General features: G+C 33.5%; 3 protein-coding genes and 3 long non-coding RNA genes across 11 annotated transcripts in view; 3 read left to right on the forward strand and 3 right to left on the reverse strand.

Annotated features, from left to right (window-relative positions):
- Positions 1 to 4,202: 4,202 nt before the first annotated feature.
- On the reverse strand, positions 4,203 to 24,296 carry LOC128175284 (neurofilament heavy polypeptide-like). Of its 5 annotated transcripts, none has more exons than XM_052840801.1 (9): positions 24,139 to 24,296; positions 16,365 to 16,472; positions 13,260 to 13,527; positions 11,193 to 12,224; positions 9,812 to 10,138; positions 7,225 to 7,305; positions 6,591 to 6,694; positions 6,293 to 6,389; positions 4,203 to 5,930 (listed from the first exon to the last, which is right to left on the reverse strand). In XM_052840801.1, the coding sequence occupies exons 3-9, from the start codon at positions 13,482 to 13,484 to the stop codon at positions 5,874 to 5,876; spliced, it is 1,923 nt and encodes a 640-aa protein (XP_052696761.1). In that variant the 5' UTR covers positions 13,485 to 13,527; positions 16,365 to 16,472; positions 24,139 to 24,296; the 3' UTR covers positions 4,203 to 5,873. The 5 variants fall into 5 exon arrangements, with proteins under 5 accessions (XP_052696761.1, XP_052696756.1, XP_052696758.1 ...); XM_052840796.1 differs by having other exon boundaries at positions 11,193 to 12,356; XM_052840798.1 differs by lacking the exon at positions 24,139 to 24,296 and adding an exon at positions 22,336 to 22,468 and having other exon boundaries at positions 11,193 to 12,356.
- LOC128175286 (uncharacterized) lies at positions 20,336 to 48,047 on the forward strand. The gene is made up of 3 exons (XR_008242660.1): positions 20,336 to 20,464; positions 47,250 to 47,377; positions 47,661 to 48,047. It is a non-coding gene; the product is annotated as an uncharacterized LOC128175286 (long non-coding RNA).
- Positions 27,836 to 29,843, reverse strand: LOC128175287 (uncharacterized). The gene is made up of 3 exons (XR_008242661.1): positions 28,812 to 29,843; positions 28,004 to 28,085; positions 27,836 to 27,919 (listed from the first exon to the last, which is right to left on the reverse strand). It is a non-coding gene; the product is annotated as an uncharacterized LOC128175287 (long non-coding RNA).
- Positions 31,703 to 46,137, reverse strand: LOC128175285 (kelch domain-containing protein 2-like). The gene is made up of 11 exons (XM_052840802.1): positions 46,010 to 46,137; positions 45,541 to 45,708; positions 44,569 to 44,758; positions 43,617 to 43,890; positions 43,223 to 43,348; positions 42,760 to 42,947; positions 42,043 to 42,239; positions 41,751 to 41,842; positions 40,709 to 40,763; positions 40,428 to 40,525; positions 31,703 to 32,794 (listed from the first exon to the last, which is right to left on the reverse strand). The coding sequence occupies exons 1-11, from the start codon at positions 46,069 to 46,071 to the stop codon at positions 32,535 to 32,537; spliced, it is 1,710 nt and encodes a 569-aa protein (XP_052696762.1). The 5' UTR covers positions 46,072 to 46,137; the 3' UTR covers positions 31,703 to 32,534.
- Positions 48,048 to 59,321: 11,274 nt separating the features above from the next.
- On the forward strand, positions 59,322 to 63,033 carry LOC128178426 (uncharacterized). Its single transcript, XR_008242952.1, has 5 exons — positions 59,322 to 59,491; positions 60,999 to 61,023; positions 61,435 to 61,488; positions 61,798 to 61,875; positions 62,972 to 63,033. It is a non-coding gene; the product is annotated as an uncharacterized LOC128178426 (long non-coding RNA).
- A 3,820-nt stretch (positions 63,034 to 66,853) lies between these two features.
- LOC128178181 (uncharacterized) overlaps positions 66,854 to 72,089 on the forward strand; it is an 11,891-nt gene continuing 6,655 nt past the window's right edge. The window contains exon 1 of one of the 2 annotated variants that reach the window (XM_052845225.1): positions 66,854 to 67,107. The gene's annotated coding sequence lies outside the window, so the exon portion shown is untranslated. Of the gene's footprint in view, positions 67,108 to 70,073; positions 70,200 to 72,089 lie in introns of those variants that run through there. The other variant, XM_052845226.1, reaches the window with a different exon arrangement.

Raw genomic sequence — 72,089 nt, forward strand, 5'->3', positions numbered from 1 at the left:
TTGATGCCCCTTGACACAAGGAACAAGAATATAATTATATGGTTTAAGGGTGGGGATCTCAACTGTTTTGAAGATATTAAGGGACTTGTTGTTTGAGGGGTGAGGACCACCCACAGGGCACATGACCTACATAACATTTGATGCCCCTTGACATCAGAAACATAAATATATATGGTTTAGGGGCCATGATTATAACAGTTTCTGAGATATATGGTAATTTCAAATTCCTGGAGGCTGGGGATGACCCCAGGTATCAGATCTAATAAACCCTATATATTGCCAGTAACAGTCAATATATGATTATGAAAACCTTATATCATTATCTTTGTCCGTTTTCAAGTAACCATTTACGATAGAGTCTACATTTCTTCATACAAGGTTCAATGTTAGACCCCCCCCCCCCGAAAAGTGGTTGTCTAACCCAAAATGAGAAAAATCAAACCAGGGTGCACAACTAGATATGCAGGCCTATCATATCCTAGAGTTTTGTACAATTCTGTTCAGCTATCTCTGAGAAACAAGTTCAGAGCGGGAAAGAAGAAAAAGAAGAAGACGAAGAATAATAATACATGTATTAAGAACCGTACAAAAACAATAAGTCTCCAAATTTCATTCGGGAGACTTAATAAAGATTAAATAGAGATAGGATCATCAAACATCAATAATTTAAAGATAATTGACAATTTCTGATTCTAAGGGGGTCAGGATGACCCCTTAGGGTCATGACTTACATGCCATAATGATCTGATGCGCCATGACCTAAGGAGGAATAATATCTTTGGATTAAGGTGGGGATCTCAATGGTTTTTATGATATTTGATAATTTCAGGAAGAGCACTTGGGATCATGACCTACATACCATCTGAAATGCCTTGAACAAAGAAGCAATAATATCTACTTTATCTTTTTTAAGTAATCTTTTCTATGAATTGTATGGAATTCAAAGATTGACAAAGTGAAGAGACAAATTATCACCCAAGATTATTTAAAAGGGGGATTTAAAATGCTAGAAATTAACAATTTTTTAAAGTCATTAAAATGCTCCTGGATTAGGAGACTTTTTAAAGATAAGAAACCATGGATGGACATCTTTTTTGAAATCCATGGCAATGAGGTTACAAAAAATATGCTAGATTTTGGTGACAAATATATGCATAATATTGTGAAACATAGTAATGTTTTCTGGAAAGATGTATTTCAGTCATACTTAACAATATTTCAAGCTTCGGATAACATAATATTTAAGCAAAAATTCTTTTCTATGCCAGTTTGGTATAATACAAATATATGTGTTGGTAATAAAACAATTTATGTCAAATTGTGGTATGAACATGGTGTAAAAATAGTTAGTGACTTTTTGAATAATGATGGAACTTTTTTATCACAACATGATTTTGAAAAGCAATTTAGCTTGACAAATATTTGTACCATGCAATTTAATAGTGTTATCAGTGCAATATCTAAGTTTTTCAAGACTATGTCAGTTAATAGATCTGATGTGAGTAAAGATTTTTCACCATTTATTCCTTTTTATTTTGAATATACACTGTTGAATGAAAAATGTTCCAAAGTTTTGTATCAACTCATTAATAGTAAAGATATTGTTCCAAAGGCAATTCAAACATGGAACATTGAACTATCACTTCACTTAGATATAATTGATTCTGTGAACGATGTGTGTATATATATATATATATATATATATATATATATATATATATATATATATATCCTTTATGTTTGCTCTTGAAGAGAATGTAGTATGTAAGAGAGAGAAAGAGTGTGAAAGTGAGAATGCCAAAAAAAATTCTTATATATATTACCTTCTTTATGAAATCATATATGATTGTGAAAATGAAAACAAAAAATAAATTATAAAAAAAAAAAAAAGAAGCAATAATATAATATGTGCATGCTATATGATTCAATTTAAGAGTATTGGGGTCCAAGGTGTATTTTTGGTAATTTTACTATTGATATAAATGAATTTTCATGGGGGGGGGGGGGGGGTCGGGTCTGGACCACTCACTCCCATCCCTTGTCTAAATCTGTGCACATGATAATGTACATGTAGGCACACAGAAGCAAATCTAAAACCGGCAACCGCCACGGGGAGGGGACATAATTCAATTTTTAATTTTGTTTGTAATAATTATATAGACCATTATACTTTCTATGACATGAAATTTTAAGATTATTGATTAACTGAAAATTCACTGCAAACAGTTCAACCCAAAATTGCACATAAAGTGCTGCTCACGTGTACATGTGTATTATCATATGGGAAGGGATCTCATCCTTCATTTATGAAAATTATAATTTTTAAATGTATTACCAGAACTTGCATGTGGCCTTCATTTTTAATTAAACTGGTACAAAACAGTGTTTTTTAGGGGCAAACACTTGGTGCGGGTATTACTGTCTAATGACAGCATCTATTTTTATTTGGAATCAAATCAACTACCACTACAGAATTTGAATATTTGGTTTTGGCTTTTAATTTTTAATCGTCGGTAAATACAGGGGGTAAACATTTAATTTGTCATTACGGATAAAATGCAAGCATATAGATATTTCAAAAAATTGTAATTTCATATTACACCACTGTTTTGGGCTTTATCTTTTGTGTCTTTCTGTGCACATATACGGTGCAAAATTGTTCCTATCCATTTCCGCAACAAGAGGGTTTTTGGTCCACATTTCTTTCCATTGACTCGCAAAGAGGAAAGACGAGTTTTATATATGATAAATCAATCCCCGTCTGCATTCAATTTTATGTGTACTTATTTTTTAAGTCTAAAATGCATTTAGTTCTATGAAAGAAGTGAAACACAAATTCATTGAGCTTGGTTCTGTTTTTTAAAACTGATTGCAAGATAAAAACTCATTCGATATTAAATTAATGTGCAGTGATTATATTTTAAGAGTTGTAGGCACTGTACAAAATACGTCAATTTACAGTACTTATGTTATTAGAGCCCCGATCTGCGGGCGCCCTATAGTGATCAGTCTGTCTGTCCGTCCGTCCGTCTGAGATGGCTTGTCCGGAGCATATCCTATCTCCCCTTGGCCCAATCTGGCTCATACTTCAATCAAGGAGTGCCTTTGGGTAAAGGGTGTGCAGTGATCTTGAACCATGTTTCTAGGTCTAAGGTTAAGTCAAAGCAGAATTAAAAGTAAAATCCTGGTCCGGAGCATATCGTTTCTCCCCTTGTTCAAATCTAGCTCATACTTCACTCACATAGTATCTATGGTCATAGGGTGGGCAGTGACCTTGAATCAAGTTTGTATAGGTCAAGGTCATCGGACCGTGAAAAAAATCCTTTTTTCAGGGCATATATACTTTCCACTTAGCTTTATTTGGCTCATACTTCAAATAAACAGCGCTTATGAATAACGGGTGTGTAGTGACCTTGGACCAATTTTTAAGGTCAAAACTGAAGATCATAGCAGAATTACATGAACAATTCTTGTCTGGAGCATATCTCCTCTCCCTTTTTTCCAATCTGGCTCATACTTCACTCACATACTGCCTTTGATTAAAGGGAATGCAGTGAATTCATATGATGTTTGTAGACTTAGTGTCAAGGTCATATCAGATCAAACAAAAATCCTTTTTTAGAGCTATATATATATATATATATATATATATATATATATATATATATATATATATATATATATATATATATATATATATATATATAAACACTCTCCACGTAGTCCTTTTAGGCTAATACTTTACTTAAACAGAGCTTTTGGTTAATGGCGTGCAGTGACCTTAAACCAAGTCAATGTGAAGGTCATAGCAATTTTTTTTATAATCAGTTTTAGATCATAGATTATTTCCCATTTGGTTAATCTGTTCAGATTGAAAAAATGCCTCTATGGACGTGATAATGAGACTGAACTGGACGTTCTATGCCAGGTGGAAAATTTTGAAGTAATAGGTCAAGGTCGAAGCAAAATTCTCTGAAATTCTTTTCATCATATTGTCCATTATGTAAGCAGGGCCCTTTGAGATTGGGGTTACAAATACATATTATTAAAAAATTATTTAGGCATCATATGCAGTTATGTTGATTCTTTTCTCTTAAACTATCGACCAACATTGCAAATAATTTGAGTTTCGTACGGCTCTCTGCAATGTACAACTGGCCTTTTTTAGTCCTAGTTTATTTCTGTTGAGTTAAAAACCCACATTTTAACTTAGTTAATTTTATTTCAATGACATACAAGACACTACATTACTACAAGCACTTTTACCACTTATGTGAAATTTTCCCCTAAAATTAATGTCTTTTGTTAGGTATACAAAAAAATGACTAGATATTTTAGTAATTAACAAACACTATAAATTGACATATAAACAATATAACACAATTGTTTCATTTTGATGATTACTTAGTGGTAAGTAAAGATATTAACTTGTATAACAAAAAAAATATCCATTAAAATATCTAAGTACAATAAGATGTCTACTCAAAAGAATTTCATGATCATAGATCAAAATCATCTTAACTGAAGGAGAAATTCACTTACAGTTTTTTTATCCTTTCAAATCTTAGATATTTAGAGAAAGGAAACATTCATTTCACAGTGTGACAGCATTCAATGTGACAATATATACCACAGTTATACAAAAATATGAATGATTACTATCCAACAAGTTGCATTGCAAATAAATGTAGAATTATCTCCCCCTTGATAAAGCTCACCACAAACTCCTATTCACCAGTGCATTCAAAAATTAGGCAACATTACCAAGAATATGAATGAATACAGTTGTATTAAAAGCCAGATATAAAAAAAGGTGGAAAGAATTGAGAACCTCATACAATAATAGCAACTATCTCTCTTCTACCAATCTTATGTAAATTATAACTATTTAAAGCATCTCGGTGATAATGATTAGGCTGAACAAATAAATCACAGAATTACAAAACAAACAGCTCTTGGGGCTTCCATTTGAACTTCGGACTCATTCTGAGGGTTGAACTATTCATATAAAAAAAACTACTTGTCACAACATTTCAGAACCCAATTACCACACTTAAGTCACTCCGTACATATTGTACTTAACAGCTGTTAATGAAACCCTTGCCTTGTTGACTGTTCAAGTAATAGGGTTGTCCCAGATAGAGTTACAATTAGAACCATCCTATCTGAAGCACAACAGCAAGAGTCAGTATGAGCAGGGTTTCGAATCAAAAATGTGAACAGAGGATGTTTGCAACTGAATTTTTTTTTTTTTTTGGGGGGGGGGGGGGGGGGGTTTAAAAAAAATAAGGTCAATTTAATACTAAATGCTTATCTATTTACCAAACCTTGTGAAAAAAAATATTTGGGACATGTATTTAGCTAAAAACACATAAAAGCTTGGTCAAAGAATTCCCTTTACTACATATTTTCCTTATTAATAGTGTTTTTGATGCTTAAAGTCCCAAGTTGAGAGGATTTAAAGAATAAATATTTCATGTACTTCTACAAAATACACATTCACACTTATACAAACACATTTACACTTTTGAAAAGCACAAAATACAAGCAAATACCGCAGAAGTGAAAGTAAAAAAGGCCTTCAAAGATCAAAGCATGATTTCAATGATAAATCTCCACAGAAAACGTGAGAGAAAAATAAAACTCTTGCTCAGCTCTTAAAATAGAACTCCAAGTGCATCATCAAACAAATATGCTTTGCAAAAAAGAAAAAAAAAATCATGTTGGTTTTCTTTTGGTGTAATGATGATCAAAATTTTTCACAAAAAGAAGAAAATATGTCAGCTGATCTAATCTGTATGCTTGGAATGTCACAGAGAATGCGTCTTGACTTTGTGTTGTTTGTGTAGAGTCGGGGAGAGGACTGGGCATGCTCAGCCGGAAACCACGACAACATTGTTTTCTACTCCATCATCGGCAACTTTGGTTGGCTGAAATGACAAATTTAATACATGTATTCCAATAAGTTTTTTTCTTATTTAGCATATATCATTTTTATCTAAAGCACGTAATGCTTCAAAGTTGAATTATTGTATTATAGTATATCAAGGAAGGGTTCTATTATAGCTTCTATATCAACAATCATGACTTTTTGACATGCATGTAATTGTTTTAATGATGTGTCCAAAAAAACAGAACATTCAATAGATAAGTGTAGAATTTTTCATATTTTCTCCAGCTAAAAGTCTGGTTTTTAAATACATTTAGAAACTGTAAAAACATCGATATACGGATGTAATTCACCATCTACATATTCATATGTGTACCATTGTTGTAAATACAAATGTATTACCAGTTTTTTGCTAATTATCCAATTATCATCCACAATGAATTTGAACACATATTCTCCTTTGGGGAGATCAATGACAGCTTGGAAAACGTTGTCTCCACTGTAAAAAAAAAAAACATGCATGTGTAATTAATTTAACTCTTAATCATTAAACATTTTTAAAAAATCGCCTTCAAGAATTTTTTTTTCACCCAGAATATATTTTATGACTGGTGAAAAAAAAATGCTTTAACATGAATTAAGAGGAGTTATCTTTCTTTGCATGATAAAAATACTGGTATGTTAAGCAGCATAAACATACTTTTTCTCTAAAGGCACTTGCTCTTTCCAATCATTAAAAGAGCCGGACACTTTGACGGTTTCTCCTTCATCTTCCCATCGGAACTCAGTGGCAAACTTCTCACTCTGAAATAATTTTTTAATGAACATTAGCTTTAAAAGTCTCCCTTATTAGTTAAGGTAGAAAGAGGTATACATATTGAGCATTGGTTTGCAAATATGTTCTAACTTGGGCAACAACCAATTAGATTTGCTTAAAAGAATTATGGTACAGTATATGTATTTTATTTGGCATGTACAATATTTGGTGGAAGATACCATTTCAATAAGTTTGAGTGGATTTGATTTAGCGCATTTCTGAATCATTGATCTATTGTAACATATTTATTTGACATTTGGTGTTGTACTTGATACAGCCACCAAAAAGGCTAAATAGAATATGCAGATAAATACCTTTACAGTATATGAAATATTGAAATTTACATGTTTTCTCCTTGATTGAATCTGCATATGCTCAATCAATCTTAAAATTTCAGCTCTTCAAAATATACCAGAACAGTCAAAGAATATGTGTGACAAAAAATCAATTAAACCACCTTTTCTAATACAATATGCTACAATACCAGCTATTTTATTTATAGTGATAGACTAGCAACCTCTGCACTTTCCTCCTGGGTGGCTACTGGTGGTTCTGACTCTGCTGGAGCCGCTGCCTCTGGTTCTATCCGTGGGGGCTCCTGTTTAAAATTTCAAAAAGGGAAAAGAAAATTAGATCATAAGTATTAGTAAAAGAGCAATGCCCAGTCACTGGGAAATTTTAAAATACAAAATGTTGGAGACTAAGTAAGCTTAAGAAAAAACAATGTATAACCATGCATGTACCAGTACAATTTACTACAAATACATGTAAGCTCTACCAAACTAATTCATAATGGAATACAATACCAGTAATTAGAAATCAAAAATTCAGGAATTTTTCAAAATCATCAGTCAAAGCATATTTCTGATGCAAAAAGGATCAATTTACATGTTGGACTTTAATTTACATGTGAACAATATAAATCAAGACACAAAAAATTCAGAACAACATCTATTTGAATGCATAAAAATATTTTTGGAAAATAAAAAAATCAACAGGTCAAATTAACAAGTTAAATCAAGTCTATATCCTATAATTGTCAGTTATCAAATTAGACAGATCTCATTTTGTCATTTTGGTCATGGAAGTTGATAGAACATTTCTGCCTTGTTTTCTTTTCTTAGATATTGGAGGAAAGTACGAAAGACGAATAGGGCCACTTAAAAAAATATTTTTATCTCGTAATTACGAGAAAAGATCTCGTTATTACGAGTTAAATATCTCGTTATTACAAGAAAAGATCTCGTTATTACGAGAAAAGATCTCGTTATTACGAGTTAATTATCCCGTTATTACGAGAAAAGATCTCGTAATTACGAGAAAAGATCTCGTTATTACGAGTTAATTATCTCGTTATTACGAGTAAATACGAGTTAATTATCTCGTAATTACGAGAAAAGATCTCGTAATTACGAGAAAAGATCTCATAATTACGAGAAAAGATCTCGTTATTATGAGTTAATTTTCTCGTAATTACGAGAAAAGATCTCGTAATTACGAGAAAAGATCTCGTTATTACGAGAAAAGATCTCGTTATTACGAGTTAATTATCTCGTAATTACGAGAAAAGATCTATTTTTGAAATGGCGCGTTTCATTATTCTATTCTTTTTATATAAAGTGTATGAACTACTGCAATGTCTATTAATATACACTTACTTAGCATGATCATCGTTTAAAACGCATAATTTGATATAAAATCAGACCAAGCAGTTTTAAAGAAATTTCAGAAGAATTAGCAAAGCAAATTGATTAAAAAATTCATTGAACTATATATCAATAATTAAGAAGGATACGTGTTATTTTTTTCAGACTCCAAAATGTTTATATAAAATCAATTATTTTCAATATACATGTAGGTTGTGTATGAACATATAAAACACAAATTCGGGTAAATCCTGTGTATCCATATCCATGACTGAAACTATATAGTCATTAAAGTTATCTGTAACTAATAAAACTGTGTTTTTACGACTATAGGACTACCTGGTATTTACTTCGGAGTGGGATTATAAGATATATAAGTTGAATAGAAAAATTACATTAAGTTCTTTCCTTTTATTAATACCATATAAAATGTCAAATCCAATCATTTTGATATGTAGAAATTAATGAATAATGATCGTTGTTATTTTTAAATATTGATCAAAATTGAATCAACGTTTCTGGAATGAAAAAGATAGACTTAAAGTGTGATCCAGTCGAATTCTTTTTCAGAAACGCACCATTTTATATAGATCTTTTCTCGTAATAACGAGATCTTTTCTCGTAATAACGAGATCTTTTCTCGTAATAACGAGAAAATTATCTCGTAATAACGAGATCTTTTCTCATAATTACAAGATCTTTTCTCGTAATAACGAGATAACTAACTCGTAATAACGAGATCTTTTCTCGTAATAACGAGATAATTAACTCGTAATAACGAGATCTTTTCTCGTAATTACGAGATAAAAATATTTTTTTATGTGGCCCTATTCGGCTTTCGTAGGAAATAAATACCAAGTGGGTGTAAATATATGATGGAAAAAGACACTCATGTTTAAAAATGTTAACAGCACTCTCAGGAGCTTCTTAAATTGTGCAATTATATATCATAAACCACCTCTACTCATTATTTCCTCCAAAAAAATTGCAATCAATTAGTTTCAAATTACTTTTTTCCTGAAAATTGCCATGCATAAACTACTTTTCATTATTCAATTTCATCCCCACTTAAAAACAGAATTCCTGGTTGTCAGCAAAAATCCTCGTAAGTTTTAAAAAGCATAATGATTATTTCTTATGAAATGAAATAAATTCCTATTGACCAAAAAGAATCAGTTTATGTTAGAAATAAAACCAATCATGGGAATTTTTGTTAGCATTAAATTTCAAATTCATTTTTGCAATAATGTTTGTACATTTACCAGCTTAATCACACCCATTGCAGGAGGCTGCAAGATTCTGGTTCCCATGAACCAGGATTATTTCTTGCCTTGCAAAAAAACTCCAAACTAAATCTTATCCACTCTCTTATTGAAATACCATTACAATAATCTTTACTAGTCATGTGTGGTGCATGCATTCATCAAAATTTAAACTTAATAAGAATTTATCACTTACACAAACTTCCATGGGAGGCTTTTCCTCTGATTCTGGGGCTGGTTCTTCCTTGGTTTCTTCCTTAGTCTCTTCCTTAGGTTCCTCCTTAGTTTCTTCCTTACTTTCTTCCTTAGGTTCCTCCTTAGTTTCTTCCTTGGATTCTTCCTTAGGTTCCTCCTTACTTTCTTCCTTACTTTCTTCCTTAGGTTCCTCCTTAGTTTCTTCCTTGGATTCTTCCTTAGATTCCTCCTGAGCTGCTGGTTCTGGCTCATCTGGTTTAGGTGTGTCAGCTGTCGTTTCATCAGGTTTAGGTGTTTCCGCACTCTTCTGTTCTTTGGGCTCTGGCTCCTAAGGTAAAATTTATAAAGAACAATTTTTTAATTCGACTTCAAATATTGTTTTGGAATACAATATTTAGTCATTTTCTTGTTTTTGTAAATGTGACCAGGTTTATTCAAAAACAGTGTTTAAAGATTAAAAAAGTAGTTATTATTGTAAGTTTCTGATCTCTCTCTCTCTCTCTCTCTCTCTCTCTCTCTCTCTCTCTCTCTCTCTCTCTCTCTCTCTCTCTCTCTCTCTCTCCATTATTCTATTCATTGTCCCAAAAATATTTGGAATCTTCAAATGTAAGGGTTCACTTGAAGCTGGTTTTTTTATTTTTTGAACTTATTCTCTCTGGAATTTAACCTAAACTGAACTTTTCTTATCATAGTTAGAAACAAAAAAGCTGCAAGAGATAATACACTTGCCCCAAAAAATTGTTGTATATTTAAGCAACAAGCAAATTGTCATGACAAGAAATTGAGGAAAGGAAGTTGGAAAGTTTCCAAACATGTTTGATAGCAATAGAATGCATATTAAAATGTTTCCAGAGTATACATGGTATAAGACGATTTGAAAAATTTTCAGAAATAGTAAATTAGAAGTGTTCAGTTTTATCAGAAATCTTTACCCCAAACCATGTTGTCATGCACTGAACTCCCTCATCTACAGATGATGTAATACACTGTATACAACATGAACAAGAATACACCAACAGAGAAGATAGGAAAATAAGATCAGTATTTACTTAAAACTTTGCATTGCAGAATTTATCAAAAGGTTGAAGGGTTTATCTAGATACTATTTCCACATTCCTTAAGATCATCTCCTCCATTTTAAAGCATCCCTGTTTCTTCACTCACAGTTGAATGAAATAGATATTTCCCAATAATGATGGCTTTATTACATAATTCTTTTTTTAATGGAGTCCACTTTCATTTTCGTCCATTTCCATACAACTGAGTGGTGTAGTAACTTAGAATTTGGTTTAAGATTTGCTTTTAATTCCGCCTATGAAGTGGTGGCACTTCCATTTCTCCATTTTTCATTCCTTCCTCCTGAACTACTGGCTTTTACTTACCTCTACATTATTGTCTACAACCTCCTCCTTTTGTTGTTCAGTTTCCATTGAAGGCAAAGTCTGCTCCCCAATTTCTGACTCCTCTGGTGTTTTTTCATTGTCTCCTTCATCCTTTTCTTCTTCAACTGTTTTCGATTGTTGCTCTTGAGCACCAGTTGCTTCCTCACTGGCAATATTTGCCTCATCTGCAGGTTCCTCTGATTGTTTTGATTCTTCCAGGATTTCATTTTTTCCTTCATCCTTTTCTTCCTCACCTGCTTCTGGTTGTTGCTCTTGAGGAGTTTTTGCTTCTTCAGAGACATCATTTGCCTTATTTACATGTTCCTCTGTTTGTTGCGTTTCTTCTGAGTTTTCTTCTGTGGCTGTTTCTACAGACTGCTCCTCTGCAATTTCTTTGGCAGGTTCTTCAATCAATTCTTCAGTCTTTTTGACAGTCTCTTCATCTTGGGCAACAGGTTTAGAGCTCTCCTCAGATTTCACGTCAGTCTCTTTTGGAGTATCTTGACTATTATCTGAAGCAGGTTCTTCCGGTTGCTTTTCCACTACTGCTGCAGCATCATCTACTGATTCCACTGTTGGCTCTTTAGCAACTTCATCACTCTCTTGAGCATTTTTCTCATTAATTTCAGGTGTGTCTAATCCTTCCTCATCTTGACATGCTAAAGGAGGATTACGATCTGTAATATTGTCACTAGTTTCACATTTTTCTGTTTCATTTTGAGATGGCTGTTCATTTGTTTCTTGCTCTACTTTTACTTCAGCTGATTTCTCCTCAGACTTTTCAACTTTGCCTGCCTCTTTTTCATTTAAGACAGAACTAGAAACTGGTTCAACATTGTCAGACTTTTGTTCACTAGAGGATTGTGCCACATTGGTGTCATTTGCCTTTTGTTCATCTTTTATCTCATTTTCAGGTTTTGCATTATTACTAGCATCAGTTTTGTGCTCTACATTTGTTTCTTTAGTTTTGACAGTAGCGGCATTTTCTGGTGACTTTTCACCTTCCTTTCCATCTGCTTTCTGAGCTGTTCCCTGATAGAAATATACAGACAGGGGGTTGACAAACATACACACCATGTACCACAAAACACCAAGGACATTCATTGCTACATATTTCCATGGTGACCGATAACCAGCACCCAATGGCACAAGTCCTCCAGTGTTCTATAAAGTAGGTAAAACAAGGGATCTTGTCAAAAAAAAAAAAAATTACCCATCCCCAATCAGTATCAAATAATGTGTTTCAATTTTTGATTTGAATATCTAAATGAAAAAAATTAAATTCAAAGAAATGCAGATTATACATCAGGAATAATAAGGTTTGATAGTTACGGCATTACGCTTTTCATACACACCAAGCAGTTTTTTTTTTTAATGATTTTTTCCATATAGATTTTTTGAAAACGAGAAGCAGTGTTGATGAAGTTTACATATACAAGTACTGTAGTATATCTATTTTAAATCAACTTTTATTAAATATCAGTTTTGACTATCAGTAAGTATTTTTTTTAAAGGAAAGAATAAAAGCTTTAAGTTTTGTATAAGCAGTACTTACATGTACTTTATGAATACAAATGTAAAAATACAATCAAATTTCAAGATTTATGCTTTTTTGTGAAAAACCATGATTAGTTTTCCCTGCAAGTGTAAACAAGTTCCTTACTTGCATCATCTGCCAAAAAGCTTAAACAATGTGAAGCACTTGAAATTTGAATATTGAATGCAATTTTTGACTTATGAAAAGAGACAGGCTGGAGTAGAAATGAAATCAGCACCATGGAAATATAGGACAAGCAAAAGAGGTCCTTGTGAACATAAATACTTCTACCACTCAACACAGTTATATATGACCAATAATATACAAGACAAGTATCTAGATCATTATAAGCCTCAAGCAACCATTTTCATGCAAAGAGATAAATTAAGTATGAAAGAAATAATCGAAATAATTACAATAAAGAAAAGTAATTTTTAAAGCGAAATGAAAGTAAAGAATTTTCCATTTTATAAGTCAACACAAGCACCATAGAGTACAAGGATAAATACTTTGCTAGATCTACTTGCTACCTTTGACTCTTCAGTTTTTCCTTCTTCCCCTCCTCCTCCTTCATCTCCTGCTTTGTCTTCTTTTGTTTCATTGGCTGCTTCCTCAGCAGGTTTGTTTTCCTTGTTCTCATTGGCTGCTTCCTCTCCTTGCTTTTGTTCTGTTTGTTCATTGGCTGCTTGGTCATTCTCTTCTCCTTCTTCCTTCCCCTTCTTATTTTTCTTGTTTTTTCCTGATGAATTTCCCATTTTTGCTCTTCAAACCTTCACTCTCTGGCCAAAAACTGATAATCTAAAAAAAATAAGAGGCTAAATAATTTTTCTATGTATTACATATAAGCATTTAATTTGTTAATCTGTTCTATAAATCATTTTGTGAGGTATTAAAATAGACAAATTGCTGTATTCCTCATAAAACCTCACTGACAGAAATATTTCCTTCACTAAAGCATCAGGTTTCCAATTCAAGCCTGCACAATTTTTACATAAAATGAATTAGCCAACAGATGTTGAACTATTCAAACAATGCCAAGGAAGTGGGTCACATGTTTAAACTCTGGATAAATATACCTAATAATATCTCATAAATCTGGGGGTCTGTTAAAAAAAAAAAAAAAGAGGGTGCTATTCAGCCATGCAGGGATTCCTTTCAATGGTGTATGTGTCTGGCTTACTCCAAGTTAAGCTCACTTTCACTGAATCGAGCTCAGTGTGAAGAATTTACTGATTACATAATGTTGATGTTAAAAAAACAACCCTCCATAGAAGCTATTTCTTATATCCTAAAAACATGAACACATACAACATTTTGGAGCTCTTTGATGATAAATAAGTTAGCTTTGCTGCATGTCTGAAAATTGGAAACAACATAAAGAGACTGGAGATATTTCTTGCAGAATACATAGCTAAATGATATGATGATTGTTGATACAGAGCATTCAAATTGCAGCATCTTTTCCTGGTTAAGGCACTTGACATTAGACAGCCAACATATGTTTGTTGAAGCACTTTACACATCTAGACTGATTTCCTAAGAGCTGTTTTCTATTGAATTGTGTAAAAATACAAATTTAAGTGTACATCTTGTAACAAAGTATATTCATGCAGAAGACGTTTTTTGACTTATTTACTCAGATGTTTAAGACCTTTTATCAAAACCTAATTGATAATGTCTTCTATACATACTATATGCCAAAATGTGCACATTCACATCTGTAATATAAAAAAATTGATAAAATTTTTATTCAAAATTAAATACATCCTGGAAAAGTGTTTTCAACTTAAATGTGCATTTAATGCATATGTGCAATCATGTTTATAGTCTGTTTTCATACTAAATTGAAGAACATGAAGCTGATGGGTTTTTAAAGTCCAATCTAACAAATATTAATTACAAGATGTTTATCTGTTTCTTTGTTTTTCCTACAGCAAATTGCCACTCTTTCCAAATGGCAGGCTTAGGTCACTTATGCATTAGGTAACCATGGCTACCACTGGGATTGCCCCAGTGAGGTCAGACAGCCAAAATGTCTGGTGCTTTCACAGAGCAGACAATCTCATGCTGAGTCTATCTGTTAAATCTCTGCAGAGTTCTGATTAATAATTAATCAGATTCCATTTAAACAATCATAAGAGAGGATCCCTTGCGGAGTTAATTAGTGAAATGCAGTGCAATTACTACTAGTCCCAGCTGACTATAGCTGTCACAATCTTTCACTTTTTATTACTACCATGGAATCTCTCTCTCTCTCTCTCTCTCTCTCTCTCACACACACACACACACACACACACACACACACACACACATTTCAGTGGAATAAATGTGGAGATATGGACTATCTATGACAGCCCGACCTAGAGTATACTAGCCTCCAGTCTGTGCATCACACATAAAAGTCTGCTTTGCACACTTTATCTTTGTGTCCTTGCTAGTGGCAAACAACTTATTACTGTTTGTGTGTTTATATCAGAAAGATATAATACTTGTGTGTGGCCTTGACAGAGGGCCCACATCTATTACTGGTACAATGCAACAGCTGTGGGGTGCTCAGATTTTCTGATTGGACTAAAAACACTTTATTTCATATCGCTTTTTTCTTGATGCACAGATGAATTGTTAGATGTTTCTTTGTTTATTTATAGAATGTGACTCTAAGCACTGCAATACATGTTGATATACATAAATCAAGGCTTGTTTTTAAACATACATGTTCACTTATAACTTGAGTGATATATGCTGTAACCCTGACAGCTATGCACATCAGATTATACCGGTTAATGTCTTTAGTCTGCCAAGCACTGGTGCACGGTACATGTACTTGGCATGTTGTTTATGATAGCAAGCCATGTGATCATTTCTTTTTTAGTTCATCAGTCGAAAACAGTGTGGACATGACATAAAATGAGCCAAGCTTATTCTTTTCTGGTCTCTTTTTTTTTGTTCAGCCCCCCCCCCCTTTCCTTTCTATGCACAGTTGACTACTACCCTACAACACCTTAATATCGAGAAATAGTTTACATCTTCAAAGTACTGGTATGTATATTGAATAAAATGTACATGTTTCTTACAGGATATTAAGCTTCCATGGTATAACATACATTGTACTTATGTTAAAGAAGCAAAACAAGCAAGTCTGCAAGTATTGAAGTCCATCATGGAAAAGAGCATTAATTTTTTTCCCAATTACTCTCTAAAACAGCAGGAGCTAGGAAAGAATATAATGTTTGAATGCAGTCCCCGAGAACATTGGTATCAAATTAGGTACCAATATAACCTAGCCATTTCATGACAAAATACTTTTAATGTCTCTGTCACAAGATGCATGCTTCTCCATTATTATATTAATGATCGATTTAAAGGAGTTTGGCCTGAAAACAACCCCTGAAAGTCAATATCATTACAAAGTTGCTCAATCTTGGTTTACTAATGCCAAAAAATTGATTTGAGAAACATGAAATGAGCCCATGGTAGAAAATTATCTTTGGGATAAACTCTTGTCCAACAGCATATTATCTGACATGGTTAGGGCAATTTCTTTTCTAAAATCATACGTCATATTCTGAGATCAAAAAGCACTTAAAAAAGTGAATCATATAGCAGAGATAACATAGATAAACATTGATACATACTTGTCTGCGAATAAGAGTTCCTAATTGGTGTACACACTTCAGCTATTTTCCTTCTCCCTCTGAATCTGAGACCAAATAGAGATGACACCAATAATATTCCTTCTTGCTCTGAAAACAAATCCAATGAAAAATTAATTTAAAAGTCCCAAAAGAGTGAAAAAAAATAATCATAGATGTCCTAGACTTGCAAAGATTGACACTAGCTCACTGGGGGCAGCTCACAGAGTGACCCGATCAAGTTACAGATTGATACAGAATTTATTTATCCAAAACTGGGATAAGTGACCCACAAGGCCAGACCCAGAGAGTGAAGAGTGCTGCGATGGTTTATCAGATGGCAAATCCTCACTCCCGATTCAGAGATTCCTCACTCACATCTGTTCATCATCAAAAATGTTTTCATTATAATAACTTTCTCTCTCATGTAACGGCATTCCTCTCTCTGAGAAACAGGGGCTACAAAAAATGCTTCCTTTTCAAAGTCTTTCAGGATGTCATGATAATAAGTTGTGCAGTCAAACTTACTCAGGCTAGAAGAACAGAGAGCCTTGAAGGTTTACTAATCTTCTCTCATGAAACTTTGCAACTCTTAAATGCAAACAAATAATTGACCTATATACACATGTACATGTATCTTATTTGACAAATATTTTAAATAAAAATAAAATTTACTTCCTTTAATCAATTTAAACTTATTTGACTATGATGATTGCATAACTTTTATTTTCAAAATTAAAGTGTAAGAGAGAATATGTACCATATGGAGAATGAGCATTAAAAATTAGGTCAATAATAGCAGACAAATCTGTTCTTGTTTCTGACCCCTAAAGTGTCCCCAAATTCAGAGAAAAATTGCAAAAAATCACAGTTTTACACGTGTTTTACGTATTGGAAGGGTATTGGAAGGCTCTTGAAATAATTAGTGTTGTACAGCCTATAGAGTCCTTTGTTACAAGTAAAATGAGCAGAGACTGACAGCATCCCATTCCTCAGGAGAGCCTGGGACTCAAACATCTGTCTGCCATACACATGTTGACTGCCAGCAAGGGGTTCACTTACACTGGGGGCATGTCAGGGGAACTAGCTGACACAATATGGGCCCTATCTCTCCCTCATCCAGTAGGAACTAGCTGATGACAAGACTGATAGCCAAAGAGATGGCATGAGGCAGACAGTGAAATATCGGCTGTTTGATTCCATACAATTTCTACTCCTTGTGTGATTCTCGGGTTAAAATAAAAGCGAAGATGCTGTGTTGAATTAATTGCAGTAACAATATAAACTTTGGAATTTAATAAATACAGTACTACTATCTCCCTGCATGATATACTTGGGTTCCTTGAGACACAAATGTCAGCAGCTAGCAGAAATAAAGTTTGGTCTCAAATTGAAAATAAAAAATTTAACTGGCACACTGAAACAATTAGGTTGGTAATATTTCTGAGTCATGAACTGTATTTAACATTTATGTTTGTTTAATCTGCAGAGGAAACTGTTATCAATCTACAACTATCATGCATGTGTCATTAATACGAATCACATTGCTAAGAACCTCTGTTCTCTGGCCAATTCTGACTCAAACCTAGCAAAACAATAAGATACAAGCTACATGTGCTAATGATAAATGCTAAAACTTCATCCAAAAAAACACTCTTACAAATTGTTCTATCTTTTTATATGGCAGTATCAATTTGTTGAAGAAATGCAACCCTTTTTGAACAGATGTCCCCAAATACATGGATGTTATATAATAAAGACAGGGAAAGGATGCACTAGCTTGTTAGGTTAAATACATGTACCGGTACAACTAAAAGCGTTGTTGAACACAGACAATTCTCAAAATGAGGAAAAAAAATTCTACAGATTTTTTTTTTCAAAGTAAACAAACATCATACATCGGAGGGAAAGTACATGTTGAATTAGGCTGAATCACTCAGTCAATTTTATTTACTATATACCTGTATACATGAGGACTATCCTCATGCAATCTACCCCAGTACTGCACCAACTGATATCAAACTTTAAAGTGCATAATAAAGTGCATGCCTCTTTTCCTCTTTATCTTCGAGGAGATTAAACCTTGAGCTCCTTATTACGGGGGAGGTAAATTTTTAGCAAAAAGATTTTTCATCAAATTCACATGCAAAATCAAAATGTGCATACTCTTTACATATTACAGACCTAGCCTTCAATGAGAACAATAAAAATTACCTGCTGGTATTCACAAGAGTAAGTTCCTGGTTTGTTTACACCTGGCCAGAATAAATATAGACTAGCACACAGAGATACTGTTCAAACTGACATCCATCAGCTAGTAAGGTGTAGGGACATGAGTTACTCCTTGCAGATAGCATTAAACAACTTGTCTGATACCCTGTTTATCAATTATCAGTCACAAATTACTCCCCGCTGGTCAAGGAGAAAAAACCAACTACTGCTTTCTGTTCTTATATATATATAATTGTAATGTACAAAACAGGAAATTTTTTACAGTAAAAAAGTTGAATTTTTACAGAAAATTCAACCAACTTATTGCAATAGCTTCAACTCACTCACGTTTAATCAATGCATTTGTTAAAAGTAGGAAATTTTTTACCTTAAAACAATTATTAAATAAACAATTTTTAAAACAGCTACTGATAATTGTTCCCTATTCTTTCCTTGTTAATTCATGTGGCAGTCAAAATACATTTCAGAAAACCTTTTCGACCTACTTTTTTTATGAAAATGTTTAAAACTTAACTTCAACCTTTATGAGTGCCACATTTGGAGTACTTTATTTTAACAGGAAGAAAATAGATAAAAATTTGTACATCCAAAAGTCACAAGAGAGAGAGAGAGAGAGAGAGAGAGAGAGAGAGAGAGAGAGAGAGAGAGAGAGAGAGATGTATATCCATAAACCATAACCATGGCCATTATCTATATGTATCATGAGATGGTGGGGGGGGGGGGGGGGAATAGTTATTTGCAGCATGTTTTTATTGTTTACTTTTTGCTGAATATCATAATTATGATCTTAACTAATCATTAGATTCTTGTACACAACTCTGGCTTGATCATTGATACTGCTGACTGATGAAGCATGAATCACACTCTTCATCAATCCTTTCTTAGCTCAAGCTGCTGAGCTGGTTTAATTTAGCCAGTGAGAAAGTCAACAATTAGGAAGAGAAGTAAATGAGTTTTTAGTTACACTGATAAACCACAGTCAATTGATAGAAGATAATTGTGCGAATGAGTCATGTGACACACTTGATGCTGTGATGATGTTTCCCCTATCCTAAAGGTCAAAGGTCAAGTTGTCCTCAAAATGCTGTTGCAGAGCACCATTGAGCATGCAGAATTAGTCATGACAGTGAGCTAATGGTCGGAATGATGTTCTAATTGAAATAAGTTGAGTAGACACAAGCTTATGACTCAAAGCTACTCAGACTCAGCCATTTAACATTTACATATGTAACACATTTTCCTGCCGTGTATTTATCCAGGAAGGCATTTAATCCTTTCCATTGTGACTACAAACATGACAATTTAACCAGAGCAGCTTACAAATTAGTACTGGAAAAATATTTGTCCAATAAAGTTGTAAAGACTATATTATTAAGGCATGCTCGACCGATCTCCTTAATGTAAACATTTCTGAATCACAGCAAATTAATAGTCTTAAAAAGTATAAAACAGTGCTACATGCTTTATAATTATTGATTGCACCTATAAAGTATATAATAATGGTTAAAATCTGTTTGTGTAAAACAATTACCTGCTAAGTATTTACATAAGTCCAAATTGAACCACAATACAAAAAATCCCTTAACAGCAGTTGTTATTGGCCCAACAAGCAGAAACAATTACACTAGTGCATCCTTCCACAACAAATGTCAGAATCCATACAATAATGATGTGGCCCGAGGGCTGAATCACACGCAGGCCACTCTACAAATTGCTCATCCACATTAATCTATACATTATGTTGGATTTGGAGTCAGAAGGCATAGATTTGACTGTCACAAGCAAATACCGACAAAATAGGGGAGGATCCTGTGAGATAACACAAGGGACTCAGAATAATTAATCTACACTGGAGAGACTCGGCTGAAGGTGTAAGAGGAAGATTTTTTTTACTATTATATCAGTTTTATTTCAATGAGAAAAAAAGGTGTTAAGGAAGTACTCCTTTCATCTTCCTTATCAGAGCAAGAGCAAGCTTAAAATTACAAGGGTTAAATTAAACATGTAGTTGTAAATGGTTTGTTATATGAAGTTGCCCCAATATTACTGCTGAGTCAAAGCTAGGACGATTATCATGAAAAATTTAACTTGGCAAGATCCTTTGCAGCCTTTTATTTTTCTACATCCCCCATTTCAATATCACAGAAATTCAGTTCAGCTTGAATATCACAAATTATCAAACTACTCAAATAAACATTTATCACCATATCTCTTTGTAGTTTCTTATATACCCAACAGGTGATAATAGGTGTAGATAAAGATAAATTCTCAAATATTTCTATGCATCAGAAAATGAAGAAAATATAAAAATACACATTAGCACAAAAAATGCCCAGTAATTCAGGCCAATGTTTCAAGCTGAGTGCTTGTGGATATTTTTATTATGCAGTTCTCTCTGAGGATTTGAGGACTGAATCAATACTTTTACTCCAGAAACTACATATGGCTCTATATCTCTCCAGAGATTAGGGCAAAAAACTCATATTCTCCCAATAAAAGGATACTGATGGCAATTTGATTAAATCAGTAGGAAAATATAGCTCTCACATTATTGTACTTCTAATAGGTGTACATTCAGCACTATTGGTTTGCAATGATACATAATTTTTCACATATTGTCACTAATATCTATTTGAAATTGAAGTTAAATTCACTTCATATTGTCAATATTTAATGAGAATAGGATCCCCTGGTCAATGCACTTATAATGACAATTTCAGAGAGTGTAGTTGACTATTTGATCATTATAATTTGAAACTGAAAACATTTCAACATGGCCAATTTAAGGTACACATTGCAAATATTGTTTGTAAAATATAATAGGAGATGGGTTAATTGGGGTCACAGAAGACAAGGCAATTAACAGGTGCATGAATGAGTATAAAATATCACGCTACATCATTTCAACAACAAAAACCCCTGTCACCTTTTTACTCAAGGTCTCGTAAATTTTCATGGTCATACCCATCACCACCCCCAGAGAAACATTAACTTGTAATGTCACAAATATATCATCTAGTACACATCCAACCATTATACACTGAAAGAATGTGGACAAAAATGTGTCAAATGGTATAAGAAATTTGCCATGTGGATGTAAGTGACAATTAATAATTTTCTGAATGAATGTCAGTGATCTGGGTTACAATGCAGCCTCAGAGAAATTCCCCAGATTCCACTGAGCTTCACCTATTACTGGCACCACAAGTACAAAAAACCCTTAAAAACCACACTCCCCTGAGCAGATGAAAAAAATTTCCACAGCTTGATAAACTAAATGAGGTGTGTAATACGATGTACTGACCTTATAAAGATCAAAAAGCAAGTAACTGCATTTGCTGATACATCAAATTATCATTCTTAACCTAAATTTACCAATTAAATGATATCAAAATACACAGTACAGGTTTTTACACCACAGGTACAGAATTTCTATCCTCTACTGATGATGTATGTCCAATTCCTTGATGCATTCATGTATTTTACACAAAAGAGATTTTAAAATGCAAATAGTAGTACAAAGATGATGATCCACTGTTTAATACGGGCCTCTCTGAATATCATTTTTATCAACCTGCCATCCTCATATATAACATTTTCTTCCTCCTCTAGACACACGGTATATTGGTATACAAGACCTCAAAATGTTCACAACAGTTAAATTAAGTACTTTTTCTCTGTGGCTATACACATGAATGCACTAGCTTGCACCAATAGATATTGCACTGAATTTGTGGCCTACCTTAGACTGAAGGAACCCCAGAGTATGACACTCCTAGTTCACTGTTACTCAACAACACTGGCTGATCTACATACCATAGGGGAGTGCTATATTGTATTACAAGTATACACATATTGGCTGTCAGGAATTAGTGGTCCTGCCACTTAACCTTTGATCTGATGGGATATCTTCACAAACATATTCACAGTCGTTAAATTAATGAAACAAAAATTAAGAGTATCAGCTACTTTGCAAAAAGTAAGTTTGTATATTTTTGAATGTTAGTCAGTTTACCAAACAATTAAATAGTGGTGTCCCATGGTGGATTACATGGATGTATGTACACATGAGGTTCGGGTTATATAAATATTCCTTTCTTCATACACAGAACCTTTACCTTTTTTTTCCAATATGAAAATAGAATCAATGGCATCAGAAGCTTTTCGAAAGAGGGTGAGGGGTTGGGAGACAACTAAAGTGTCTAACGAGTCAAAATGCTCTCTCGTCCTCATATACAGGACAAGAGTGCTGTAGATGCAATCATATTTAGTGAAGAGTCAGTCAGGAAATGAGAAAATTAAATCATATAAGGAAGCTTAGATTAAAAAATTCCTTTGAACTTCATAAAGCTATCTATTGTGGTAAAGCAAACAATCCAAAAATACACCAAACACATTCTCTTTGTAAAGTATGAAGCGTCATCCTGAATCCTGATATCAAAATGTAAATGAAGTAAATGATCCTATTTGTCTTCACAAATAAGATATCATAAAAACCATATTAATTTTGTCCATTGATTGGAATGCTAAGTCAGCTACAATTGTGCATATTAAAAAAAAACCTGCAATATGTGCACAAAACCCAACCAATTTCTTCAAAACAAATGACCTGATATTTTTTTTTCTATCAGTGATATCATTGTCCCTAGTCGGTACTCGGGAGAGAGCAGCAGCTTAAGTTGTCACAAGTCCTGGAATGTCAGTGTTTTCCCTAGACGTTATTGACCATCAGAGAACAGAACAAAAATCAATAGACCTCTCCCAAAATGTCTGGCTCAGTAGTTGACCTACATGACAACAGCTTAGGGTTATCAGACTTTGGTTGTGTGCAAATTAATGCTCATGTAACTGATGACAAGATTATTTCAGTGATGCACCAGCTTGCAAAAATCAGACAAGGATATGCAGACACTTGAATGAGGATGTTATTGATGATACATGAATATGTAACCACATTTTGACATAATTTGCATTCATAAAATTAAAGCTGTGCAGCCTATCAGTCAAAGAATAATAAATGAGTTCAAAGGTTGCTTTACACCCACAAAGAGGCTGTAGTAACTGCTCTGTAGCAGGGTGTGGCTGGGCGAAGGCCGTTAATTGAATATTGCTAACATAGTGCAGGGTTCACCTAAGGGCCGCTATAATAAGCCATAGAGCTCCACAATGATCAATGCACATATGTTACAGATGATGCATTGAAATCACTTTACATTATTGTATATACAATGCATACAATGTATACATCTATATATATACAATGTGCAGCAGTGAAATTGGTTTTACAAAAACTTGAACAAGTTCAAAAACACATTTTCACAACAAAACTATAACATATATTTCATTTTTCATAAAGTAGATAGAAAAACTGCGGAATTTTCTCACAGAAAGAAAATTGAAGTCAGTTCAGTTTTTAAGGCTGAAAACATTATACATGTACAATTAATGAAAGTTCAAGTGTTCAGAAATGGATACAAATCATTTGTTGAAAGGTATTTGATAAAATCAACAGAGTAACTTATAAATATACATACATGCAACTTACCCTAGGGACTATCAGAAATACTGTCAAAAGACATAAAATCCTGGCTGTTTACAACATTTAACAACAATCCTGTTGCTCTGGTCGTTAAACAGGAAGGAAGCGTGTACACAAGGAGCTCAGCAATGGAGTGAGGATGTGAATTTAATAATAGAAATTAATCGTACTCATCCACAGGGCAAAGACAGAGCTCTACAGTCTCAGTGTAGTTTTCTCCTACACTGGTTTACATGTAGCAGCGAGCGGATAGGCACACCCTATGACAAAATCTCCACCACTCAGTCAGTCTCTACCGTTCAATAAATAGCATTAGTCATCTACAGGTTCACACACCTTTCTTTATATACCTAAACAACAACCAGTTACATGTATTGTTTGTCAAAGCACAAACACATCGCAGCTAGACTGATTATAACAGATGCTCCTGATGAATTCCAATATTTTGCTTGGTCTGAGTCTCCAGATTGTTTGCCCACAGCCAGACTTTCCTCTTTCCTGTTGAGCTGTGGTTAGGAGACTAATCAAGATTGGTAAACTGATACTTTAATTACAATGGCTGTTAGACCAGTTTTTTTCTTGTCTCCTTCATCGATTGACCTCTGAAATAGATATCCTTTTATCACCTGCCATTGAATGTGCTGATTCACCAATGGTTGAACACTAATTAACAGATGCCAAAAATTATTGGCAGTTTAATGCTTCAAATTGATTTATTTCGATCTATATTGAAGATTTCTAGTTCTCAATTTTAATCAAATATTTCACTGAATTCTAAGCATTCTCATTTGATAGAACATGTTTATCTTATGTGTTTTCAGCGTTCATTTAAATTAAATTCTCTCTCTCCTCTCTCTCTTTCTCAGTTGAAATAAACATTAATGTGACATATCCTGTTAATGAAATTTTATCTTTATTTAATATGTACTCTACATCATATATTTTCCTGTCCATTAAAACAAATATGATACTATGATAAGAGGCATTATTACATGTAAATCTGATCTACTTTTAAGGAAAAGTTACACATTATCAATTTGCCGATCCAACTACAATGCAGACAAAGGAAATCTGATCCATCATATCCAACAGTCATTTCAACACATACATTTTCGACAGTGTATTGTCATTGGTATTGATATTATAAACTTGTAGTTAAAACAACTTGAATAAGCAAATCCTGTCATATGTATATAGCCAAACTCTTTTCTTCCTGCATACAAATTAGCAGTGCCCTTTATATATCCTATTGTAATATCATCCCATAACAATATCTATTGAAATTACCAGATCAATAAATCCTACTATATCAAAATCTTCCAGATATATTGCCAACATCAGCAATGTTCTACATTACCCCTACTGAAACCGAGATTCTACAAATACAGCAGAACTACCAATTAGACTCTTCAGAAAATCCTATTGATTAACCCTGCTGTAGATTAAACTTGACAAATTTCCTAGTAACATTCAAATCCTTCTTAACAAATTCCTCCTTTTAAAGTAGCCAAAATCAACCATTTACAGCAAATCTGGCTAAAATTATCTTCATCAAATACTACAGTAACTGATATTTGCCTACTTCAGCAAATCCTAATGAATCAACTGAAATCTTACTGTAAAAATTCCAGGTTTTCAGTACATCAAAAGTTATAGTGATTTGCTACTTGTACTGAATTAAGCCTCCTTAGCAACCTCTTCACAACTTAACCCCATTAGTAAATGTTCCTGAAACAACCCAACAACTGTCACCACCTCCCCCCCCCCCTTTTTTCCTAATACCCAACAGAAATATCCCCTATAAAGTAACAGAAAACCCACTTCAGCAAATTTTGCTGAAATCCCATCAACACCCACTATAAATATAGAGAAGAACATTTATCTCAATCTTAGATTTTTAAGTATATATTATAAATATAAATTTAACATCCTGTTATATGTCCACTTCTCATGATTTTTACATGGTTAGACAGAGGACACATCCTGTATTCTCTTCCTCTTGTACCTTTTCTTAAGTTAAAAGCAGTAATGGGAGAGAGAGAGAGAGAGAAAGAAAGAGTATATACACTAACATCTTAATGTTTGTAAAGAATTTCCATATCAACTCCCCCTGCCAGTAAATAAATTGTCAATTTCTAAAATATGCATTTTATACTCTTTAAAGGACAGTATTTAAGGAATAAATATTGTACCTTTAGTTTTTCAAAGCAAGCTAATATGTTTATCAAAATTTTATCAAATGCTGTAAAATCAAATCATGCCTCAAATTTTTATTAACTGTTTACTAAAGCTGATATAACACTGTCGGAAGGAACATATATATTTATATCGTGCTTTAGAAAAATGTTACATTTTTCTCTGGTGAATCAGCTTTTTCTCTAAAAATTCCCTCACTTTTTAACATACAGCCTCCTTGTTTCTCACTTTATCTGCAGGCTTGCACTCCCAGACAGACTGTATAATAAGCTGTTAAGAAAACTCTCATTAATCCCCTTCAGATTCACCCTCCGTGATAAAACAAAGGCGAAAAGCTGTCATTCCATTATCTATAGAGATTTGACTCTTAAACAGAATTGTTGTCTAGATAACAGGACTCCAAAAAGCTCACAATGTGTTTTGATATTAAATCTCCCAGAAATTTGAGAATTGTTCACTTTTTTTTTCATTCAAATGATGGCCCCTGGTATATGATTACCGCTATTATAAATGTACTTTGCAATAATTCTTCGTAATGTTGGTGTTGAATGCTCAAATTCTAAATAGAATTAGGCCCATAGGCTTTATTGCTTACATGAGATTAAGGCAAAATTGCTCTTAAATCCATGGGAAAAGAATGCCTTGCAATACGGTACACTTTGTTTTGCATATCGAAAAGCGATGAACCATGCATCTTGGCATCAGTCTGACTCTGAGTGAATAGTAAAATAAGATGAAAGAAGGAATTGTTTGGGGTTTTTTTAAAAATATTTTTTCAAATCAACTTGTTTCAATAAACAAAGCCTCATAAACAATTTCTTGAACTGTTTATCTATTGGAAAAGCTAACAACAGTGACAGGTGTCCAAGTAGCATTGTGGACAATACACTCGCTTGTCCGAGTTCGATCCCCGCGATCAACAGTGGCTGTATGTGATATCATAGGGTATGGCTGTTGCCTGCTTGGACACGTGGGTTCTCTCTGGGTACTCCGGCTTCTTCCCACACCAATGACCCTTTCGCGCTAACATCCGTGCCAACGAGAGATATTAATATAAGTTGTAGAACTTGCTTATCAATCGTTGTAAAATAAATGAAGTTCAGTTCAACAGTGACAGTTGAATGCTCTTCTTCATGACATTGTGTATCTTTGTGAAGTTAAAATATTTAAACTAAGTTTTAAAAATGGATTTAAAAATAAGCTAAGTATTTCAATGCTCATTATCCATCAATATCTTTGAATAAAGTTTAATAGATTAAAATATCTGGAAAAGTTTATTCCAAAATGAGCTAAATGCAAAGAGTGATAAATAAGACAGACAGAAAATGGATATAAATATGACAAACACTTTACCATTTAGGTGCATAGAGGTTTAAGAGAATCGATGATAAGGTTACTTAAAGTCAAAATAAGAAATTGACAATTATGCTCCATATTAACATTCAATCCTATACCAACATGTTTATCATCATGAAGTTGCAGTTTCTGAATTGACACAAAATCTGTTACCTTTATAGATAATATTCCTAGACATCAGGTAATTAAATGTTGGAATTCTTGGCCAGGAATCAATAACATCTACCTCTAGAATCTGAAAAAAATATATTGGCTATTTTGTAATAAGAAAAAAGTAATAAATATGACATATCAATTTTCTACTTTATAATTTTCATACTATATCGTGGTTTATGGCGAGAAGCATCTCATGTTGATCAGGCTTGCCACAAGAATGTGTTCAGAGGACATGACCCACCTTTCTATACTTAAGGTATTCGATGTATAACGACCACATTTTGTACCTAATAAATGAATGGTCCAATATTCTTAATCATGATATCATTTTGAAGGTGTTATCAAAATAAAATACTCCACCAAAGGAATTTTCAAAATTTTGATTAAGATCGAACTAATTACACCTTGAATTTTGCATTGAAGTCTATGGGCAACATAAGTTTTATTAAGATATTGTGAAAAGTAACTTATAATTTGCAAAACTCTTTTGGTTATTACCTGTATAAACTGTCTCTTTATTAAAATATGAAATAAAATTAATAATTTACCGCAGATATTTTGACGAAATTAAATTTTTCTTTTTTTCATCAAGGGGAGATAACTCTTTAAAAAATCTTAAGATGCAAAATGACCAGCTCTTAATATGTTGTCTGTCATGTGAATTTGGTTCATTTCACTTTCATAGTTATCTAGCAACACATATTTAGCTAGTTCAAAATGATTCAAAATTGTTCAATATCCCTTCATTATACATTGAATACCTTAAAAGAAATGTAACTTGTATCTTTACACCTTACTTTAAAGTAAAATAAATGATGAAAGATGGAGTGATTTTTCCACATTTTTTATCATTAACAACAGTTATAATCATGAGAAATTATTGGTCTGTTTATTTAAAACTAGTGCAATAAAAGATGTAGAAATAAACTCAAGGTGATTCAGAAAATAAGGCTTGAGAAATTTTGACATACCAATATGTAGCTTTGAATCAAGATGAATAAAAGCTGCTTCATCTTACTTGAGTGAACTACAAATAAAACCCGAAATTGTGAAGTTATAGTAATTGCATTGATAGTTAAAGGTTAAAAGTGACAAAGTTTAATTGCTCTTACCAATATATAACTATGCTAAGATTCAAGAAAAGTATCATAAATTTTAATAGATTATTTCTACCATATCTGAATCTTGGAAAGGCACCTTCCAGTCTTGAAGTCTTTATAGAGTACTGCATATCTTCTGGCCATTTACAATTTCCTGACCAATGAAGTGCTGTATAAAAGAACCAACACCATCCCACTATAAAAAGTAGGAGAAAATGGCAGTGGATGAGATAGTCATACACCTAACCTCCAAACCAAGGGTAGCAATGAGGTGGACACCAACTAGAAAGAGAAAAACAGGCAGACCAAAAGAGACCTGAGAAAGAAATGAAGGACAACAACAGTCTAGAAATGGACACAAGACAGACCAGTACATGTATTGAAGTCTCTTGTGATGGCCTGAAGTGCTAACCAGCACAAAAAGGACTATAAGTAAAGAAGTAAAGTTTCTTTGAAACTGACCATACAACATGGATGATGTGAGGACAAAAAAACCTCTGCTACTGGGCTTCTACAAGTATATTTCAAGTCTCTTTGCCTGTGATAACACTACATATCGATTTGGTACTATATAACCCATAACTTCAAATGACACCAAATTGAGGTGCCAGCGGGGTTTGCTTATTTATATTTCAAAATTTAATTGTACGATGGCTTAAAATTATATTAATATAAGTAATAAAGAACCATTCTTTGAATACTATGAGGTGATAATTTCAATTGGGGAATGATCAATTCTATCATAAAGCCCTTTGGGCTTTATTGGATTTGATCATGCCCAGACCAAAATTATCACCTTATAATACTCAAAGAATGATTCCTTATTCCTTAAATCAAGCAAACTAATGAAATTCAAGACCCTTGGATAAGAGCACTATTCAACATTATATGTGAATCTAAATTTCTAAATAATGGTCACAATAAAACTTTGAAAAGTACTTATTTCTGTGGTTTTGTATCAATCACGCAAAAATAAAATCACAAGCACAAAACTAGCTTTCAATTTCTTATGGTTTAAAATGGCCAGAAAATGCAAGATTTAAAATCCATGAGGGGACTTTTCACAATTTTGCTCTGATATTAGTTCAGAATCCTTGCATTTATAGGAATCTACAGTATGACAACACAAAAATACATTTACTTCAAACAAATATCATCATTCTAAGTCTTTGATCAAATCAAAGGGCATTATGTTTCCATTCCCTAATAAGGAAGATACATGTCAAATCATTTTACCATTTCATTTTACCATAGATTCATATCTCAAGAGGCCTCACATTATTATTTAGTCTACCTGATCTTGCAATCATTATGTTAAAATTAGTTATGTATTTTTACCCCACCCCCTCCTCCTCATTCACCAGTAAGTAATAGAATGACTTTTATCAATGATTATATACAGACAAATTAGAAGACTGTAAGATTAATTGAAATCACTTCTTCACATCATATAGTAAGGTTATAAGAAAATAGTTTGATGTCGCCTAATCAAAATAAGCAGCTGAGCTTTTCATCGTATAGAAATGCAAACATTCAAGTAATGGTCAGAGCATATGTATTTGTTGGTGATGAATCTACATGTCATTCATTCACAAATGAATTTCTGTCAACTCTTTCAAAGAAGCAACCATAATTTTCCTGTTTTTAGATGTTTGGGTGCAACTTGTGTTTAACAATTTCCATTATTCCACAGATAAAATAATTGCTTAAGGCTCAAATAGTAACAAAATTCAAGAATATTTTTACTTCTTACAGTTGTATTAAAACTAAGGCTAACCCATTAATTTCTTACATACTACATAAACTCTATACATGTACATTCAAATGTACTTGCATGACTATCTTTTCTGTATCACTGAAACTATATTAAGGTGGTATGGGACATCTCCATATTGTGACATACTTCCTATGGAAATAAACAATAAAATCAAGTATAATTTTATATTAAATTCTTTCTTTTCCAAAATTGATACTGTAGATTCCTTATTTTACACCAGTACTTAATTCTGCGATTAAACCATTCTCTGCCGAATTGCAAGAATATAATATCACAAACAACAAATTCTTTACAGTTTCATTCAGTTTACATCTGTCCAAAAAATAAAAGCGAGATTATAAAACCTGCAAGATAAGTTTCTTGTGATTTCAAGCGGATATGAATTACTTGCATCCAATTAGGAATCTACAGTACTACCAACATAGCCAATTGGGTTAGATCGTTAACTACAAATCTGTAAGTCGTGGGATCCCACAGGGGCTTTTATGATTTTTACCTTTCCATAATTTTTTTAAATATATCTTTTGGTCAAATATTGTAAAATATGAAAAATCTAAACCGGTGAAAGTATTTAGATTATAATACACCTTTAATTACAGTAAAACACACTTATAACAAAGTGCCAGGGACTGGCGGTTTTACTTTGTTATAAACGTTATTCAGTATATCTGTCAAGTTTACAACATGAAATAAAGTCACATGGAATGAAAATCACTTCTCTGTAAGCGTCAATTCATTATAAGCGTGTTCGCTTTAACCATGTTTTACTGTATCCACCTTAATAATATGAACAGGCATCCCATACCACCTAAAGAGATGCTCAAATGCTGCTACATCTCATATGTACAAAATAGTTTCTTCATGTGTATCTACTCACATCATAAATACATGTCCAATGGACATTGTCCATAATTCAGTGCCAGTTAAATCATAAACTGTATTATTATTGTCTTTCACAAATAATCCTAAAAAACTTTACAGAAAATCATGTTCAGTATTTTATTTCATAAAATGAGATGCTCCTCAGAGCCCTGCATACATCCATTCTATATTTCTTTTACCACACATAATACAGTTAGGTTAGTACATGTATAAGACATCTACAGCTGCCATATTAGGACTGCATAGTAATGATCAACTATAAAAATGTGCAAAATGCACAATGTAGCAGTGAACTTGCACTTAATTTTGATACTTAACAGAAAAGAATTAATAAAAAATAATTTGATTGCTTCTATTCCTTAATTAAATCATCAACTAACAAATCAAAATTGTATTTCATACATACAAATAAATAAAACATACATATAAGCCTACATGTGAGTACAAAGGAATATCCGAATATCAAATATTGTAGAAAAGTCTTCATATTTACATGCTAGTGACCACATCAGGAATGTAACTATAAAGCAGAATTCAAATAAATATATATGGTATCCCAATTTATCTATTTTGTAATTAAATTATTGTTTACATATCTATCAAATGTTATACAGATTATATTCCTTCAAAGCCCACCTACAGTATGTGCAGTTACCTGCCCCCTAAACAATGTACAAGTGCAGAAAATACACTGCTAACAATTAATTCCATGCAAAAAAAATTAATTCCCATAGATAAAATATCTGATAATAATGAACTTCCTAGATTATGAATATACAGCATTACAATGAAGGATGGGCATCATTTCCTTTTTTCAAAGTCAAAATCAATATCTCATAGAGACATTTCTATATCTAAGCCCTATAATCTAAAACTTGTGAATTAATTCATATTCCTACAATAGAAATTGAGGTAGGACTTTTGATTTATACTGATCATTGGACTGCTTCCATTTGGTTTGCTATGTTATCCAGTGGTTTTGATGTAGTGGTTACAGATTCATCCAGCACTGGGTTCAGAGGTACGCTAGCACTAATGAGATCGTGGAAGAAAGCTCCGTCATTATCCCCACCCCCAAAGATCAGCACCTCATCCTGCTCCTGGTTCTCGTGGTAGTACGGTAGGGACAGGGACTGGTGCCCACAGCGGGGGATAGGTGTGGGGTCAAGACGGATCTTCATCCAACTCAAAGTACCTGTCAATGTGAAAGGAATCCCATTATCTACCAGAGATTATTTAGGGATTACTTTTTAATAATATCTCTACATTATTTTTAGATAAACCAAATCAAACTGAGTACAAGAGAAAAGCTGTCAATGTGACAGCAAACCGGGTTTTCTTTTATGTGAACTGTATCCATAATCCTATCAACACGTATCCAGTGAAATGGAGTACCCTATATGCAACATTTTGCCAAAAAATGACTAAGTTCAAAACCTGGTATTTTTTCGATAAATTATCGGAAATTAAAATCCTTGCAATATGCACACCTCTGATATATGTACAATTGATCTGCAAAAGAACAACTTCCTATCTTGAGAACTGTAGGAGGAGTTATCCGTACAATGAGGGTACCCTATATGCAATATTTTGCCAAAAAATGACTAAGTTCAAAAGCTGGTATTTTTTTCATAAATTATCAGAAATCAAAATCCTAGCAATATGCACACCTCTGATATATGTACAATTGATCTGCAAAAGAACAACTTCCTATCTTGAGAACTGTAGGAGGAGTTATCCGTACAATGAGGGTACCCTATATGCAACATTTTGCCAAAAAATGACTAAGTTCAAAACCTGGTATTTTTTTCATAAATTATCAGAAATCAAAATCCTAGCAATATGCACACCTCTGATATATGTACAATTGATCTGCAAAAGAACAACTTCCTATCTTAAAAACTGTAGGAGGAGTTATCCGTACAATGAGGGTACCCTATATGCAATATTTTGCCAAAAAATGACTAAGTTCAAAACCTAGTATTTTTTCGATAAATTATCGGAAATTAAAATCCTTGCAATATGCACACCTCTGATATATGTACAATTGATCTGCAAAAGAACAACTTCCTATCTTGAGAACTGTAGGGGGAGTTATCCGTACAATGAGAGTACCCTATATGCAATATTTTGCCAAAAAATGACTAAGTTCAAAAGCTGGTATTTTTTTCATAAATTATCGGAAATCAAAATCCTAGCAATATGCACACCTCTGATATATGTACAATTGATCTGCAAAAGAACAACTTCCTATCTTAAACATAGGTAATCATATATTACTAAGCTCACCGAGACGGAGCATCACCCTTATGAGACATCACCTTTATAAAACCACCTTTATCATTTTATATGAAAATCATACTTTATGATCTTGGATATTCATGGATTCTGTTTTGACAAAATATCGAAAATTTTTTATGATAATCATATGTTCATATGTTAATCAATACAATGATATAAAATGAAATATTGCATCATGTCATATTTATAATATATATCATATAATACAATAAAATACCGTAATAAACAATAATGAGATATGATATTGTAACATATGATATGACATTGTATTGTGTTATACCTTATTGTATTTGATCACATAATACAATATCATAAAATATAAAACAATATAGTATCATATTACAATATCATATTACATAATACAACATAACATTGAAACATGATATTATATTGTATAATATAGTATGATATTGTATTAAATGACACTGAAACATATTTGATATATTATATGATATTATATCATATAATACAATATAATTTGATTCCAACATTGTATCTTATCAAATGATACAATATTATGTGATAAAGTAAAATATTATAAAATACATTATTATATTATACATATTGTATCATATGATACAATAATATATATTATAATATCATATAATACAATTTCATGTGATATGATAATATATCATATAAACCAATATCATATCATACAATATCGTATGATACAATATTATATAATATTACAATATCATATTATACAATTTCATGTGATATAATTCTATATTACTGAAACCAATATCATATTATACAATATTGTATGATACAATATTATAGAATATACAATATTGTATCATAGGTTACAATATAATATTTTGCAATATCTTATGTAATTGTATCATGTGATAAAATAATAAATTAAAAATACAATATAATATTACAATATTGTATCATAATATACAATACTATACATAACAATATCATGATACAATATCATATAAAATATAAAAAAAATTGATACAATATCATATCTTATCGTATAACTTTTTATAATATAACATAAGATATCATATTGTATCATATCAAACAATATTGTTTCATATCATACAATACTATATCATAGGAATCATGTTATATCATTTATCAACAAACACATCTATCTATCTAGCTGGTTTGAGTGAGGTAGGAGATTTCTTTAGCATCCTTGATAATGGAGATCAGGCTCTGCATCTGAAGCAACCTCTGCATTTAATTTATAATAAAGTTAAATCAACTATGCAAGCTATCATCTATAAAACATGTGACCTGTTCCAAAAAACTAAACCTCATCCAGCATCCGAAACCTATGGCTCAGATTCAGCATTCAAGCCCATCAGGTGCATTGGTATCATAAGACGCATCATCCATGCAAGTTTAGTGAAGTTTGGACCAGTAATAACTAAGATATCATCATCAGAGGGCACTAGCAATTAAAACCTTAACTTCCTCCAGCATCCGCAACCTATGGCTCAGATTCAGCATCCATGCCTGTCAGGTGCATCTGTATCATAAGACACACCATCCATTAAAGTTTGGTGAAGTTAGGACCTGTAATAACTAAGATTTATTTTTTAGCATCCTTGATAATGGAGATCAAGCTCTGCATCTGAAGCTACCTCTGCGATTCATTCATATTACAGTTAAATCAACTATGCAAGTTTGAAATAGTACTATCATCTATTAAACATGTGACCTGTTCCTAAAAACTTAACTTTATCCAGCATCCGAAACCAGACTCAGCATTCAAGCCTGTTAGGTGCATCAGTATCATAAGACACACCATCCATGGAAGTCTGGTAAAGTAAGGACAAGTAATAACTAAGATATCATCATCAGAGGGCACCTGTTTCAAAAACTTTATTTAACCAGCTCTTAAAACCTTCACCTCCTCCAGCATCCGTAACCTATTGCTCAGATTCAGCATTCAAGCTTGTCAGGTGCATCAGTATCATAAGACGCACCATCCATACAAGTTTGGTGAAGTTAGGACCAGTAGTAACTAAGATATAATCATCAGAGGGCACCTGCAACAAAAACTTTAACCAGCTCTAAAAACCTTAACCTCTTCCAGCATCCGAAACCTATTGCTCAGATTCAGCATTCAAGCTTGTCAGGTGCATCAGTATCATAAGATGCATCATCCATACAAGTTTGGTGAAGTTAGGACCAGTAGTAACTTAGATATTGCTATCAATGGGCACCCGCAACAAAAACTTTAACCTGCTCCAAAAACCTTAACCTCCTCCAGCATCCAAAACCTATAGTTCAGATTCAGCACTCAAGCCTGTCTTGTGCATCAGTATCATAAGGCACACCATCCATGCAAGTTTGGTGAAGTACGGACCAGCAGTAACTAAGATATTGCTATCAAAGGGCACCTGCAACAAAAACTTTAACCTGGTCCAACAACCTTAACCTCCTCCAGCATCTGAAATTTAGGACCCAGATTCAGCATCCAAGTCTTTCAAGTCCATAAGTAGGTCCAGATGCATCATCCATGCAAGTTTGGTGAAGATAGGACAAATAATAGCTTAGATACAGGACCTGCAACAAAAACTTTAACCAGGTCCGGACGCCGACGCCGACGCCACCGCCGACGCCGAGGGTATAGCATAAGCTCTCCTTGACTTCGTCTCGGTGAGCTAAAAACTGTAGGAGGAGTTATCCGTACAATGAGGGTACCCTATATGCAAAATTTTGCCAAAAAATGACTAAGTTCAAAACCTGGTATTTTTTCGATAAATTATCGGAAATTAAAATCCTTGCAATATGCACACCTCTGATATATGTACAATTGATCTGCAAAAGAACAACTTCCTATCTTGAGAACTGTAGGGGGAGTTATCCGTACAATGAGGGTACCCTATATGCAATATTTTGCCAAAAAATGACTAAGTTCAAAAGCTGGTATTTTTTTCATAAATTATCGGAAATCAAAATCCTAGCAATATGCACACCTCTGATATATGTACAATTGATCTGCAAAAGAACAACTTCCTATCTTAAACATAGGTAATCATATATTACTAAGCTCACCGAGACGGAGCATCACCCTTATGAGACATCACCTTTATAAAACCACCTTTATCATTTTATATGAAAATCATACTTTATGATCTTGGATATTCATGGATTCTGTTTTGACAAAATATCGAAAATTTTTTATGATAATCATATGTTCATATGTTAATCAATACAATGATATAAAATGAAATATTGCATCATGTCATATTTATAATATATATCATATAATACAATAAAATACCGTAATAAACAATAATGAGATATGATATTGTAACATATGATATGACATTGTATTGTGTTATACCTTATTGTATTTGATCACATAATACAATATCATAAAATATAAAACAATATAGTATCATATTACAATATCATATTACATAATACAACATAACATTGAAACATGATATTATATTGTATAATATAGTATGATATTGTATTAAATGACACTGAAACATATTTGATATATTATATGATATTATATCATATAATACAATATAATTTGATTCCAACATTGTATCTTATCAAATGATACAATATTATGTGATAAAGTAAAATATTATAAAATACATTATTATATTATACATATTGTATCATATGATACAATAATATATATAATAATATCATATAATACAATTTCATGTGATATGATAATATATCATATAAACCAATATCATATCATACAATATCGTATGATACAATATTATATAATATTACAATATCATATTATACAATTTCATGTGATATAATTCTATATTACTGAAACCAATATCATATTATACAATATTGTATGATACAATATTATAGAATATACAATATTGTATCATAGGTTACAATATAATATTTTGCAATATCTTATGTAATTGTATCATGTGATAAAATAATAAATTAAAAATACAATATAATATTACAATATTGTATCATAATATACAATACTATACATAACAATATCATGATACAATATCATATAAAATATAAAAAAAATTGATACAATATCATATCTTATCGTATAACTTTTTATAATATAACATAAGATATCATATTGTATCATATCAAACAATATTGTTTCATATCATACAATACTATATCATAGGAATCATGTTATATCATTTATCAACAAACACATCTATCTATCTAGCTGGTTTGAGTGAGGTAGGAGATTTCTTTAGCATCCTTGATAATGGAGATCAGGCTCTGCATCTGAAGCAACCTCTGCATTTAATTTATAATAAAGTTAAATCAACTATGCAAGCTATCATCTATAAAACATGTGACCTGTTCCAAAAAACTAAACCTCATCCAGCATCCGAAACCTATGGCTCAGATTCAGCATTCAAGCCCATCAGGTGCATTGGTATCATAAGACGCATCATCCATGCAAGTTTAGTGAAGTTTGGACCAGTAATAACTAAGATATCATCATCAGAGGGCACTAGCAATTAAAACCTTAACTTCCTCCAGCATCCGCAACCTATGGCTCAGATTCAGCATCCATGCCTGTCAGGTGCATCTGTATCATAAGACACACCATCCATTAAAGTTTGGTGAAGTTAGGACCTGTAATAACTAAGATTTATTTTTTAGCATCCTTGATAATGGAGATCAAGCTCTGCATCTGAAGCTACCTCTGCGATTCATTCATATTACAGTTAAATCAACTATGCAAGTTTGAAATAGTACTATCATCTATTAAACATGTGACCTGTTCCTAAAAACTTAACTTTATCCAGCATCCGAAACCAGACTCAGCATTCAAGCCTGTTAGGTGCATCAGTATCATAAGACACACCATCCATGGAAGTCTGGTAAAGTAAGGACAAGTAATAACTAAGATATCATCATCAGAGGGCACCTGTTTCAAAAACTTTATTTAACCAGCTCTTAAAACCTTCACCTCCTCCAGCATCCGTAACCTATTGCTCAGATTCAGCATTCAAGCTTGTCAGGTGCATCAGTATCATAAGACGCACCATCCATACAAGTTTGGTGAAGTTAGGACCAGTAGTAACTAAGATATAATCATCAGAGGGCACCTGCAACAAAAACTTTAACCAGCTCTAAAAACCTTAACCTCTTCCAGCATCCGAAACCTATTGCTCAGATTCAGCATTCAAGCTTGTCAGGTGCATCAGTATCATAAGATGCATCATCCATACAAGTTTGGTGAAGTTAGGACCAGTAGTAACTTAGATATTGCTATCAATGGGCACCCGCAACAAAAACTTTAACCTGCTCCAAAAACCTTAACCTCCTCCAGCATCCAAAACCTATAGCTCAGATTCAGCACTCAAGCCTGTCTGGTGCATCAGTATCATAAGGCACACCATCCATGCAAGTTTGGTGAAGTACGGACCAGCAGTAACTAAGATATTGCTATCAAAGGGCACCTGCAACAAAAACTTTAACCTGGTCCAACAACCTTAACCTCCTCCAGCATCTGAAATTTAGGACCCAGATTCAGCATCCAAGTCTTTCAAGTCCATAAGTAGGTCCAGATGCATCATCCATGCAAGTTTGGTGAAGATAGGACAAATAATAGCTTAGATACAGGACCTGCAACAAAAACTTTAACCAGGTCCGGACGCCGACGCCGACGCCACCGCCGACGCCGAGGGTATAGCATAAGCTCTCCTTGACTTCGTCTCGGTGAGCTAAAAACTGTAGGAGGAGTTATCCGTACAATGAGGGTACCCTATATGCAAAATTTTGCCAAAAAATGACTAAGTTCAAAACCTGGTATTTTTTCGATAAATTATCGGAAATTAAAATCCTTGCAATATGCACACCTCTGATATATGTACAATTGATCTGCAAAAGAACAACTTCCTATCTTGAAAACTGTAGGAGGAGTTATCCGTACAATGAGGGTACCCTTTTGGCAGCCGCCCGCCCGCCCACCCGCCCGCCATTTTCACCATTTTAATAACCGGATTTTTCCGTTGGAAAACCCGGTTAAAAAAAATATTCTTCGCAGAGAAAGTCTCTTGAAATTTTTACAATATATACAGCAACACAAAAGGCGACTGGAACTGGGGTTTGTACTCCAATGTTTTAGGTATAAATATAGACAAAGGAAAATTCTCAATGTCCCTCATATGCTTAAAATAATGTGAAGAGCAGGAGTATGCAGCAAAGTTTATTATAGCAGCAGCTGACTAACTTATTTTTCTTCTTAATCAGGTCAAAAAGTAAGCAAATAATTCCTGTGGTATATAATACGCAAGGTATCCATTGAAATTGTTGTACCAAACGATGTTCACTAGAGGCTATTTAAAAATTTCCTTTTTTCACACACAGCTTGTTACTAAATCAACAAGGCATTTTTCATATACATTTATCTCATAAACCAGGATTTAAAATTGCAAACGTTATTTATTAATATGCATTACTAAAATTCTTATATAAAGGTTTTTCTTAATAAAGAATGATAACTCTCATATTGCTCATGAAATTACTACATCATATTTTTTTTGGTTCATGCTCCTTCAGAAACCATTCAAACATTAAACATTGATTACCCAAGTTGAAGATATGTGTATCCTCTAGTGCAAGATCTCCATCATACCCGCCATGGATCAGGATACGGTTATTGGCTAGAGCACATGAAGCATGCCAGCTGAAACCAGAAGTATTTTCAAAATCATATTTGGCTGTACGTCTTTAAATGTATTCATCTAAACTCAAAGCAACTTTAGTGTTAAAAAAAATATTTTTTCTCCATAATTAACAAGCCTTTTATTTCGACTTTCATTATTTTTTCATTGTAAATATTAAAGGATCTGAATGGTAAAATTCTAACCTTCTTGGAAGAGGTGGAGTGCCCAGAACTTTGGGTTTAGACCACTCAACAAAGCCTGAAAACACAATCGAATACAGAAATAAAAACATTAATAATGCAATTCTCTGGAAAAATTTTGTTGACATAGAATCCAATGTGATAATTTGCAACAGGGAAAACATATCTGGTTTTTTGAGAGCATTTTTACACCTATGATCATTTTTGGGAGTTGATTTTAATCAACTCTCCTATGCAGTCACTCTGGCAAACCGAAAGTGAAACAGTGTTTGGACCAAAGCACAAATCATCGCCGCTGGCAAGACTTAGTTCTTGAGAATAATTGATAAACTCAAAGTAATGTATGCTAAACCATTGTTTTTCAAGGAAACGTATTTATAAATATCTTGAAAATAGTCAGATTTTAAATGGTACGAACAATTTAGATATTTTTTGTAGTTGTATGTATTCTTACGCCAGAGTTCAATATAGTACTCTACGCTCGGCTGTCTCCGTAAATCTCCGGCAGAGAGCCTCCCTTGCTTGTCGAAGATTAATGGCGACAGCCGATCGTTTGGTTGAACAAGACGAGGGTTCAATTGCTTGGATCCATTTTTCCAGAAATATTTCTATCACTGATACGTAGTTTGATTGAATTTATTCCATCTTTAAATTCATATGGGGTTTTATCAACATTCTTGTGTCGTAAAAATCCGAAAATTCGTATTATAAAAATGTGCATAATTCAAATACAGATTAGAAACTACATGTCCCTGTACTTTTCATGCAAAATAACATATCATTGATTTTAAAATAAATAAACATCAATAAAATCAACTCCCGTCAGTTCTTCGGTACTTTGGTTTAAAGTTTTTCATTGTTGACAGGGCCAAGCAAAAGCAAGTATATGAAAAAATCTTGCAAAATTGAACTGTGCTGAAGACCTTTACAACATACGTAATAGATTGTGTGCATATGCAAAATGCAGCCGTCTCCAACTGATACTGATAAAATCCAAGTTTTGATTAATTTTCTTCCTTTGATCAAATACATCAACAACACTTACTCATGTCTAAGATGTGAAGATCATTGTAACAGATAGGAGCATCCCAGCCTCCAAATATTACAAGCTGATCATTTAACATTGTAGCAGAGTGCCTGTAAAAGAAAGAGACCATGATAATGAAAATATATTTTCCTATCAACTTTTCTACCCCCCAAATGCTAACTTATGAAATTTTCTACAATTGTCCTGGCTCCTACATTGTACTTAAACAAATCTTCTTTTAAATTTTGCATGCCATTGAGTTTTTCTTTTTACCTGTTTAAATTTTTAAAGTGTACAAATTACAACCTACCCTGATCTACACAATGGCTTCTCTCCGTTGACAATGGGCTGGTACCAGTTCTCTGACACAGGGGAAAAGATGTGTATCTCATTGCTACAGCCATCTGGCTGGGGGTCAGGGCGAGGATAGACACCTCCAAAAATCCACAGCTCATTTCTGTACAGTGTGGCGCTGTGATAAGCTCTAGTCGGCGCTTTTCCTGCTACCTGTAAAAATCACAGGAAGGTGACTCGGATCTGGGCTGCATTCCAGATCGTAGCTGCTAGCCTAGTTGCAAGGTCGTAGATATCTAGGTCTATTGAACGGACCCTAGGTTAGCCACTAGGTCTCAGATTTAAGTTGGAAATATTCGACTAAAGACTAATTTCATCTACATAATTTGTTAAGTTCAAGCAGAAATATACATATTAAAATTCATTTTCACTAAAAGGATGAATAAAATATCACTAAATAAATATTTCATGTTTGTTACAAAGTGGTAACTAAGGTGGCCATCTTGAATTCGATGATTAGCATAAAATATTTAGGCTATGAATATCTACCTAGAGGCTAGGCTAGCTTACTGTTCAACTACGTAGCCCTACCTAGCAGCTACGATCTTGAAAATCTGAGTTATCAAAAACCATTTTAAAGAAAATTTGGAGTTTGCAATGAATTTGCTTCCAATTTCAAGGGTGTGAAATAAAAATACTAGTATTCTAGTACCCAATGTGAAATCTGTTATACCTTTAGTAAAGTCCACTTCCATTCCTCTAGATCAAGCATGTGGACATCATGGAACCACCTCTGGTTTTTGGAGCCACCATACACATATATACAGCGAAGTTTGGGGTCATAGGTGGCAGTGTGTCCCATTCTGTACTCGGGTTTCTGGGACTCGGTGAACACTTCTGGACAGGTCCACTTTCTAGTAACTGAGAAATACAAATCAGATTTTGCAAATATGTGTACTTCATCACCATATAATTTTACAACACCATCAACCAATAAATCTTTTTTGTATTACAATCTCCATCACCTTCAAAATATGAAGCAAGACTTGCTAATAGAACACCAACACTACCTAAAGAGTTTGGACACCCCCACCCTCCCCCTTCTAAATAGAAGAGGAAGCATAAAAAAGACTTGCACCAAATATTAAATCAGTGCAATATATTTAGATTCTGGACTGGATTCCATTTTAACTGACCTGTATCTAAGCACCACACTGAGTCCTTGCTGAGCTGTTGTCTTTCACCTTGTCCCCCAATAACTACAGCGGTGTTGCTGTCTGTCAAACACATTGTGTGTCCCCAGCGACTGGTGGGATGGGGCGCTGAAAACAGGGAAACATAAATATAATGCAAATCTTGGTAATGAACTTTAAAACATTGTTTAATGAAAAATACTGTACCCATTAGATGAATCATTTTTGTGTTATATGATTTTTCAATGAAAGAGATTGTTGAATTTCATCATGTAATGTAACACTGCAATACAATTGCAGAAATTGGGAAAAGCTAATATGTATCCTAAAATTATTCCATATCATGTTCATACATTAGCACATTTATCCTAAAACCATTCCATATCATGACACCCACCTCTACTAGTCAGGTCTTTACAAATGGCAACTTTTGGTTTCCCACCCTCGACCATTTTAGTGAATTTATTGGAGCTAGGTGAAATATTCATGTCTCCCTCTGTGCCAATGTTTTCTTTGTCTGTTGTCGTATCAGTGTTAAGAGCTTTTGCTTTGCCTGTTCTGGATCGTTTAGGTGTGGGCCCTGTTGGAGTTTTCTCCCCTTTACCCAGGCTTTGTCTGCGCTTCTGCTTAACTGGCTTTGATGCATCTTTGTTCTTTCCTCTTTTTGATACCTTATGAGTGAAAATCAAAAATACTGGAGAAGGAAAAGCAAAGAAATCTAAATTGAAGTCAAAATGAAGGAAACACAAAACTAAGTAATTTGGTTGTAGATTTATATAGATTATAATACATCATATTGCAATCCCTGTAAATTCAATTCACAGTGAAAGTTTTTCATGACAAAACACTGCTTCATTAGCTCATTTATGCTAGCCTCAAATGATATTCATATCTAAATATATCTTACCATTTCATTTCTATGATAAATATCTTCAGTGTAAATGATATAAGAAAAGAATAATGTACATATGGTGGTCTTTTTGTCTTAAATTGACTTGTGAATTTGACGTACAATGTATTCTGACACATTCAAATTGTTAATCGCAAACCTAAATGAATAACCATGATATCGTAACATTTGTCAAAGAAAAAAAGTAAGATTTATCATTTTTACTCATGTGGATACTGTACAAACTTTTATTCACAAGTCAACTCTATTTCACAATTAACTGGGGATAAACTGGTTTGCAAAGACTTATTTTCCCAACCCAGCCTTACTAAACATGTGTTGTTATAAAAACATACAAGGATGAATTTGCAATAAAAAAAAATTTTTCAAAAAGACAAGGCTCTAGCGAAAGGTTTTCACATGTGAATAAAAGTTGATTGACAGTTTATTCAATAGATACCTTTGGCGTGGATTCATTGATTTCTTTGTCTGACGAATTCCCCTTTAATATTTTTGTAAAGTCCGCTTCTGTGGCACTCTGAGTTGGATCACTGGTGATGAACTCTATACACAGCTTTGCCATGCCTTGCTCTGCGTCTGAGGTCATGATGCTGGGGATATTTCCACGATTCTTCTCCCAACAAAGGGCCCTTAAGATAACATCATAAAATACTAATTTGATCCAAAACAGATATATTCATGTCAAAATAAATTGGATTAAATCTCGACAGTATACGTTCTTTTTGTTCAGAAGTGTTTGTAGACTTTTTTTTGTTAATTTTTGTACCACATTAACCACAATATTATACTTTTGTATACACTAACAGTTAATTTATTGTAGTATATCCAGCGTATATGGCGGATTTTTAAGGGAGTGCACACCAGTTGCAGGCCCTCTCCTAAAATTGTCAGAATAAAGTTAAAGGCAGCCACGAAATCCTCTGCCTACAACTAGCACCCCCTCTAACTCCAAATCCTGTATATGCCCCTGATATCATTACAGGTAACATGCATATGCATCCAACAATCATTCAATCAATGCAACATTATGTGCACAGCCGATTTCAATATGCAGAAAAACATTTACTGATTTGAATGCAAATGACTTCTGTTTGATAGATAGAATAGGTATACCAAACAGGTAATTTGACCATCGGGTGGGTGGGCGAGGGTGGTGGTCAGGCAATGCCCGACCATTGATTCTCTGTGACAGGGTTTTGCCTTTGCAACAAGATAAGAGATATAACGACGGACCAGACCAGGATTTACACCTGGGACCCCTAAATCTTTGGTCAGTTGCTCTAACCACTGAGCTATCTGGTGCCGGTATTTGAGCCAGTCTGACTGTCAAAACTTAAATAAAGAAAAGCTATAAATGATTATACAAATGACAATAAAAATTTACTCATATTTCATCAATCACAGTTTTTACCTTGTTTGTTCTGTAAGCATTCCCAGACGAAGGTTTTCATCTTTGTAAGTCAGGGCAATCTCCACCTCTAGTTCTCCAACCTGACTTGGCCAAATTCCGAGTCCAAATATGATCAACTGGTCTGGAAGAGGCGTAGGAATGTATTGGGTGTATATCCCTTTGTCTCTCCTGTTGATCAGAATGCGTCATAATAAATCAACGATCTTTCAGAAGTGATAAAAAATTAGGTAAAATAAGCATGATACCAGGGACGTGTATATGCTTTAGTATATGTGTGCATGATGATAATGATAGATATATATTCTATGTCGGCCATTTATTAGGTAAATCAAGGTCCTAAACCCAGTAGTTACTTGATACATCTATCATCAAACTATTTTTTGTTATTTACAAAACAGCCCTGCAAAAGTTGAACAGGGAGAAAATATATTTGATCAAACTTTACTTATAAAAGGTTTAAGTCACTCACTTCATTAACTCCTTTGGTGGATCGTCCACGTTTGAAATGCAAAATAAGTTGAAATCGTCCATTTTGGACTGTTTCCTCCAGGTTGTAAATGGCGCTAAAAGTTGGCGCAATTCACAGTTCGGGTTGAAAAAGAAAACTTTATTCGGATATAATTGGAATTTTTTATGTTAGTGCCTAAATTGCAATGTAATAAATATTTTTCAAATTTATATATCAATTATGCGTGTTTTTTCTTGTTTAATTAACTTGTAAGTTGACAGTTTCGTGACTTTTATGGTGGATGTGTCATGAACAGTTACACGACCCTGGCCTGATTAATTTGTCACAGGCATGCGCGGATCCAGAAATTATTATTTTTTTTTTCAAAGGGTCCAGAGGTCCAAATTAAGTTAATTTAACTCAGATTAATTCATTGATTTGTTGAAAGAAAGATATATAAAAAATTAAAATGTTCCCTTCGATCAGTAATAAAATTATTTGTTTATTTCTATAATTTACAAAAAAAAGCTTAAAAAGTCGTATCTAACAACAGAGACATAAATAATTCATGTCTCTGCTAACACTTAAGTTTCTTGATTTTACCTACAAAAATAAAATCATATTGAAAATTAAAATTGAATATAGTTAATTAAAGTTAAAGGTATAGGATTTTATAAAATAAAGTGACCTTTTTTTTAAGATTTTTTGGATGAGTCCCCCAACTACCAACATATGTACACACATTCTCGGCTTCTATTTCAATATATTATCAATACAAGGTCTTTACGCAAATTTTGTATATCATGCAATGTTCAAAGCGTAACTTTCAATGATATGACGCCAATCTAGACTAGTAGTCTGCTCCAGTCTTTATCTGAGAAATACAAGTAAAATTGCTTTTAATCAACTACAGTGTAATAAAAATCTCATGATAAAAAAAATGAATTTTCCAACTTTAAAGTTGGAATCTCCAACTTTAATCTTGGAATTTAAAACATAAATTACCATCTTTAATCTTGGATTTTCCAATTATAAAGTTGGATTTTGTTAACGCCAGGTAGATACAAATTACAAGGTTTGGTTTTGACCTTAATTGTCTTAGTGTTCTTCTTTCTAATCATGCATTAAATTAACGACACCCTATTGTTTTACATATTAAGATAACATTTTTTTATTCATAAAAATTCGATATTTGATATCTCATACTGAATGCATTTTTAAAAAACGTTTTAATCTTATATATTTATGTAAAAACTTCTAGTTCAGAAATATTCATTAACCCAATAGAATGGGGATGGATATGTTGACACAGATGCCAAATGGAGAAGATCAAGGCTGGTGTCAGGAAAGCCTTAGGAAGATAGAGACATTGGAGGCAAGGCAGAGGTGGTAAGTTCTTGTTAAAGCCTTCTAGATCTATAGTATGTAAAATTACAAACTCTCGCAAGAAATTATCTCCGTAAATAGAAATTTATTTCTATGCCAAAGTGCCCGAGGCTGCATGTGTGTAAATTCTTATAAAGGCCTTTTTCTAACTGGTACAGGCATTGAGGTACAGGAAAAAAAAATTCAACTTTAACACAATTCCTTAATTGACATTAAAAAATTAGGGAACTGTTTTAATTTCATGTATATATTTTGGAGAATAGATGCATTGACATTTTCTTTGTAGGTGATGAAAGAATGTTGGAGAAATAATGAAGAATCAATTCTGAAGGGTCAGAACAAAAATGACAAAACTTGTCATGTTGTGACCTGGAACCACTCAGGAGGAACCATTGTTTCTGCATCATTGACCATCGTCATTTCTGAAATATCATACCATTCAAATTCTGTAACTTTAATTGAACTGAAGAGTTAAGAACCTATTTTTGTTTAACTTTATTTCTATATCCTATTACTCTGTGTAACTTAATTCCCTTTGTCAGGTTATTTATCTCAGGATATTTAATTCAATTTTGATTATACATATATACCACATGGTATAACCCATGTACATTGCAAATGCAATGGTTGTTGATTCTTGCATGCTAATTTAATTCTCAATTTTATTTTTTTGCCTTGTGAATTTTGGCTTTAAACAAGAATCTCCTTTTTTGAAAACTTTTTTAGCACTTTTATCATCATGGGAAAATGTTAGTATAATGATAGTGCATGTACATGTATCACTAGATAATTTGCTTGTAATGAAATAAATAACTTTACACGATAAATTTGTATGTATAACCATTTAGTGTCTGTGTTGAATTAAAATAATACTTTTGCATCAAATCTTATAAATTAGTAACCAAAATTTTAATGATGGCGTAATCACTTATAATTTTACTTTGCCTATATTCCTTCTTTTACAATGTCATAGTCAAATTCCTGATAATTATATGGAACGCCATGGCTGCCTTATGTTAGGTGATTTTATTATATGCTGTGGGTCTATTATTATATGCTGTGGCTCTATAATTATATGCCGCAGGTCTATTATTATTTGCTGTGGTTCTACAATTATATGCTGTGGGTCTATTATTATATGCTGTGGTTCTACAATTATATGCTGTGGGTCTATTATTATATGCTGTGGTTCTATAATTATATGCTGTGGATCTATGATTATATGCTGTGGTTGTATTATTATATGCTGTGGCTTCGCTATTATATGCTTTGGGTTCATAATTATATACTGTGGTTCAATTATTATATGCTGTGGGTTCATTATTATATGCTGGTATACTTAAATTTTACACAGGGGCTCTTATTATAAATGTTCCTAAACAAAATGGCGGCAGATTCCACAGGGTTGATAGGAAAGGTATTGGAGGATTTAAACTTACATCTGTTTCACGACAGGTTCAGGGCTGAAAAAATAACCACAGATATTGTATGTAAATTATCTGCACACGAATTCCAAACTTTGGGGTTCTCAAATACAAGGGATATGATGAGATTAAGAAACGAGTGTGTGATATATGGAACTGAAAAGCCAAAAAAGGTATGGCCTCAGTGTGGTCCTCCAATGTATGATATTCCAAAAACAGTATTAGAAATGTTCCTTGAAAATGGATGAACAATTACTTACATTTCAAACCTTCTCTCAGTGTCAAAAAGAACGATTTACAGAAGAATGGCACAGTATGGACTTACTAAAATGAATTTTTCAGAAATATCCGACAATGGCCTGGATTTAACACTCGGGGAAATTTTAAAAGATTTCCCTTTCTGTGGAGAAAATCTCTTAAGACAGATGATAACTTTAAAAGGGATAAGGGTTCCTAGGTGGAGACTAAGAGAAAGCATACATTGAATGGATGAACGTGGTGTTTGTGAGAGACAAGCTGGCAGACTGCACAGACGTGTTCATAATGTAAAGGGCCCAAACCATTTATGGCACATAAACAATAATCATAAACTTGTGCGTTGGCGATTCATAATTGTTGGCGGAATAGATGGTTTTAGTAGACTGGTGATGTTCTTAAGATGCACAGACAATAATACAGCTGAAACAGTACTGCAGTGTTTTTGTCAGGCGTGGAACAATATAGTTTACCAAATCGGGTTAGATCAGATAAAGGTATGGAAAATATTTCTGTGGCTGACTACATGTTGTCCAAAAAAGGTCATCGGAGTATGCTTACTGGAAAAAGCACACACAATCAGCGCATTGAGAGACTTTGGAGAGACGTGTACGATGGGGTTCTTGTATATTTTTATAACTTATTTTATCATATGGAGGACCTTGGTATTCTGGACTCCCTCAACCCACTTCATTTAGCTGTTCTCCATTATTTATTCTGTTCAGAAATCAACAGAAAGCTTGCATTTTGGAGTGATGCATGGGCTAGGCATAGACTGCGCACAGTAAAGTCAACCCCATTAATTTTATGGACTTCAGGGCAGTTACAAAACCCAGTTGGTCTGGATGAACATGAAAATATGCAGAACTATGGAGTTGAGGGATTTGTAGATGAATTCATTGTTGAGGAAGGCGGGCCAATATTTGAATCCCTTTCCACAATGATCAGTCAAGAATGCCAAAATGCTTTAGAACAAGAATTTCACAGGGATTGTCAAAGTAATGGAATAGCTGATTTTCAAAGATGTTTGGATATTGTTGAAAGATACACTTAGAAACTGTGACAGCTCAGATATATACATGTACAATTACAAGATATTAAACATACCTACCAGTGTATCACATCATACACATATATATACATATATTGTTTTAATCTTGTTACCTGTCTTTTGCGTTTGGCCAAAATTGTTAGAAAAAAAATAAAAAATATTGTGTGGAACTAAGCTTCACATTTTGTAGTGCGTTACCTTTTCTATACATGTAAGCAATGTTGAAAACACTATCTTTTTTTTGTTTGAGGAACTGAAGTAGAGATGTGCATTCAGCCTCACCCAATGCCCGGAAATCCAACACAGATTCAATTTTGCGGGTAGGGATCCTACTCAATGTAGTGGTAATAGAGTACATGCAATATTCTTATGAAATAGCAGTTTTATTTTATGCCACTGTCATCGAAGATTTGGGGGTACATAGTTTTTGCCCTTTCCGTCCATCGGTCTGTCTGTTTGTCCGCAAAAACTTTAAAATTGCACATAACTTTTGAGTGGGTTGGGCTCTGGCTTTCATATTTTACAAAAGTATCCCTTATGACCAGGCCTTTTTTGCGGTAACACCAAAGTTGTCCTTTTGACCATGAAGTTTGATCAACTTTTACAAACATTTTCACACTTTAACCTTGGCCATAACTTTTGAAAATTGGTGCTAAGGCTTTCATACTTCACATATATATTCATTCTGACAAGACCTTTCATTGGGTATATTTTTTTTACCTTGACCCAAGAGTTTGACCCAATTTTCAAAAACTTGAACCTTGGTCATAACTTTTGAACATTTAGCATTAGGGCTTTCATATTTCATAGATGTATTCCTCGTTTCAAGTTCTTCCTTTGGATAACGACAAATTTTGTCTTTTGACCTTGACCTTTGGATTTTGACTTGCGTTAGAGAAACTTCAACCCTCGCCATACGCTGCCATCTGGGACATCAGTGTTTCACAAACACATCTTGTATTTATTTTGGTTAACTTGGCTTTTTCCCTTTGAAGAACTACTCATAATTTATCAAATGACATGAATTTAAGATCAGAATTTTCTCACTCTCTTTATAAAAATATGATGGCGGATCCATAAAAGGAATACAGTAACGGTGCATTTAGAGGGCAAACAAATTATCAAATTATAATCAGATGCGTTTGTGAAACACTATGCGCCCGGCGGCAACAAATTTCGAAAAAGCAATTTTTAGCATATAGGTGACCTTTGAATAGAGATTTGTGAATTTGCCAATACCAAATACCTTATTAAAACAATTTTTACAATAAAACAATAATGTATCAAAATGATAAAGTAATTGGTTAAATGTTTTTTTATAGTATCTATTATATTTACAAATAATTACAAATACATACATGTAACAATGCATTGTGCGTGCAATTTTTATATATTTTTTTAATTATTGAAAAAAGTCATTAGGTGGTAAAACCTTGTCGCTGACATTTTCACAATTATAACACTAACTATTTTCATGAGTACCGTATACATGTATATAGAAAACAAACACTTTTAATACAAATCAACAATTAAGTTTTAACCGACCGTATCTGAACTCAAAATCATATCATTAAATCAAGCAATTTTCTCTTGCATCGCCGCGGACATATTTGACACCTATTTCATCCATGTTTATAAAAGAAACATTTTTAATACATGTTTAAACAATTCACTTGATTCCCATTCGTATCTGATCTGCCAATTATGTATTATAAATACATCGATTAATTTTGTTTCTCTCGCCTCAAGCGTATAATTATTGTTTACATTTATTACCCAACATTCGGAAGCCATATTTAAAATCCCCGGTTGTAAATCATGTGACCGGCCAAAATGGCCGCCTAATGCATGTCGACTGTACAGTTTCGGATCAAAATACGATGACCGCTGACCGCATTACACAGGTGACCGCTCTTTAGAGGGCAATTATATAGGATTTTTCATCGGGAGGAAATAAAATGGCCGCATACGAAAGGTGACTGCTTGATAGGGGTGACCGCTTCGGCAGTTTTGACTGTAGCATACCAAATACGAAGTTTCTATCTCCTATGGTTCAAAAGTTATGGCGAAGATTAAAGATGACAACAGACAGACAAACAGGACTAAAACAATATACGATTCGGACGCATAAAAATGTGTCCTGATAGAATTCGTGGGCAAACACGCACGGCTGCGCTAATTAAGAGAGGACATCGAATTTTTTGAGCTACTTGGACTTTCAGTAACGTACTCTCAAATAACGGAATGGATTCTCAAGCTTGTACTTGATTTTTAATAGCACACTCCCTTTAAAGAATTTTAAACATCAACGATTAATAGTAAAGCTTAAATTATTATAGTTGATATAGTAAATAAAACAAGAAATAAATTTTGCATACTCAGTATTTTAATCATTTTTTATTGTAGTTAAAAAAAATACAAGATTTAAAACACAAACACATTTTCTGCTTTGTCTGAAAGTATAATATTGATAAATTGAAACAAGATGTGTTTGTGAAACACTATGCGCCCGGCGACAACAAAGTTCTAAAAAGCAATTTTTAGCATATGGGTCTCAGTCGAGGTCACACGACCATTGTCCTTGGTGTCAGTTGAAAGTGCTTAATTAGTGGAGTATTCATACCAAATATGAAGGCTCTATCTCTCACAGTTCAAAAGTTATGGCGAAAATTCCCCCCCCAAAAAAGAAGAAGCTATTTTTACCACAGTCAAAGTCACAAGGTCATTGACCTTGGTGTCAGTTGGAAGTACTTAATTAGTGGAGTAAGCATACCAATTATGAAGTCTCTATCTCTCACAGTTCACCGCATATAATTATGAACCAACCGCATATAATAATAGATCCACAGCATATGATAATATTTAGACCCACAGCATATAATTATAGAACCACAGCATATAATTATAGAACCACAGCATATAATTATTGAACCACAGCATATAATTATAGAACCACAGCATATAATTATAAAACCACAGCATATAATAAGGGAACCACAGCATATAATTACAAGCCCACAGCATATAATAATAGACCCACAGCATATAATAAAATCATCTAACATAAGGCAGCCATGGCGTTCCATATAATTATATAGTTTGTAAGTTGGGGGAGCTTGTGCTATACCTCTGGCGTCGGTGTTTGGTCCTGGTTAAAGGTATATTGGCGCAGGTTATGTATTTAAGTTATTACATGTTCTATCTTTATACCAAACTTGCATGGACGATGCATCTTCACTTATGCACTTGAAAGACTTGGATGTTGAATCTGGGCCATGAATTTCAGATGCTGGAGGAGAGTTAGGTTTTTGGAGCTGTTTAAAGTTTTTGGAGCAGATGCCCTTTGATAGCCATTTCTAAGTTGCTACTGGTCCTATCTTCATCAAACTTGCAAGGATGGTGCATCTTGTGAGCAAGCTGAATATGAGCCATAGGTTTCAGGTGCTGGAGGAGGTTTAGTTTTTTGGAACAGGTCACATATGTTTATATAGATAATAATACTATTTCAAACTTGCATGGTTCATTTTACTATAATTATATCATTAAATGAATAGCAGAGGAGGCTTCAGATACAGAGTATATTTAAATATAAATAAGCAAACCCCGCTGGCGCCCAAATTATACGTCATTTGAAGTTATGGTTTATATAGTACAAAATCGATACGTAGTGTTATCACAGGCAAAGACACTGGAAAATGTAAATATTGTATGATGACGGTGCTTTATTATATGAAGACGGTGCTTTATTATATACCATCATCATATAATAAAGCACCATCTTCATATAATAAATCACCATCTTCGTATTATAAAGCACCATCTTCGTATAATAAAGCACCATCTTCTAATGAAATGACCACAGAAGGCAGCTATATAGCGTTCCATATATACTGTAACAAAAAAACCTTCTATAATATATGGCGTTCCATTTGCGAACGGTATTAATATGCGGGGAGCATTCCAGACTACTGCCCCCCCCCCCCCCAAAGTGTAGGATTGTTTCATGAAATAAAACTATTGGTAGTACATGTATTCATAAGTATGGTGGCATAGATCTGCGACCACTTGTCAGATAATTATGTCGACTTAATTGTCAGATCTTGATGTCGACTTGTTAGATAATGATGTTTACTTGTCAGTTCTTTAAGTCGACTTGTCACTTATACAATGTTTAAGAATTCAACACTTTAACCTTTCCACGCCCAATTTGTGCCATCCATTTGAAATAATATTTTCTGACAAGTTGACATAAGAATCTGACAAGTCGACATAATCATCTTTTAAGTCGATAGAATTATTTGACTAGTAGACATAAGTATTTGACAAGACGACATATTATCTGACAAGTCAACATCATTATCTGACAAGTCGACTTACAATATGAATTATAATTTTCTTTAAACTAGTGGCCATATTATTTTTTTCTGTCAGATAATTATGTTAACATGTCAGATCTTTATGTCAACTTGTCAGATGATTATGTAAACTTGTCAGATATTTATGTCGACTTATATGATATCAAGATGACAAGTAAATGCAGTTAGTGGCACTTACAAGTATGGTGGCATAGATCTGCCACCACTAGTCAGACAATTATGTCGATTTGTCTGATGAATATGTCGTCTTGTCAGATGATTATGTTGACTTGTCAGATATTTATGTCAACTTGTCAGATCTTTATGTTGACATGTCAGAAAATAACCATATTTATGGTGGCATAGATCTGCCACCACTTGTCAGATAATTATGTTAACTTCTCATATGATAATGTCGACTTGTCAGATATTTATGTCAACTTGTCAGATCTTTATGTTGACTTGTCAGAAAATAACCATAGTGACTAGAAACTTAATATTTTTTTTTGTCAAAACGTGTTAGTGCCACTAACTGCCATTTACTTGTCATCATAATATCATAAAAGTCGACATAAATATCTGACAAATTTACATAATCATCTGACAAGTCAACATAAAGATCTGACAAGTTAACATAATTATCTGACAAGTCGACATAAAGATCTGACAAGTAAACATAAATATCTGAAAGAAAAAATAACATGGCCACTAGTTTAAAAAAATTATCATTTATATTGTAAGTCGACTTGTCAGATAAGGATGTTGTCTTGTCAGATGTTATGTCGTCTTGTCAAATAATTATATCGACTTAAAAGATGATTATGTCAACTTGTCAGATCCTTATGTTGACTTGTCAGAAAATATTATTTCAAATGGATGGCACACATTGGGCGTGAAAAGGTTAAAGTGTTGAATTCTTAAACACGTGAATAAGTGACAAGTCGACTTAAAGAACTGACAAGTGCACATAATTATCTGACAAGTAGACATCAAGATCTGACAAGTCGACATAATTATCTGACAAGTGGTGGCAGATCTATGCCACCATACATATTGACTAGAAACTCAATATTTCGATGTTAAAGCTTGTTAGTGCCACTAACTGCCATTTACTTGGCATCATAATATCTGACAGGTGGACATAAAGATCTGACAATTTAACATAATTATTTGACAAGTCGACATAAAGATCTGAAAAGTTAACATAATTATCTGACAGAAAAAATATTATGGCCACCAGTTAAAAGAAAATTATCATTTAAATTATTAGTCGACTTGTCAGATAATGATGTTGACTTGTCAGATGTTATGTCCTATTGTCAAATGATTATGTCGACTTGTCAGATAAGTATGTCGAATTTTCAAATAATTATGTCGACTTAAAAGATGCTTATGTCGACTTGTCAGATCGTTATGTCGACTTGTCAGAAAATATTATTTCAACTTGATGGCATAAATTGGGCGTAGAAAGGTTGTAGTGTTAAATTCTTAAACACATGGATAAGTGACAAGTCGACTTAAAGAGCTGACAAGTCCACATAATTATCTGACAAGTCGACATCAAGATCTGACAAGTCATCATAATTATCTGACAAGTGGTGGCAGATCTATGCCACCATATACAAGCTTTGACTACAAAATATTGAGTTTATAGTCACTATGGTTATTTTCTGACAAGTCAACATAAAGATCTGACAAGTTGACATACATATCTGACAAGTCGACATTATCATATGAGAAGTTAAAATAATTATCTGACAAGTAGGGGCAGATCTATGTCACCATAATTATGATGCCAAGTAAATGGCAGTTAGTGGAACTAACACGCTTTAACATCAAAATACTTAGTTTCTAGTCAATATGGTTATTTTCTGACATGTCAACATTAAGATCTGACAAGTCGACATAAATATCTGACAAGTCGACATAATCATCCGACAAGTCGACATAATTATCTGACAAGTGGTGGCAGATCTATGCCACCATAACAAATATTTAAGGGAATCTTATTTTTTCATCTGTAAAATCGCTTACTAACGCCCAGGTCTGATATCATAGATGCACGATGCAACGTAATTATGAAAACTATGGTGGCACAGATATGCCACCACTTGTCAGATGATGTCCACTTGTCAGAAAAAATTATTTCAACTGGATGGCACAAAGGCGTGGGAAGGTTACGGTGTTAAATTTTTAAACACGTAAATAAGTGACAAGTCGACTTAAAGAACTGACAAGTCAACATAATTATCTGTCAAGTCGACATCAAGATCTGACAAGTCGACATAATTATCTGACAAGTGGTGGCATATCTGTGCCACCATAATTTGTAACTTGTATGTCAACATAATTATCTTGCATGTAGACATAATTTTGAAATTAGCATTTTGTCACAATTTCGTGCATGTTGACATAATTTATCTTGCATGTAGGAAGCAAAAATTAATATGCCACCATATGGTGGCAAAAAAACCAAAAAACAAAGCAAAAAAAACGACAATTAACCTCTCCAACTTTCCAAATTCACTAAATTCCTAATCCTTGGGGGGGGGGGGGGGGGGGGGTTACCTATAACTTCATTATCACTCTTTATTACCTTATATTTTCATTTCAATTATTTACATATTTCAAAAAGAATGGAAGGGGGCGCTAGGCCTCCTCTAGCCCCCCCGGTTCCGACGCCTTTGAAATATGTCGACATTCCAAATAGATATGTTGACATGCAAGATAATGATATGTCAACATGAAACATAACTATGTTGACATGCAAGGTAATTGCGCTCAAATCAAAATCCTTTAAAAACCTAAAAAATAAAAGAATATTAATGTCCACATGTGGCTTTCAACATGCTAGATGCTACTCATTTATGTTGACATGCAAGATAATATGCTGACATGCATGCGAGATAAATATATATGTTGACATATCACTTAATTTTGTCAACACGCACCTTATTTATGTCAACATGCAACTTATAGTTATGTTGACATGCGAAATAAATATGCTGACATACAACTTTTTTAACATGCAACTTTGTCATACTGACATGCGAGATCAGTATGTCTACGTGCATCTTGCTGACATAGTTAAGTTGCACGTCAACAAATTTACTTTACATGTCGACATTTAGTCATAAATAAGTTGCATGTTGACATAAATAAGTTGCATGTTGGCATGATTAAGCTGCATGTCAACATATTTTTCTCGCATGTCAACCGGCATAATTAAGTTGCATGTCAACAGATTATAAGTTGCATGTCGACATAAATAAGTAGTATCTAGCATCGCTGAAAGTCACTTGTGGGCGATATTTAATGTTGTGGGAATTTTTTTTATAATTCTTATTGGAATGGTCTTCAAGTTTTTTTTGCACGTCAATTTAACATAATTATATTGCATGTTAGTATATTTACCTTGCATATCGAAATACATATATTTGATGGAAAAAATAACTGAACACAAGGGGCAGAAGTATATGCCACAAAAAGACGTACATCTGTATCATCATACATGTGGGCGGGTTTTGATGCTTTAGGGATTTTTTTATATTACTCTTATCTGAATACAATTTTCTTGCATGTCGACATAGTTATGTTACATGCTGACATATTTATCAACATATATTTATATTTATCTTGCATGTCAACATATATTTGAAGGAAAAATAACTTGAACACAAGGGGCAGATGGACGTATGCCACCACACTTTCCAGCAACTTACTTTCCATACTATAGTGTGTAATGAAGTGTATACAGAATAAACGACGGCGACACTCGAGTAGTGACCCACTTCTAAAACAATTTTGTGAAATAGATAGTTTAATGTACATGTATAGTTCTCTAATGGACGCGTATCATAAACGATTTACAGTTTCATTTAAATCACAAAAAGCACATATCCTGGCCACTTCTAAACATGGATGGGTTTGGGGAGATTATTCGTACAGTGGCGTCGGAAGCAAATTGAAATTGGGGGGGGGGGGGGGGGGGGGGCTAGTACTAATCCTCAGAAATCTTGACAAAATCCAATTCCCAAAATCATGAAAATCCTAATCCGTGGTGGTGGGGGGGGGGGGGGGGGGGGAGTATACCTATAGTTCCAAAAAAAAAAATTCTTACCTACCAAAGTTTCCCCCCCCCCCCAAATCATGAAATTCCTAATTCATGGGGGGGGGGGGGGGGGGCTAGTATACCTGTAACTCCAACTTTTCAATATTTCAATATGTTTTCAAGGTCAATTTCAGATCAATTATGTTTACTGCTTGAAAAAGTGGGGGGGGGGGGGGTGAACTCTCTATTATGCTATGTGCCTAATGGATAGAACTAACTTTGCAAAGACCCCCTCACCCAGTCCCCCGGTTCCGACGCCTATGTAGTATACTGATACACAGTGTTACCTACATTTCCACATTTTCAGTTTCGGTCTACTTTGCTATTCACAGGTGATATTTATGATTTTGGATGTTTAGTTAGTAGCGTTTGGGAGAGGAGGGATGTTGATTGTCCCCTCATCCAGTTTTTAGGAGCATGTAAAAAAATCATGGGCAAATCATCAAAAGTACATGTGACTTTTTGGAACCCCCCACCCCCCCCACCCCCCCCCCCCCCCCCCCACGGTAAGGATTTTTAAAAAAGTTTTGTTTTCTCTTTTTGCATGTCAATATTTCGGATAAGTCCCCCACACACACACCACACACACACACACATACAACACACACACACACTTTCAAAACGATTATACGTCCTGCTCTAATTCTGTCTTATTTTAGTGGTGCCTTGTATAGAAGGTCGAAATATATCGCGGCGAAAACTGACAGGGGCGAAACATTCTTGGCCCCGCTTTCAGTTCAAACTGGTTCTCATTCCAACCTGGTCACCAGTTTAATTTACTTTTGGCATACTGTCATACAGAGAAGCAACTGTCGGCGTTTTTAAACGGCGAACTGTTCTTTAATCGTGTAATTAAACCAGGTAGAAGAACTTAAGGCAAGGATCCGTCAGGATGACACTTAAAATTCATGTAGTATACTGGTATGCATTGAGGATGTTTTCTTTTTAGGCTTTTTGTATCATAGTTATATAATTTTATACGGGTATTACGTGTATTTATATTAGGCCTATCAGATTATTGTCTTTTTATGATATAATTCCAAAAAGGGACACAAATTTACAGTGCAACAATGTTAAAAAAAATTGGGGGAAATATGATTTTAATTTGCATCAATGAAATAAATCATTTTTCTTTGAGCCATATTATATATCCTCATGTTTTATGTAAAGTGCGATCCATGGTTCCAAGAAAATGAATGTGGGTAAGTTTATATTACATGGTGCTTAAATTAGACAGGTGTTGATGTTATAATACATGTACCCTGAAAGGTTTAATGATAAAACCAAGAGTACTTAGTTATTGGCAGATTACGAGATGCATTATAAATTATTATCTCATTCAGAGTTTTAATGATTAAAAAAAAAACACCATAGATCTACTATCAAATTTTATTGAAGTATTTTGGGAAAAAAAACAATACAATCAAGACGAGGTGTCATTGGTTTTGGATCAGTTATAACTGACTAGCTAAATGTAGAGTTCAGGTATTTTGAATGTAATTATCAAAGATGGTCACTGTAGCTCTGGTAGGTTTAATGGACAACTCCCAAGTTAAAATTAAAGATGTCATTAAAATTTTTAATTTTATTGCTGAGAATGATACAAACATAACGGAGATATCTTCAACGAATAAGAAGTATATTAATAAGGGCCCCATTCTGTGGGCACCCTATCGTGATCCATTTGTCGATCTATCCAAGATATCTTCTCCGCAGCATATCTTATCTTCACTCCCCTTTGCCCAATCTGGCTCATTCTTTGGAATACTTTGAAGTTATAGGTCAACGTCAAAGCAAAATTCTCTGAAATTCTTTTTATCCTATTGTCCACTATTTAAGCGGGGTTCTTTGAGATGGTCACCATTTCAATGTTGTCTAGTTTAATAAAAAATTATCCAAAAATATGTGGTAAATATGAAGGTAAACAATAGTTTGTCCTATTTATTTACATATTTATTGCTTTAACAACAACTCAATCGACAATAATGGAGAAATTCAATAAGAAAAAATTGACTAAATTAGTTGTTAGAGAAGTTCCTATCTTACATTAGTCGACATAATATCAGTGGGGTCAAACAGAGGAAAAACCTCTGATTTCTATAGAAAGTTATTTGTGGCAGATTTACTTTCAGTTTCAGTTGAACGCATAGACTTGCAAAAATGTTGTCAATAGAATATATTCTATACGACAAATGTTTATATAACTGCATAAATATTTTTCTAAAATTTAAAAATTGAGTCATTCCCTATTCAATATGGCAAAAGACAAAAAAAAATAATCGATGTGTCAGCATTTGACCTGAATTTTTTTTTGGCCATAGCATTTGAATTTTATTTAAAATATCTTTTATGTTGCATGCATGCTAACCCGAGTGGTCAATGAATGATATCTACTTACCTATATAATTAAGTTTTTAAATTATTTCAGCGGTGCATGAGGATACGCTCCCAAGGTAAGCAAGTTCAAGTGTATTTTTCTACCTCATATTCTTTTCCTATAAAATCACTCATTATCAATGATACATTAATTGAAACATTACATGACAGGCAAATCTTCAAAATCAGATGCTGCAGAATAATGAATGGTGAATAAAATTATCTATATGAAGATCATTGTTGGAAACTCGTGGAGAGTCTTGCAAAAACATACTGAACTTTGGCAAACTTACAAGAACTAAAATTTTCTCAGTTTTTAAATGATAAATGTTCATTATTTTCAGCCCACCAATCTAAAAGCAAATTCTTTTGTTTTAAAACATGCAACTGTCTGTAAGCAAATGTGGCATTCATGTGCTTGCATAGGTTCTATAAATTTTATGTAAGTTGTTGACAAAATTTGTTATTTTCTTCACTCTCCTATTTAGTTTCGCAAAATTAAAGCGGAACTTGAGAAAGAATTTCCCAATGAGTTAGAAATAGTAAGTAACTTACTTTTACATACATATACTACATGTAACTTTACATGTTATTGTAAATTCAATTTAGAACTGGAATATCTAGCTATTTTATATCATAATATATGTAACATAGCATTTTACGAAGGATAATACTCCACTATTACCAGGTAAATTCTTAATCAGCCATCAGTATGTCAATTTGATGCAGATCAATTCTTGTCCATTTTCACTTTCACTGCAATATACCGAGGTACCAATTTTTAAAAGTGTTTACTCTGCTGCATTGCTATAAATGTCTACAAATATATCTTTTCAATAAATATGCATTAGACAGGGGAAGGCACTCCTGGCACAACAGGTTGGCTGGAGGTCCAGGTGGTAGGGGGTGATCTTCTCCATTCCAAAAAGGTACATGTATGGTACTGGTAGTTTCAGACCTTGCAAGTTTGAATAATGACTCTTGATAAAAAAAATTACAGTGCATTGTACTAGTAATAATTAGTGTCATGCATACTGGGTACATGTACTAGGTTTTTTCACTTATGAAATTGTCATTTAGAGTATTCGGCAATCAGAAATATGACAATCATAGTAATAGTTTGAGAATGGGTAAAAATCACCATGTGTGTGTACAAGTAGCAATGACAAGCTCTTACAAGATGCCAAGCTCTTACTGGCCACTCCATCTGGGGAGAGGATGTCAACAATGATATATACATGTATGCTAAAAAATGTAACTCTAAAAAAAGAAAGAAAGTATGTCTTTTTTTATTTTGCCAAAATATATGTACTTGGATGTCATTAGATCATAGAAAATGATAAAATAAAAATTTAAAACTTCTTCCTTCAAGTTAAGATTTATAATCTTTTAACTTGGAATGCGCTTAGAATTGTAAGAACATTGATGTTTATTTGAGAAAATCTTAACAGTAGGGCTTGATGGGTTAAAGCAACAAGAATAAAACGTGTTGTGTAAGTACCACAGGTGCTTGACGTTAAAAATATTTCTTTTCATAACATAAGATTATTTCCTAATTGTTATTAATAAAAAAAGTATTCTTAACGTCAGGCGCCTGTGTTGTGTACGATTCGAACTTCACATGAGTTCTTTAAATTCCTATTCAAAATTCAGCATTCATCAATAACCTTATATAATGTCTAGCTTTGTTATGCAATTCATAATAAGGGTATCTTCAGAATTGTCTCAAGAAATTTTTGATCTTAAAGTTTTCACAGAATATATTCCTAAATAAGTTTAGGAAGTCCAAAACTGCGCAACTTTTTGTGTGCAATAGATATACAGGTTTTTTGGCTTGGATGGAATGTAGCTTTACAGTCCATCAACCCAAATTTACACTATAATATAAGGAGTTTCCTTGCTGGTCCTGCAAGCAAAGTACATGAAATATACAAACCTTATTAGCTCAATAAAATTTATTGCAGTGGTACCCGGATATGGCTGTAAGCAATGTATTTACATATAACATGTATTTTTACATAATAGAATGGGGATGGATATGTTGACACAGATGCCAAGATGGAGAAGATCAAGGCTGGTGTCAGGAAAGCCTTAGGAAGATAGAGACATTGGAGGCAAGGAAGAGGTGGTAAGTTCTTGTTAGAGCCTTCTATGTAGAGCCTTCTATGTACTATGTAGAATAACCAACTCTTGTAAACAAGTCTTTTTACTGATATATGATTTTCCATGCTATTTCGGTTAATGTTATTGTGTAAGAAATTATTTCTTTGGAAATAGAATTTTTTTTATGCCAATTAAGTGCCTGTATGTAAATTCTTATAGAGGCCTTTTTTAACCGGTACAGGCATTGAGGTACAGGAACAAACTTCAACTTTAACACTCTTCTTTAATTGAGAATCAAAAATTTGGGAACCCTTTTAATTTTGTGTACATATTTTGGATAATAGTGAATAGATGCATTGAAATTTTCTTTGTAGGTGATGAAAGAATGTTGGAGAAATAATGAAGAATCAATTATGAAGGGTCAGAACAAAAATGACAAAACTTGTCAAGTTGTGACCTGGAACCACTCAGGAGGAACCATTGTTTCTGCATCATTGACCATCGTCATTTCTGAAATATCATACCATTCAAATTCTGTAACTTTAATTGAACTGAAGAGATGAGAATCTATTTTTGTTTAACTTTATTTCTATATCCTATTACTCTGTGTAACTTTATTCCCTTTGTCAGGTTTTAGATCTCAGGATATTCAATTCAATTTTGATTATACATATACATATATATAATCCATGTACTTTGCAAATGCAATGGTAGTTAATTCTTGCATGCTAATTTATTCCTCACTTTTATTTTTTTGCCTTGTAATTTTTGGGTATAAACAAGAATCTCCTTTCTTTTTAGACTTTTCAGCATTTTTATCATCATGGAAAAATCTTAACTTAATGATAGTTACATGTATCACTAAATGATTAGCTTGTAATGAAATAAATGACTTTACATGATAAATTTCTATGTATAACCATTTAGTGTCTGTGTTAGATAGACACACATAATCACATTCAAATAATACTTTTGCATCAAATCTTAGTAACCAAAATTTTAATGATGGCCTATATCACATAATTTTACTTTGCTTATATAGATATAAAGTTTGTAATTCAGGGATATACTAAACACATGAGCGCATGCTCATTTTCGCTCACAAGGAATCCGAGGGGAACTTGTGCTATACCCCTGGCATCAGCATTTGGACCTGGTTAAAGGTTTTGGTGCTGGTAATATATCTAAGTTATTACTTGTCTTATCTTTACCAAACTTGCATGGATGATGCATCTGGACCTACTTATGCACTTATGCACTTGAAAGACTTGGATGCTGAATTTGGGCCATGAATTTCAGATTCTAGAGGAGGGTAATGTTTTTGGAGCTGTTTAAAGATTTTGGAGCAGATGCTCTTTGATAGCCATTTCTAAGTTGTTACTGGTCCTAACTTCATCAAACTTACATGGATGGTTCATCTTGCGTGGATGCTGAATATGAACCGTAGGTTTCAGATGCTGGAGGAGGTTTAGTTTTTTGGAACAGGTCACATTGTTTATAAAGATAATAGTACTATTTCAAACTTGCATTGATCAAATCCAATAAAGCCCAAAGGGCTTTATGAAAAATTTGATCACGCCCCGACCAAAATTATCACCTCAAAATATTCAAAGAATGACCAAACTCCGCTGGCGCCTCAATTTGACTTATTTGAAGTTATATAGTACAAAATCGATACCTAGTGTTATCACGGGCAAAGACACTGGAAAATATAACTATAATACAATAATGTTTAACATGATACATTATCGTATCACATTATATTATACAATATCATATCTTGATACAATGTCATATGCGACACAATATCATTGTATCATGATATATATTACAGTATTAGGCCAAAAAAAATTAATCATTGGTTTCTCGGGCCAAAATTTTGAAATTTTGATGAGGCAGGCAGGTTTTTTTTTTTTTTATGACAAAATTTACAATGACGTTAACCCATATTTTATTATTTATTTGTGTACTCATCAGCATATATTCATCAAGCTGATACATTGGCAAAGTTTAAATATTTGTTTTAATTTGTTCTTTTTAGTTCAAACTGTTTCTGTTTCCTTTTCAAAGGTTGAGTTTTTGCAATTGAACAAACATAACAAATGGTTTGTGCCCCTGCCCGTCTTTCCCCTCCACAGTAACAGCACAAGTCTGAACTGGAATAGGGGACTTTTTATGGCATTTCACTAGTTGAATTTGCCATATAAAAATTTATCAAATAAAGCATTCATTTGGGGTGTTTTCTTATCAATCTCCAGTGCATTGAGGACAGAAATCAAGAAAAAGTAAATTACCGGTAGTCATCATAAATTTCTCAAACAATACAATTGTCCTTTATTCCTGCTACTAGGCAAGTCACAGAGGCTTCAATTTCTTAAGATAACGGAGAAATTTCAGTGGTAGTGTTAACAGGGACCAACCTACAGCAAACTTAGTTTAGGAAGACTCCATTTCTGAAATTCTCCCTCACAGAAAAATAGGGAGAAATTTGAGAAATCAGGTAGACTTCCAATCTTTGACAATGGCATAATGCTAATGATAATACATGTATAGAATATACAGATTCAACCTTAATTTGAATTGGATTAAAAGCAAGCCAATTAAAAATAAAAAAAACTCCTAAAAAATTTAAAATCTTATCCACTTTTTAAAATTTAATTTATTAGGTACAGTATTCATACATTTTGTAGATGAAATGTTTCGTAATTGTGTTGGCTAAATGACAAATGAAATCAGTCTATGTGTTTCAGTGTATTTTGGAGGTATTAGTCCAACCCTTTGACCCAATTACAACCGTCATATAGTTGGATCAGTTTTATTTTAAAGATAACTGAAGACAAACGGTTTTATGATTATTTTAGCACGAACTTGGCAGAGTTATTAACTAATTACAAGTTACCAACTAATTGTTATATCAGCAACTAAAGTTGTAAACATCGGTTGTAATTTTCAGTGCACAGTATTAGAATGCATCAACCGTATTTTAACAATAACCTCTAAAAATCGGACAGTCGCTAGTTATTAATCACAACAGGATTTAACTTAGGCTATGAAAATGTCTTTTGAATTAGATGATTATCATTTTATTGCTTTTGGGGTTAACTTTCACAATCATAAACTCAGAATACAGGGCAACTTCAACCTCTCTTTCCGAGGAAATTCTGGCGAAGTTACCGACCACAAAGCGAGTACTTATATTTACATAAACTTGCATTTAGCCCAAGTAGCCCCCTAGGTTGGTCACTGGGTAGATGTGTCAGATGAAATAACGTTTTTTACTGACATAGACAAGCCTTTATTCTGAGCGTTTTGTTTACATTGATTTTATAATAGAGAAAACCGATATTGATAAGATATGAAAAATCCGGAAAAATAACGATAAAAAAATTTAATGCGGCGGTGCCTGAGAAACAAATCATTATTTTTTTTTGGCCTTATAGTGCAAGTATCATATGATATATCATATGACACAATATTTTATAGGATGCAATATTGTATTTTATAGTAGAGTTCTGATAAACACTGAATCAATATCGTATGATTTACATATATCATGAATATCATACAATTTTGTATCATATGATTTAAGATATTGTGTCAAACTACACAACAGTGTCAAATATATGTAAGATCGTTAACAGTGATTTTCATATAATATGATAAAGGTGGACTCACGAAGGTGATGCCTCGTCTCGGTGAGCTTTTTAATCTATGATTACCTATGTTTAACCTAAGTTGTACGATTCAGGGTACATGTACAAAACACGCCTTATTGTTAACCAGTATCCTAAAAAGGATCCCTGCCAGAGTGACGTTGGCATATATATATGCATAGTAAATTCTATCATCAATGTTACGGACTTAATAATTGCGATTCCTTGATTTTCAGCAAATGGCAAGATTTTGTTCTTTAAAGCACTTACACTCTTCCGTAGAATGTCGCCCGAGACAGCAAATATATCACGAACACCAAATGCAAGCTTAAATTGTTCTGAACAATCATTTTGTTTGGCTTTTCCGGTGGTGTTTTGCAGGACGTATAGTTTCAAATATATATAGTAAGTTATTTTTTTATTCTGTAACACGTAAAACTGCTTCTATTGTGGACCAGTCTGGTAACTTTCCATAATTCCGTTTGTGAACGAAATTGCGGGAAGCATACCAGACTGCAGCCCACACACACACAAAATGGTGTAAGTTTGTTTCATGCTTGGTTCATGTTTTGAAATAGGTAATACTGCTCCTCAGTAAAGTCTCGGTATATTCCTAATGAACGTAAGCCAGACTGTTTCTAAATTATTATTTTGATGGGGCGCCGTTATAATGTTTTTAAAGTATTTTCTAACACGCTCCTATTGGAAAATGCAGGCACGTAGCAACAGGGGGGGGGGGGGGGTTCTCGCAGCAACTAATTTTTTGAAATTTACATATAAAAAAATTAATTATCATGGAGTCCCCTCGCCCCCTCCCCCCCTCCCCCCCCCCCCCCCCCAACTTTTTTGGGAGTATGTAAAAAATTGGTATGAAAATAAGGACATTAGAAATTAGGAGTGAAATTGAAGTTCAATATAATATGAATATCAATGAGAAAACCGTTAAAAATTCTTCCCAATAATTTGTGATATTACCATGCAATCCTCCCGATATCCATAGATCGAATGTTAAATCTGTGACATCCGGATCTAGTGAAGAGTGCAACGTTTAGTACTAAAAAATATCTACGAAGCCATAATTTGTGATATTTCTATGCAAGCATTCTAAATTATACATGTACCGATTTTTAGAAGTGTTATATCTTTTAAACGTTTCTCCTTTTATATACGAGGTAGACGTACAATGAAGAAAGGGATGAAACATTACTTGAGATTTGTAACTCAGATGATGATGTAGCCCATGACCTTCTTGTTTAAATTCTATCATTAAATTAATTTTTACAAATTAGATACTTTAATTTATTTAAAGTACATTACAAACAATATTTTATTTCAAGTGTATCACTGCAATTCATGGTCAATTTTCTAATGAAAATTTGAGTTTACTCAAGCCATAAGAATTTGCAGGGAATTTTTTTGTACAGGATCTATTACATGACATTGTTCAGATATTTTGTATATGAATCCACAAAGCTGATTTTATTATGTCTATTAATAGTTGCTCAAGTGAGTGATGTGGACCATGGGCCTCTTGTTTAAAATCCCAAAGAACTGAACCAAAAATGTTGTATATAGTAAGAAAGGGGTTGTCCTAGCTATCTCTCATTTTTAAAAATAATTCTGCTATTCTTTATTTTTTTCCCAATGATTTAAAAAAATTAAATACTAGTATTTTAATGTCAGACACAAGGGAAAATTAATGCAAAATATATGTTTTAAAAAAAAATTTATTTTTTACTTATTCATTCACATGATGTTTTATGATAAAATTATACATGACAGGTAATACCATATAAGTCTAAAGCAGACTGTACGTAGGTGACCCTCAGGTATGAAAATCACAATTTTGGCTAGATGATAATAAGAAATAAGTGGGATTAAACCGAAGTCAATTTAAGAGTGGATCGAAATAGCCAATACATTATTACATACGGTACGATGATTTGACCTGTAAACAAGCACATGGCCTCTGGTCGTTGATGACACCTATGGAACGCCTCGACTGCCTCGTGTAGGTAATCTTCATAATATGATGATACTTTAACATTACATGATGATACTTTAACATTACGTGCTGATACTTCAACATTACATGATGGTACTTTAACATTACATGCTGATACTTCAACATTACATGCTGATACTTTAACATTACATGCTGATACTTCATTATATGATGGTACTTCATTATGCGGTAGTTCTAAAAATAGGGTTAGGGAAGCGTCGCCTAGGGAACGATACGCTTAAACTCAGAACACGTGGATGCCTGTAAAGTTTTTAACACTGGGCTGTTTCTCTGTTTCAGAGGTTGATCAGATTGGACTAAGGTCCACTAAAACTTGCTTAGATCGAGATACTCAACAAATGCTACTATTTGATTAAGTGTTGTCTTTTAAATGGGTCATTTTTAATTTTAAAGAATGGCTGCATTGTGAGTTCATTGGGGCTCAGCGCATAAAAATCAGGGGGTACCAAAAGTCCTTCGGGGAATTTTGGTTTAAAAATGTGCATTCAGAACCTGATTTTAGCAGTAACTGTACTGTTGAACAAATCAGTGCTTTCATTGCCCACTCTTTCACGTGGATCTCCAGGAAGAACCCATTAATCCCCATAAGTCCAATCTACATGTAACATGAATGACAGAAGTATTTGTTTAGGTGCTTTTTAAAAAAAATTAGCTGTTCGCTCTGACTAAGCGCCAAAAGATTGGGTTCTGAATGCACATTTTTAGACCAAAATTCCCCGAAGGACTTTTGGTACCCCCTGATTTTTATGCGCTGAGCCCCAATGAACTCACAAAGACCTTAGTCCAATCTGATCAACCTCTGAAACAGAGAAACAGCCCAGTGTTAAAAACTTTACAGGCATCCACGTGTTCTGAGTTTAAGCGTATCGTTCCCTAGGCGACGCTTCCCTAACCCTATTTTTAGAACTACCGCATAATGAAGTACCATCATATAATGAAGTATCAGCATGTAATGTTAAAGTATCAGCATGTAATGTTGAAGTATCAGCATGTAATGTTAAAGTACCATCATGTAATGTTAAAGTATCGGCATGTAATGTTGAAGTATCAGCACGTAATGTTAAAGTACCATCATGTAATGTTAAAGTATCGGCATGTAATGTTGAAGTATCAGCATGTAATGTTAAAGTACCATCATGTAATGTTAAAGTATCAGCATGTTATGTTGAAGTATCAGCACGTAATTTTAAAGTACCATCATGTAATGTTAAAGTATCAGCATGTTATGTTGAAGTATCAGCACGTAATTTTAAAGTACCATCATGTAATGTTAAAGTATCAGCATGTAATGTTGAAGTATCATCATATTATGAAGATTATCTACATAAGGCAGTTGAGGCGTTCCATAGACACCGCCATTCGGATCACGGCGTGACCTCGATGGCTCGAAGTAGACAAGGGGTGGACTTTGTTGTGTTTAAAAGCACCGACAGTCGTTATCTGTTCTTAAAAAGCTGAGGATCGAACGAAGGTAAAGCTACTGTCGTTGACAAATTTTAATATATACATGTATATATAGATGATAACCATATGTTGGCTCCGCTAGCTGTGTTGGTATTTTCAGTATGCATAATTACACGCTTAAGCCGTGTACTTTTAACTTCAGTTTTGAAAACCAAATATGATTTTTGAGTCGTTAAGCACTGTTATGATAACAGACAATGCTTTGTATATACCATCGACAAGCTACTCTATTGTCATATATCTGTAACCCATCTTATTATATTGCTAATCGATTACGCACTGTCCGGTGTCGTATAATTTAAGATCCGCCCCGTAAAATTTCCGGCCGGAACATTTAAGGTCCGGCTTTTCCCTTTTAGAAAAGGTCCTACCCGTAGTCACTTATTAATTTTAGAGTCATTTTTCATTTTTGCTGTAAAAGATGTAAAAAGTTGTTTACATAAACCAGTTTGCGTATGGTACATGTATGACTGTATCATTAAATTACTTTGTGGATTATTGAAATGCCAATATTTACACCAAAGCTTGTATACAGAGTGAAGATTTTAAATTGTTAAAACTGTGACCCCCGGACTAATACTTGGGGCCTCAAGAGGAGTTCAAACTCTTGACATAAAAATATATAGGGAAAATGTTTAAAAATCTCCACTCCATTGAAGAACTGTAATGCTACAATTTGTGAGATTACTATTCAAGCATCCTTATATAATGTAGATTATAAATTGTTAAAACTGTGTCATTCGGATTAATACTAGGGCCGCAAGAGGGGCTCAAAGTTTGACATAGAAATACATACGGAAAATGTTTAAAAATCTTCTTCTCAAGAACTACTTTGCTATAATTTTTTAGATTACTATACAAGCATCCTTATATAATGTAGATTTTAAATTGTTAAAATCGTGGCCCCCGCGCTCATTCTGGGGCCCCCAAGAGAAGTTCAAACTTTTGACATAAAAATATATAGAGAAAATGTTTAAACATTTTCTTCTCAAGAAGTACAATGCTACAATTTGTGAGATTACAATGCAAGCATCATCAAATAATGTAAATTCTAAATTTTGAGATCTTGAACCCCAGACTAATGCTAGGGCCCCAAGAGGTCTCACTATTTATCATAGAAATATATAGGAATAATGTTTAAAAATTTTCTTCTCAAGAACTAAATTGCTACAATTTGTGAGGTTACTATGGACGCATCCTTATATAATGTAGATTTTAAATTGTCAAAATCATGACCCCCACACTGATACTGGAACCCCCAAGAGGGCTCAAAGTTTATCATAGAAATATATTTGGATAATGTTTAAAAATTTTCTTCTCAAGAAGTACAATGCTACAATTTGTGACATTTCTATGCAAGCATTCTCAAATAATGTAAATTCTAAATTCAAGGCCCCAAGAGAGGTTCAGTGTTTTACTTTGAAATATTGGGAAAATATTTAAAAACTAAAATGATACAAATTAACAAATATTTGGGTTAGCAATGTGGCCCAAGGGCGTCTTGTTTAATTTTTAGCTCACCTGAACCGAAGGTTCAAGCGTATCTGTTGTGCGTTATCCTTCTGTCCGTTTAAAGTTTGTGCCAAGATATTTATGCTGCACGTTTGGTCGATTTTTAATAAATATACACATACCTGTGAAAGAAGCATTGAAAAAGATATAAGGAAAAATTTCCAAGATAATTTCATTGACACATTATCATTTTTCACTCGGTAAAATTCACAGGAACGAAAACCGATTTCTAACGGAGATTTATAATGGGAAAGGTTTACATCTTTTCACCATTCGGAACTCCCTCGAAATACCTCGCACAACTTTTCAATGTTATCACCCGGGTCTGCTGCAATACAAACTCCCCGTAGACACCACAAAAAAAAGCTAGAGAGAGCGTTTCAAG

This window comes from Crassostrea angulata, chromosome 3 (genome assembly GCF_025612915.1).
Source record: "Crassostrea angulata isolate pt1a10 chromosome 3, ASM2561291v2, whole genome shotgun sequence".
NCBI lineage: Eukaryota > Metazoa > Mollusca > Bivalvia > Ostreida > Ostreidae > Magallana > Magallana angulata.

Coding starts and splice junctions, on each gene's coding strand:
- LOC128175284 (XM_052840796.1), bottom strand. CDS start 13,484: ATGGGAAATTCATCAGGAAAAAACAAGAAAAATAAGAAGGGGAAGGAA. Junction 12,357..13,259: donor GAAAAACTGAAGAGTCAAAG/GTAGCAAGTAGA, acceptor CCTACTTTATAG/AACACTGGAGGACTTGTGCC. Junction 5,931..6,292: donor GGATAATTAGCAAAAAACTG/GTAATACATTTG, acceptor TTGTCATTTCAG/CCAACCAAAGTTGCCGATGA.
- LOC128175285 (XM_052840802.1), bottom strand. CDS start 46,071: ATGGACGATTTCAACTTATTTTGCATTTCAAACGTGGACGATCCACCA. Junction 42,948..43,222: donor AGTGTGGTGCTTAGATACAG/GTCAGTTAAAAT, acceptor TGTATTTCTCAG/TTACTAGAAAGTGGACCTGT. Junction 42,240..42,759: donor GGAAGTGGACTTTACTAAAG/GTATAACAGATT, acceptor TGATTTTTACAG/GTAGCAGGAAAAGCGCCGAC.